At 34.9% G+C, this 72,089-nt stretch overlaps 4 protein-coding genes and 1 long non-coding RNA gene across 6 annotated transcripts; 2 read left to right on the forward strand and 3 right to left on the reverse strand.

Moving 5' to 3' along the window:
- Nucleotides 1–1,314: 1,314 nt before the first annotated feature.
- Nucleotides 1,315–17,366, reverse strand: LOC145593627 (ATP-dependent 6-phosphofructokinase 5, chloroplastic-like). Its single transcript, XM_081649917.1, has 14 exons — nucleotides 17,184–17,366; nucleotides 16,482–16,809; nucleotides 16,233–16,338; nucleotides 15,807–15,880; nucleotides 11,975–12,086; nucleotides 9,612–9,707; nucleotides 9,436–9,537; nucleotides 9,236–9,310; nucleotides 5,990–6,130; nucleotides 5,734–5,850; nucleotides 5,502–5,606; nucleotides 3,729–3,809; nucleotides 3,429–3,557; nucleotides 1,315–1,754 (listed from the first exon to the last, which is right to left on the reverse strand). The coding sequence occupies exons 2-14, from the start codon at nucleotides 16,793–16,795 to the stop codon at nucleotides 1,575–1,577; spliced, it is 1,632 nt and encodes a 543-aa protein (XP_081506043.1). The 5' UTR covers nucleotides 16,796–16,809; nucleotides 17,184–17,366; the 3' UTR covers nucleotides 1,315–1,574.
- Nucleotides 17,367–19,715: 2,349 nt separating this feature from the next.
- On the reverse strand, nucleotides 19,716–29,305 carry LOC145595394 (uncharacterized). Its single transcript, XM_081651793.1, has 4 exons — nucleotides 25,754–29,305; nucleotides 24,812–25,068; nucleotides 23,134–23,727; nucleotides 19,716–22,223 (listed from the first exon to the last, which is right to left on the reverse strand). Exons 1-4 carry the CDS (start codon nucleotides 29,102–29,104, stop codon nucleotides 19,859–19,861), a joined length of 6,567 nt encoding a protein of 2,188 aa, XP_081507919.1. The 5' UTR covers nucleotides 29,105–29,305; the 3' UTR covers nucleotides 19,716–19,858.
- A 2,675-nt stretch (nucleotides 29,306–31,980) lies between these two features.
- On the forward strand, nucleotides 31,981–35,834 carry LOC145595395 (putative disease resistance protein RGA1). 2 transcript variants are annotated; one of them, XM_081651795.1, is made up of 2 exons: nucleotides 31,981–35,253; nucleotides 35,747–35,834. In XM_081651795.1, the coding sequence occupies exon 1, from the start codon at nucleotides 32,078–32,080 to the stop codon at nucleotides 35,231–35,233; it is 3,156 nt and encodes a 1,051-aa protein (XP_081507921.1). In that variant the 5' UTR covers nucleotides 31,981–32,077; the 3' UTR covers nucleotides 35,234–35,253; nucleotides 35,747–35,834. The 2 variants fall into 2 exon arrangements, with proteins under 2 accessions (XP_081507921.1, XP_081507920.1); XM_081651794.1 differs by having other exon boundaries at nucleotides 35,649–35,756.
- Nucleotides 35,835–37,545: 1,711 nt separating this feature from the next.
- Nucleotides 37,546–39,711, reverse strand: LOC145596015 (uncharacterized). Its single transcript, XR_014103064.1, has 3 exons — nucleotides 39,580–39,711; nucleotides 38,247–38,353; nucleotides 37,546–38,130 (listed from the first exon to the last, which is right to left on the reverse strand). It is a non-coding gene; the product is annotated as an uncharacterized LOC145596015 (long non-coding RNA).
- A 25,385-nt stretch (nucleotides 39,712–65,096) lies between these two features.
- On the forward strand, nucleotides 65,097–70,842 carry LOC145594322 (disease resistance protein RGA2-like). The gene is made up of 2 exons (XM_081650654.1): nucleotides 65,097–65,766; nucleotides 67,841–70,842. The coding sequence occupies exons 1-2, from the start codon at nucleotides 65,097–65,099 to the stop codon at nucleotides 70,840–70,842; spliced, it is 3,672 nt and encodes a 1,223-aa protein (XP_081506780.1).
- The last annotated feature ends 1,247 nt before the right edge of the window (nucleotides 70,843–72,089 follow it).

The raw sequence follows: 72,089 nt of genomic DNA on the forward strand, positions 1-72,089 counted from the left end.
AAGATATTAGACTAAGTACGGATAAATTAATTTACAAAATTTTACCACCTATAAGAAGAAAGGGATAAGTTGTTATGGTTGAAATTTCATAGCTTAATTTATTTGTTTACCTTTTTTTTTTATTTTTTTTTTTGAAACCAATTTATTTGTGTGATAAAAAATGTGTTGCAAGTATACAAAAACAGAGGAAGTATATTATACAGTATAATGATTATTGTTTTTACATTCTTATATTGTCAACAATTTAATTAATCAAATGTAGTTAACATGTGATATATGTGATTGATTTGTGAATGATACGAGTACATATTTTATTTAAATTGTGAGTTGAGTGACAGTGGAAGATGAAGCTAATAACGTGTCATACTGTCACCAATTATATATCCAACCGTCAATTTTCATAATTCGTCTTGTCTGATCTGTGCATACTTATTGTATGTACTAACTCTGTTACAGGTTATGTGCAACGATTAGATATTTTCCCTGTCTGCTTTATGTCAAATCGTTGCACATAACTTGTAACGGAGGTAGTAATACTTTTCCAAACTCATCGTGCAACTAAATCGCTAAATAGTAGGCTATTGAGTATTGCTAAGTAATAGTGTAAGGCTATTACATTACTCCATCTGTTTCATATTAATTGCAACACTTTCCTTTTACATTCATTTCATATTAATTAGTAATTACAACACTTCTATATATGAAAATGGTCCATCATTATATTATAATTTTTCTTTTCCACTAACCCTACTTTCACAAATATTTTAGTATTCTCTTTCCTAACCCTACCCGCGCTACTTTTTTTTTTGTATTCTTTTTTTTAGTAACAATACTTTATATTATAAGCCTAGTCTATAATTTTCTTAAATTTTGAGCCAACCCTACCATTGCAATTAATGCAAAACAGAGAGAGTATCTTTTAGGGAAGTTCTATATGGTAGCCTCCAACCAATTGATCAATCATTCAAAGCCTTAATCACATAAGTGAGGTCGTGTACATAAACCAAAAGTAATTATTCGTGTAGTTATCGACAAAATTCTTCATCTTCCATCCCATACGATCAAATGCCACATTTTCATACAATCCATAAACTTCTTATCCATCCTAACTCCTTCCAACCTAATCATTGTTTCTCCACGATTCACAAATTATATTTGGTATTGAACCATTATCTGTGGTATAACCATTTTTTGTTGCTCGTACTACATTTTTTTTTTCGACCAACCATTTTTATACTCAGTTTGCTCGCATTGCTGATTTTATACATGGCCATCAAGACAGACACGGTTGGAGAAAATCATTTGAAAACATAATTTGATGGCATTAATTAATCGTATAATTTATAACCATTGTTCAAAGATTGACTACATTGTATTGCAGTAACTGCAGTTCCAATCAAGTGAGACTATTCTTCTAACCTAGAAGAATAACCACACAAAAAATCAATATACCTACTCATTTGCATCCCTCAACTAATTTACCGCACAGATTGATATTCCTGTAGGCGTGAAGACATTATATAATTCATCAAAATCAACTATAGTATGATTTGTATCGACAAATGAATGAACGATCAGCAACTCCTGGGCGAGAAGTCTGGTTGACCTGTGGAAGTGAGACATCTATGCCACATTCTACTATTAGGATTCACAGTTCTAGGAGCATGGATCACTTCTGTGATTGGAAGGTACACATAATGAGTGTTACAAATTCCCATCGTGATTCCGCTAAACCCTGCAAAGGCACCATGGACCTGCAAAGAGAATTTTAACTTCATTACAATGTTATCTTGTATGGAGTAATTGTTCAATAGAGGTTGTTATCAAGGTTGAGTTTAATGATTTTCTTCTATTATAAGGGTGCAGATAATTTAGATACAAACCACATATCCATGCAGTCAAAGTTCCCTTGAAATGCAAATTCTTTATATTTCAGATACTGAGTAACCCAGCAATGTAACCCAATATCTCACATTAATTTATCTCCTAAACAATCCAAAAATTGTCCTGCTTTAGACATGCTTTTTTTAAAAAAAAAGATCTATACGAAAGTAAAAAGTAAAACCGGAATTATAATGGGAAAATTACTACCTTCAGAAAAATCGAAGCAGATATATATCCTATATCAGTTGAACTATTTATAAATAGTTAGGACTCATTAGAAACATCTAACCTGACTGGCCATACTCTTCCTTTTGTTTTTCTTCTTTCAAAGATTACATCCAAAATTGAATAAACCAGGATTTATTGGAGAATCAGTTTATGGGAGCTTGTAATCCTACAGCTGATTACCGACTATCTTAGTTTCAGAGAACATGAGCTGCACAGCATATAATACTAACTGAAGGTGAACGCCTGTATTTTTTTTGACAAAAGGTTTTGTGTGAGACTGGACTCACGTGAGACCGGGCTCAACAACAAAAAGGCGCGGGTTTGAGAAACCCCATCAAAGCCCACGCGTCAACATTTTATAAAATCAATAATATTGTCTATTCCTGATAAAAATTATCTTATTTCTGACTAAAATAGTCTTATTCCTGATAAAAATTATTTTATTCCTGACCAACATCTTTATTTTCGTGCACAAAACACAACAAAGTCAAAACCATAGCAACACCTTAATCAAACGATAAAACCTAGAATTGGACGAATGACAATGCGGCAATGGCGGCGAATCAGCGAGTAAGGCCTTCTAGTCATGAACTCGACCTCTCAGGCGAAGCCAGGAGCGGAAGGAGGGGCTTGAACCCGATTTGCAGTTCTCAGAAGAGAGAAAATATGTGAAAATCGAGGAAATAGAGTGAAGAAATTGCTGAACCTGCAATAAACAGAAGAAGGAAAGTTGACGAACACTTCGAGTCCGATTCCGATGATCCTTGTGATTGACAGGAGATGAGATTGAATCAGTAGTAGAGATCTCAACTTTGAGAAAATTAGGGAATTTAGAGGTTGAAGAAGAAGAAATTGTACTAGCAGAAGTAGTTAGATTGTTGTGAATCTCCTTTTGCTGCTTGTTCCACCATTATTGAAACTTGGTTTTGAGGTCAAGGCATGGAGGAGAGAGGAGGAAAGAAGGACGAAAGTTATCTAATTTATGACTATAATAAACTCATTCTTGACTAAAATTATCTTATTTCTGACTAAAATAGTGTTATTCCTGACTAGAATGAAGGCGAGAATAAAGATGGTGGACTTATGTGAGTCCGTCTCACCCAAAACTTTACCTTTTTTTGAAGTTTTATGCGTTAAGTGTGTGTGTGTGTGTGTGTCTGCATGCCTGGGAGTGTGTGTGTAAGAAGCTTTTAAGCCTTTTTTGTTTGTGGTGCAAGTCATAGCATACAACAAATCTTTTCCTTAAAGCCTACACTCTTCATATAACTAAAACCGGACATGATATAAATATATAGAACCAAATATAGAAAGCTTACAGCATTTTGGCCAAGAACAGTGCACAATATGGCATCAGAAGCATTTGCACGTACTGATCGGACCATGTAGGTAGGATCAATGTATTTGACATCAGAATGAATACCCTTCTCGTTGAAATAACTCTTTATCTGTGGAAATGTTCACAATTTCTCATGTCAGGGTATTCGTAGGTACATTGTCATGGTCTCATAGACAAGAGCAAAAAGAGAATAGGAATGTTTTACCCAAAAAAGGATATGAAGAACATTGAAGGAACAAAAAAAAAAACCAAGCACAAAGAAATTATATACTTAGATTACCTGGTTTTTAAAATGTACTCCAATATCTCCAAGAACAGCATTCCCAGATGCGTCTTTCAGATCTGGTGCAGCCAACAGTTCCTGAAAATGAATAGAGCCATTAATATAGATTAAGCTACATTGACACAATTTTTTGTTGTTTACTCTACAAACTGAAGGAAATTCTGGCTGGAGGAACTCAACTAGCTGGTCTAAGTTAATATAGCACTTCTACCTTTTCTATGGTGACAAATTAAATTACTGATCAAATAAATCTTCTTTTCCATTGATAAGACTCATAGCAGTGGACAGAGACATATCACATGTAAATAGTCCCATTAAGATTAGCTATTAGCTATTGATACACCTGTTTTTCCCTTTGTTTTACACCAGGAAAGGTTACCGTAAAATTTTTCAATAAGCAAACAAGAGAAAACACTTTATTCTTCTCTTTATATTTTTAATAAAGGTAAAGTAGATAGAAAGCATGAGGAATTTCTCATTGGGAAAATGATTCTTTGAGGGCTACACGAACCAGACGTGATTATTAAGTATAGTCATCCACAAAAATCTTCCTCCTCCATCCCTTACGATCAAATATCTCATTGTCATGCAAATCCATTTGCTTCATATCCTTCTGAACTCATTCCTACCAAGTCATTTTCAGTCTACCTTGTATCAGCTCTCCATGATCTCTCTCTGCCACTCTTTGTACAGGTGCACCTTGGGGTCTCCATCTTACATGCTCGCACCAACTCAACAATTTTCCCTTAGTTTGTCTACAATGCCTGCCTGCAACACCCACTTTCTTGCGAATAACTTCATTTTTGCAACTATCCCTTAGAGTGTTCTCGCACATCCATCTTTACATATGCATTTCTGTAACTTCTATCTTTTTAATGTGCTCCTTTTAGAAGCCTAACATTCTGTACCAAATATCACTACATCATCGTTTATCCTCCTCTGTGTACCAAAGCGGCATACCAAAAATCCAATCTTACTCCGTCTAAGTTTACACCCTCTAGATTCCAACCTTTGCCTCCATTGCTTCAATTTAGCATTAACCCCATCTTTAGTTTCATCCACCAACACGATATCATCCGCAAACAACATACACCATGAGACCTCATCTTGAATTAGCGTTGTTACTTCATCTAGAAACATTGCAAACAGAAATTAACGTAGACCCTTGATGCAATCGAATTGTAAGAAGAAGATCTTTTGTCAACCCACTACGTGTCTACACATTTATTGACACATCCCAATACATATACTTAACTAGATTCATGTACTTTCGCAGGATACCTTTCTTCAACATTGCACACCAAATTACCTCTCTTGGCATCTTATCATAGGCCTTCTCTAAATCAATAAAACCCATATGGAGGACCTTCTTCTTTACCCTATAAAACCCATCATTTGTCTTATCAAATGAATTGCTTCCATTAGATTTCCCGGACATAAAACCAAATTAGTGATCAAATAATAATAATAATAATAAAAAAAAAAACACATTATATTAGTGACTAAATAGAAATCAGGATTGCATGTTGGGTTTTAAAAGTGGTGAGGAGTCAAAAACATGTTATAAAACATGCACTTGTCCTAACAACTCAATCGCTAGATTGATGTTTATCCATTTTAGAACTCCATCCGTCCAAAAGATCCAAAACAAGCGCATCATAACACATTTAGGAAAAAAAAAATGATTCTCTACTATGACTTGAAGTTCAATGAAGACAGAAATTATGACAGATTCACTGACAAATGACATGACCAATTTGGAAAACATACTTGTCCTGCACCTTCAGCCACACAAACAACAGCTGCCCCTTTTGTTCGTATAAGATGTTCCAAGTGCGCGAGGACACCATTCGGTCCATCTAAAGTAAAAGGGACCTGGAAACATAAAAATACCATTCAGCCAGACCCCACAAGCATGAGAAAAAGAAATAATGCTCGTAATTAACAAGCCTGCAGGGAGAGACAGCAAAGGTCAGACAAAAAATAAATCCATGAAACTCACCTCAGGAATTAGACACACGTCAACTTGGCCACTAGCAAGTGATGCATGCATGGCTATGAAACCACTACTTCTTCCCATCAGTTTCACGAGGCCAATCCCGTGATATGCACTATGTGCCTGCATAATTAAAAAAGTACTTAAATGTCAAACACATAACATGAAAGAAATTACCAAGTAGCACATCACAAAAAAAGGTACTTCGTACTAGGTTATTTATAGAGGACAGTTTGGTAATCATGTCAACTCACTTACTGACCTCAATATATGCAGAATTGATTGCTCTCTGCGCTTCTTCCACTGCAGTATCAAATCCAAAGGTTTTGTCCATCAAAAGTATGTCATTGTCAATAGTTTTTGGCACGCATATAACTGAGACCTTTAGCTTTCTCTTGCGGCACTGCATGAAATTAAACAAATAGTTGATTAAAAAAAAAAAAACTAGTATCCAGCAGTTGTATCTACAACAGCATGTGTGATGCTGCCATAGATTGCCACCACTACCAACGAACATACTATATTTAGCTAGTGATTTCTAGGGTACACCATCATAACTTATAGTACTTCTTGAATCACCAAAAGAGCATCCATTATTTATACAACTTCAAAGGACAATGAAGCCTAGTGTAGTTATAGCGGCACCAAACTGCAATGATTTTCTAGAAGATCTAGGCTAGATAGCTGTTAATAAAAGGAGCATATGATAACAACATGCCTCTACAGGTGAAGGGGGAGTTACATCAAATTGATGTTCTAATGGATTGAGATACTGAGGTTTCAAGAAAAATTAATTTGGAAGATAAATGTAGTGGATATATGTACATTAAGAAGGGTGTATGGAAGTTTGAGAAGCGATGTAATCTGCAGCAAAGAGATTCACAATCGGGCAGGAGTGACAGATATGAGGATCAGATGAACAAGAATTTATTTCACTGATTTGGACATATCCAACGCCAACAGTAGAATCCATCAATTCAGGAATGGGGAGTTGGAAGAATGGAGATACTAAAAGAAATCTAGGTACACTAAGATGATTGATGGCAGGTGTTAAATAAGAGATGATAAGGTTGGAACTTCAGGATCATATTGCATTGAGCAAAAGTGAGAGAGGAGAAGAATTCGCAGGTGTGACTTATAATGATGACATCTTGGTTCATGTAATTGATCTCGTGCTTCTAAAATTAAGATTGAGATTTTTTTGTTTGTGTTGTATGGAAACTGCAACATATTTTATTTGTAAAAGTAAACAATTACTACTACCTGATGCACTGAGACACTCCTTAGCTTGTTCCATTTAAATTAAACCTGTGCTCATAGCAAAGGTTGCTAATAATGTGCTCCAAAGGCTTTTACACAGGCACTGTTCATTAGTCATATAAATAAGATCTATACTTAGTTTTACAAAGACACGGGTCACTACAATATACAGAATTACTGGTACAGTTGTACTGCCAAAGCTAAGAAGATCTTTCTGTAATTGTACATAGAGAGGAAGCACTATGAAAATCACACCCATACGATACTGTAGACACCTAAACATGTCTCCCCAAAACCAAACCCGATGATGAACAACATTTCACCGCCATTATTGGTCGGGTTGAGTATTTAATCTTTGGAGTTCTTAATCTATATTTCCATTCAATACATTTCAAAAACCAACCCAATTTTTAGCCCATTTCTCCAAACCATAACTTATTTTCCACTTTTCGTATCCACATCACAAAACCGAGCTACACTGATTTTGTGGCCCTATAATTTTGATCCAAATGTAATTTGGTTGGATATGCCTTTCAATAAGCTTTCCAATGGTATATCATAAGCCCAATTCTGAAAATATGAGCAAAACACTAAACTTGGCCCAAAACCGACACCCTTTTACTAAAACGGCCATATCTTAAAATCTACAAATGATTTTGACCTGATTCCAACTGGGTTGAAAAGTAGACTTGATAATCTTTCCAACAATATATTATATGCCTTATTCCGGGTTACGGATCAAAAGTTATCATAGTTTTAAAAACGCGTAAAAAACTGGAATTACCGCGTCACTGCATAAGTGCCGTGTTGCCGCGTCGCGGCAAAAGCTGACGTGTCACTGGGTTTTGTCTAGTGACATGGTATTCTGCACTGTGTCGCGGTACACATACCGTGACACGTTGCTTTCACATGTCTTCCTTGCGTTTTCTTTCACGCGCTTATGAACTTGGACGCAATTTTGGCAGATTGCACACCGCGACACGGCGCTGTGTACCGTGCCATGGTGGACTATACCGTGACACGGTGCCCACTACCGTGTCACGATTACCAACACCGTGTCACGGTGCCCAAATTAGGGTTTTTCTGCGGCTCTCATCTTTTCTAGGGTTCTGTGCATTTCCTTTATAAATATGTGCCTCAATTCTGCACTTCAGGGCACCAAATCATACTCTCTTCCTCTCTTATACACCAAAAATCATTCTCTCTCTCCTTACACCAAAAATCATTCTCTTCTCCCTCTTTAGCCTGAACCCTAGCCTCCTTATTCTTCCATAATACTTCCCCTAAGCACTCCAAGGAGTCCATACTTAACCCGAGGTTCTGTCCTTAAACCAAGGCGTGAAAGGTACAATTAACTGAGGGTTTGGACCAAATCAACTCTATTTTTTATTTAATTTAGTTATTTCAATTTGATTTATTATTTATTGAAGTTACTAACAATTTATTCATGATGTAGCAATGTAAGGAAACGCGAAAAGTGAGTAATTAATCACTTAATTACTCTTGTTATTATTCTTATTGCTTGTATCATGATTAGGGTTATTATAATTTGATTTGACTAACATTATCATAGTTAAATTGCTTCCAACATTAATGTTGATTTTATTATATTTTTTATCATCACCATATTGCATGTTAAAGGGAATATGTAATTGAAAATAACGCCTTGGACAACCGGTTTAGGTTCCTTTTTAATCTTATCGTTAAATCAAGTGATCACTAATATTTTAGAATTATATGCTGCATTAATATTCAACTAATTTAGCATAATAATAGTTTGGAGCAAATTAAATCTTTGTTTTCATGCTTTTGAGATCACAGGAATACTTTTCACTATAAGAATCGAGTAGAGGCCAATACGGGCGAATGTGACTCCATGACTCACTTCGTACCATTATCCCCGATCCTCCTTTTGTAGTTCCGAATCATATGGAGTTAGTAATCTCATGGATTATGAATGGGGTGTAACCTTCACGGGTCAATCGCTGTTGCCTATCGTTGTCCCTTTATTCATGGTTGCCTTAAATGATCCGTGAACGGTTCACAAGTTTCTAAAAAACATGTTGGCGGCTCCCTACTTTCCTTGTCCCTAATCATATATGTCAATTCCCACTTCCTAAGAGTGCCAAGCATATTCACCACATGCTTAACGTAGGCTCACTTCAAACGACGCCTACAGTTACTATCTAAATTTAATGGCTATCTTATTTGAATATTTTTTAAAAAAAAGTATCCTTATCAAATATACCTCATTATGTATCGCATTTGCTCCTGCATGTGTACCATTGCCACCAAGAATGAAAACCATGTCAATCTCCTTTGCCTGAAAATGATAAAAATTACTACATTATTATTTTATCTTTGAGCTACACTACACATTCCAACACTTAATATAAAAAAGCCTGGAGATTTAAAAGGAGAGCATAATTGGGTTAAAGATTTGAATACCTCTATACTATCTACAATATCGCTCATGCTAGCACCTCCACGAGATACTCCTAAAAGGCTTCCACCTTCAAGATTGATGTCTTGGACGTGCTCACGAGAAAGCTGAGGATTTTCTGAAATATTACTATAAGACTATTGATGGAATAAGAAGAACCGACCCAGAAAATTAGTCTAACCTTCTTCATAGGTAGTTCAGGATCAAAAAATCCACGGAAGCCATATCTAACACCAAATATCTTTTGAACACCATATCTTTCCAGAGTTAAAAAAATCTGCATAAGTACAAAACAAATGAGCGCCCTATTGTATATTGTAATACAAAAGTGCAGCAATCATAATTGTCCGAAGAATGAATATGATTAGGAAAGGCATTATACAATGGTGAGGCAAAGTTCTCTCAAAGTAAAACAAAAACAGCAAAAGAGCATGCTCCATCATAAATAGTTCCCAGGTTAAGTTTTGTTACTTGCTGATTATGGGCCATTTTCCTTAGATAGAAAATGGCAGAAGAAAGCTCATTTTCCACATCATCAACCAACTGAAAGCTTTTACCCGAAAGTATTATTCATTTTCATCTGCATCCTTCATCACCTATAATAATAAGCTCCTTTATGCTAACTTGACATTACCTATGAAATTTTAATTGCATCATACATGAAGGTAAGACATACACGTTCAGTTACAGAATAAAGATTTTCAGCAAAAGTAGACCATAAAGGTCCTTCAGCTACTAATTGTAGAAAGAGCCCGTAATGAATGATATGTGATCCCATTCATCATTACTTTTGCATCACTGCTACTCATATTCAAAGCATAGTGAAAGATTCATCATATCTGAGATCTTACAGTCAACATTAACTTCAAAAGCAAAGCCTGGAGAAGACAAATAGACAAGAACTCCCAATTGAGAACACTAAGTTCATGCTTCACATTTTCCCAGACAAGGTAATAGTTTTACACTACATACTGCCCTTCCATCTTCCACGAGTTGTAGGCATGGGTGTATGTTTACACTTGATTTATTGATTATTCAAGAACATGACAGCGTATAAAGTGAACTTAGATGAGGACCAAAACTACAGGCTAAGGATGACAATATTGAAAATCAGTACAATTTTTGGTTATTAGAAAACTAGGCATTTTGGTCAGATTAAACTTCAGTTTCAGTGATCAATGTTGCTTTGCACCAACCATGTCTTATACTCAATTTTTTCTATTTTGTTGGTAACAATTAGGTTGGCAGCTGTTTGCAGATTTGAATTTTGGGTTTGAGAAGGGACAAACTCATGCATGCAAGCTTCTTACTATCTCAATCTTCATAATGCAGTGCAGTCTGAGATTGATACAACAAGATTGAACATGTTATTAGGATTTAACTGATGTTTAAAGATAAATAGAAATAAGGTTTATGATTTTTTTTTTTTTTTTTTTAATCTTGATGGTTCCCTGACCAAACATTTAAAACCTTAGAAAATATAATACAACAAAAGAAAAAAGAAAAAAGAAAAAAGAAGCAGAAAGAAGGAAAAACAATCAAATTAACAAAACAACAAAGCTTCATAATGAAGCTTGGCAAAAATATTAAAAAAAATATCAGTCGATTGGCAACCACCAAGAACGGCACCACCAAGGAAGACAGAGCCCAAAGCAAAAGCAGTGGATAAAAATAAAAGAAACCTTGAATTTGGCAAGCAGATAAAAGGACAGATCTTAACAATGGCTTAAATATCAAAACCAGCCTAATATAAGATAATTTAATAAGCCAACATGGCAAAGATCAGGCCAATTTAATCAATTGAACTCAAAAGGTCTGCAATTAAAGGACAAAGAAAAAGAAAAAAAGACCAAAACTTGTTGACATGCTGATTGAAGGACATAACTTAATAATGGCTTAAACATCAAAACTAACCTAATATAAAATAGTTCCATAAGTCAACATAGGCAAAAATCATGCCAATTGTAATCAATTGGACTCAGAAGGCCTGCAACTAATTACAAGGATATAGAGAAAAAAAAAAAAATCAATACTTTGAACAAAGCCTTAATATGCAGGGTCATATAATTGTTTCAAGGTTAAACAAGCGATGGATTCAAGGTTAAACAAGCAAGGAGGGTGTTGTTTGAAAAAAAAAAAAATACTATTCAACGTAAAAATAAAATAGGGATGGAGGAATTAAATTCATGCAAAATGGAGTTGCATAAGCCTTTAGATCTGGATTATAAGCTTTTCTTTCTTACTTGCATCAGACTTGATGAAACATACACTGAATTTTTTTTGTCACAAGTGCTGCAAAGAAAGACGAAGTAGATAGGAGTCCATTCGATTGATTTTTTTTTTTTTTTTTTTTTGCACAGGCTGTTACCAAGAGAAAATTTGACTAGTTGATGAGAAGACCACATAATAAGTAAATTAAGACATCATGTAAGAAAAAATTAATAACAAGGTAGATTAAAGTATTTAACATGTCCGGACACATTGTGTAAACTTACAAACACTGGCATGTGACTATGTATCAGTGAAAGTAACAGAGTCAATAACCTGTCTTATGACATCATTAAGACCGGGACAAAGGCCTCCACAGGTTACAATTGCTGCTTTCACCTTTGTAGGCTCAAAGTATATATCCTTACGTGGACCTGCACGGCGTACCCTAGAGGAATGATAATAATTAGTAGCCAAGCAACAACAATTGACCATCTATGCAGAAATTGCCCCAATTATCAGGAAGCAACAACTAATTAAGACAAAAACAAAGACATAATTAAAATAGCATACAATTCCAGACAACAAGTTTAACTCATGCAAGCAAAAACACAAGGAATGAATGATCGACAATTCACTAATTGGAGTGAACTATCAAACTCAATAAAAAAAATTTAATTTTTTAGTCTTAAGGAACCCCAAAAAAGAAATTAACAAAAAGAATTTAGTATCAAAGAACTTGAAGGAATAAGTAACTTCCAAATTACAAAACTAACACTGCAACGAAGTCCTTGCTTCTAAGAATTACAAAACTTAATATGCAATCTAGTATGTAAGCTTGGGTGGACTTGAGTCTCATAATTGGTTAATTCTTCTTGATTAAATATGAAACTCAATCTAAAGAGAGTAAATAGATGCAAGATATTCACATCTATGTCTCTAGCATCGACGGACACATCATCGGGAATATCCCTAGTGAAGGTCAGCTTTCTAGCATATCTTGTTGCGTAGCATAAAGTAAAACGACTAAAAAGCTGACCTTCACTAGGGACATTCCCGATAATGTGTCGGTGAAGGCTAAGGCTGGCAAGCCTCCCCATGTTGCTGCTAGTGAGCCGAGTGGTTGTGTGCCCCCTCCGAGGACAAGCACCTCTCAACCTACAAGGGAGTTAGAAGACCCCCTTGACGAGGATCCCTTGTATGCTAGGGTAAGTCACCTGGGAGACTTAGCGGGTGAGGTGTTGTACTCTAGTGACCCGTTGTTGTCCCACAACCAATTGAAGTCCCTTGTGATGGGAATCGTGAAAAGCTCGGTGAAAGGCTGGGGAGATGTTCTCCATGGATGACCGTCAAGCGGAAGTCATGGAGTAGTGGTGCAGCCGGGTGTGGGATGTTAGTAGCAATTTCATCTCACACGTTCCTTTCCAGAAGCTGGAAGTGGCGTTTGTTACTAATTTTGTGCCTTTTAATGCTATTGTTTCCAATGCAGGGGGGTGGGTTGGATCGAGGATCCCCTAGTGTATGTAAACAAGGGGAGTGTTGTGCTGAAGTAGAGGTCCAAGAAGCTGGCTTAGGCATCCAACCTCATCAAGGTGGCAACCAAGGAAGCGGAAGTGATCAACCTCGGTGACTCCGAAGATGAGGGAGTGGATGATGCTGCAGCCAAATTCGAGGGATCACCTAGTTGGAAGGGGTACTACTTTGGAGACGATGAGGGGAACATGGTGATGGTATCACTAGAGTACAACCCTACTTGTGCGACGCCCGAGTACAACCCAACGACCCCGAAGTACGCTCGACTCAAGCCAGAGTTTGGTCCCTTTGGTCCTTAAGGCTGAAGAATATCTTTTGTAAGGGATCCTATCTATTTACATTAGATGTTGCTTATAGTGTTGTCTTTTCATTTCTGTTTGGTTTATGTTTACTTCAAATATGCACTATGTAAATTACCATATTAATGAAAAGAATGCTTTCGGTTAATTACACTGCTTGTTTTCATGGTCATGGTGTGTTATGAGATAACTCACTAGCTTAATCGATGGACTGATTTAAGCCGGACGTGTGCACCGAGTGCCACTCCACTTTATAAAACTGACTTGAAACTACGCAAGTGTAATAGTGCAAGATGTGGGTAATAAGTCTTTAAAAGCAACAAGGTCCTTTGCAAATCAAAACTAGAACTTTAAGACTGGAATGGGGGACACCCTACTAAGGTTGGGAGTTAATCCGGGGGTTAAGCTCGATTTGAAGTGATGGGTGGGGATGTCGAAGGAATGACGTTTGTGATAAGGCAAGACCCTTCCCTATGCTACCCATAAGCGATGTTGTTTAACTTTGCGAGCTTAGCTTGGAAAGGTGAACAAGCTAAAGAAAGTAACGCAAGCCCCAAGCGATCGGGCACATGGTCATCTAGGGCCATGAAAATCCGAATGTCAAAGTTCTTGGTTGAATTATAGGAACCTCTTGGTTTAGAGAGGATGGCTTCGAGCATCCTAACAACCAGGGCGTTGTACCCATGCTAGACTAGAAGTCTAGGGCATTGAGGAAATGACTCTAATGCCGGACATTGCAAATCACCCTTGAGAAGGGTTTGGTATAGCAAAACCATGAATAACCATGGATCATGGCCAAGTAGTGCTATTGCCTTGATTAAGGACTGCGCATAGAGGTTAATGGGTGCCGAGAAAGATGTTCTTGTGGCCAGATATATGTTATCCTTGCACAAAAAGTCTAGATCAAAGGTGAAAAATCCTATGATAACCTTTGAGGGTCAATGATGCCTTGGTTGAGCCAATGGCTAACCAATGAAGCAAGCGAAGCAGCTTGTGCGCTCAATGCAAAGTTAATAGCATTGAGGTAACAAAGTTCGAGTCCTTCAAAAATTTATGCCATGTGGATGATTTTGATCAGGTAAGGATAGGTCTTTGATTACTCAAACTTGGCTGACTATTAGAGTCGAACACTTGTGGAATGACCACAAGTGTGGCTGGGAGCAACCCCATTAATCAAGTATATTTTCAGAGCAACCCCATTACAAAATTTTCAGAGCAGAAAAAAAATTGAAATTCGAAATTACTAAAATCAAGTATATTTTGAAAACTCATTAAACAAAAGGAGATGTAATGGAGATTTAAAGCACAGATATTTAGTTAAATTAAGGAATATGGAGAATCTTAGTATTTGGGAATATGAATGAAAGACATAAAAAATGCAATTGTTTGGAGGAGACTACTCATATCCCTGCCTAATGACGCTGATTAGTCAATAGATGATTCTAATGAGATGTGTAAGTTTTTAAGATCCCATGAGATGGATGGAGAAAGAAAGATCATCCTCTGAAACCTCATTTAATGAGTTAATTGGGTCAAGTTTCGATTCTTCCTTCAAATTATTTTTAGCCTCAAATATCTAAAATCCAAACCAGCCTTCACATATCTTCATAGGGCAGTAGAAGAAAACTTTTAAAAAGTCTAAACCATTTAACATATGTCTCACTGATTTATGCTGTTTAAAAGCCAACTCTTTCTCTTACAACCCTTGTTGATTTTAACTATAATTGTATGGACTACAAATGCAGCATAAGTCCATAACATCTTCATTTCTTTAGCTCCCACCTTGCAGACGCGAAACTTCTGTAGCCTAAGCTAAATCACATAGTTTTTTTTTTTTTTTTTTTAAATGTTTAGGAGAAATCACATAGTATTAGAGAATTTATAGCTATCCTGTATTATTCTCCTTTGAGCGTGACCATCATTAGTAAATATTTTTCATATTAAACACACAATGCACATCTTTTATCAAAAGCCTAGTATAGCATGAATGAGATCTTCATGTAGATACACACAAACACAAATATTAGACAAGAAAATACATAGCTCTACCACATCCACAAAGGGGCTTTGGCATATATTTCGCACTTCAAGTTTCCCAGTAAATAATTTGTTAGCACTCAGCAGCATGGTAAGATTTAACTAAGAAAATTTCATGATCGGACCATGGAGCTCATGAAATCTAGTAACCTAGCAGATTGAAGGAATACGGAATTATGTATACATAATCAAATTCATACTTTTTATTACATGAGTAATATGTTCAGAGGTAGGCAACAGATAATCAAAAGAAGGAAAGATAAAAACAAAAACATAAATTGCACAATCATAATTTTTACCATTGCTCCACCCATGTGCAACTAGGATCAATGCACTCAGCTCCAGCAGAAGTTGGTGAGGCATATTTGATCACCTTAAAAAAAAAGTCAAATAATTAATAAAATTCCTAAGTAGCAATTGTAAAAATAGGAATATGAATTCATATCACCACCACAATAATAAGCTTTGAAATATTAAAGATATTAGCAAATCATCGTGCTTTTCAAATAAAAAAATAACGAGATTTATACAATGAGCATTTGCTCAACTCTAACCACACTACTTTTGAATAATAATATATATTAAACAAAACAAACCAAGCAAATTACATCTCCAAAGATGGGGGTCCTAAACCTACACAATGTCATGATGTAAACAATTAGCAGAATTCTAAGGCTTTGGCTTCCCACACATAAAAACTCATTAAAATGAGGGAAAAAAATTACCTTTAGCAGCGTCCTATCATCATTGTCAACATAATCATTTTTCCGATCCTTTGGTTTTTCAGCATTATCAGTGATGTATTCCTTTCCCGCCCAACGTGCACCTTCCCTATCACCACCAAAAAATACATCAAGAAGACAACGTAAAATAAACCAAAGTACACTAGCCAAAGTTCAAATCTATTGCATTCTTATGCATGAAATTCGACAATGTGTCAATCATAATCGAAGTGAATCAGAACGAATAATCACCTCTTCATAAGGGAAAAAGTACTTGGCCTCGGCTTCACATCCAATATATCTTTCAAATGTGGCAAATTAAACTTAGACTCAAAGTCCTTTTGATACTTACTTTTCCAATCAGGATCATTAAAATCAATATCCGAATTCTCGGCCAGAATCCTACATGCTCCAAATCTCTTCTTCCTACTACTAACACCTCTTCCCAGCCACTTAAAACTCAAACTTCCATAATACAATTGCCGGTATTGATCTCGATTCGATAGCGAAACATGTGAACTTATATTACTATAACATACATTATTCATTGACGAAATAGAAGCCATTGATAGTTAAAACCCTACACAATTAAAAATCAAACAACAATCACAAATTTTAACAGAAAATAAAAGAACAACAAAACAACTCATAATAATATAGATAACATAAATATATAATTCACAGAAATTAGCACTATGCTTATAAAGTAGATAAATTTATCAATAAATTCAATAATTGACAATCATTCAGCATATTATATAATAATAAAATCAAATGAAAACGACAGAATTTACCAATTGAGTGAAATAATGTAAAAATTAAACAATCAATATTTAGTAATACAATTTATAGATTTTTTAATCGGAATTTCATATAGCAGATTCTTAACAAAATAAATTAAAATAAAAATCGTAATCGATAACTTTTAAAATTGAGAAATGTTGAAATTAATACCTGAGTAAAATAGCAGGGATGAGATTAAGGGTTTTAGTTATGGAAGTAAAGAGTAGAAGAAGAATGGAGTAACAGAAAAACTGATCTCAAGGTCAATGGAACATGAACCTTTTTATATTTATTTCTTTTAAGGGGGAAAAATGAATTCCGTCAAAAAAAAAAAAAAAAAAAAAAAAAAAAAAAAAAAAAAAAAAAAAAAACGGAGTAGTGAGTTGTAGAATATTGTAAGGTCTCATAGGAAAGTTTGAAAGCGCATGCTTTTTCTTTGGCATTTCAAGTCAACGCGTGATAAAAATCAAATTAGAAGGCTAGGTTTTTTTCCGAATGAATGAATATGAACTTAACTACTAAACCTAAACGGGGTAGAATAGACCCGGTTAGCATAAAGTTATTGTAGTAGATTGAGCCCATCGTGTATTTTTTAGGCTGTTAAAAAAATAAATAAATAAAAGATTGTATGATACTCTTCTATCCATCACGTGATAATAACTAATAAGGTTTTGTGTGAGTTCGTTTCACGTGAGTCTACCACCACCACCGACCCAAAAGAGCCCAAATCCAAACCTTAATTGTAGTATTAAGAGATCGAGAAGCAACAAGCCATTGATGAGTAATCAACCGCAGTAGTAAAAGCTCGAATTTCGAGTAAAACCAATGATGAGTAAAACATTGAACTTCACCATTAACAGCTCGAATTTCGAACACCGCCATTCGAGCTCGATTTGCTTTTGATGGAAAAATGATTCTTGAACTCCGCCATTAACAGCGTCAACCAAAAGCTTTGATACTCGAACACCTGCTTTCGTCACTTCCTTCTTCGCTTTCTCTAATCAACAAAATACTAATCGATTCAAATTACATGATTTCTGCAACTAATTTGAGTTGCGGAGAAAGAGGAGAGAGATGGTGGATTGTTGAGGAGAGAGAAAGAGAGGAAGGAAGGGTTTTAATACCTGGCCATTATAACCTATTTTCTGATATATATAACTTATTTCCTAATATGTTTAACCTATTTTCTGATATACATATATATAACTTATTTTCTGACAATTATAATATAATATCTGATATTTATAATCTAAAATCTGACCATTATAATCTAATTTCTGATCATTATAACCTAATATCTGACCAGTATAATCTAATTTCTGACCATTATTATCTAATTTCTAACCATTAAGATTTTTTTTCCTATTTATATGACCGGACTCACGTGAATTTGTTCGACACAAAAATTTTACTCCCTGTGTCCCTTTTTTACGTTCCTGCTTTCCATTTTGGGTATTTTAAAAATACATTCGTACTTTCCTTTTTTAGTAAAATAGATTTTTATCAAATATCCCAAATTATCCCCTATTATTTTGTTTTGCAATTAATGCTTTTTCTATTTTATCACTCATATTTTCTCACTCTTATTTTCTCACTCCTCTAAAAAAATACAGAATCCATGTGCATCAATTTAGATGAATATGATTGGCCCTTTTTTTTCACCAAAAAATGTTATTGGTCCTTTCTTTTCAAATGATTGCTGACATGTGCATCATTAAATATTATTTTATCTTTGTTTTATTCAAAGACATCAATTAATGTCTTGTAATTCCCATTGTACTTTGTTTTATTGTATGTTTTATTGTTCTTTGTTTTATTCCAAGTTTCTTAATTCCTGTGTAATTTTACAAACAATAATGTAAAAAAGGGACGAAGAAAGTACATAACTACAAGCTAGCTGGTGTGAAACTGTGGACATACTCCATTTGTTTTGAAAGCCACAATGACAAGTGATGTAGATAGGATTTGATCTCAAGTCTTGAATACCACCTATCAAGACTTTAACCAACTAAATTAGTTGATCATCCACGACATACTCCATTTGTAGCTTGGCAAATATATATTGCTAGATAGAGTAATGTAATTTCACACATTTCAATGGGTGAGCTGGTTTAAGGTATCCTATGTGGCAAAATATAGACCACAATAATATAAAGTGCCCGAACTAATGATGTAACAAACAATGTTATATACTGTAATAGTATACAAGTAGGGGTGTCAATTCGGATAATCGGATCAGGTCTGATATGGTCGGGTCGGGTTGGGTAAAATTTTAAAGTTGAGTCATACTAAATTGTTATGTTCACGCGAGTCCAAATCTAAATCGGATAATTTTCGGATCGGATCGGGTGTACTTTTGACACCTCTAAAACAAGTACTTACTCTATCGAACACAAAATGGGTCATAAAATGATGGTATGATGAGACAGTGATCTCACCTCCAGATATATAATGAGACAGCTTCCTAGCGCTTTTCATGATCCCCTCTAAAACAATTTAAGCCACCATTACATTTTGCACATAAAAGAGGAGTGACATCAATAGTAACCATAAATTTGAACATAACTTCGTACTAGCTCTACTATGTCACATGTAATTATCGAGACAAATCCTCTTTAGCCTGCAACTCAATCATTTCCAGCAAAAGGCCTTCGCATTAACAGCAGTCTTTGCACCAAAATTAAGCAAATTTGCAGCCTCGGCTTAAACAATGAGAGCATAGCTTTATATTCAAAATTTCAAAACTTGACTGTATTGTACATCGCCTAATGATCAGGAAATGACTACAACTACATCTGGGAAACAAAAATTAATAGAGTATGTATACTATTCAGCAAATAAAGTTGTCACCTGAGTAGAAAATAAGGATTGAAACTATCCCAAATCTGAATATCTTTCAGCAAATCTGTTATCAAATGGTTAGCCGAAGCTCCAACCATGTCCTCGTGTAGTTTAACAACTACGATGTACAAGTTGCAGATCAAAGGGTTAGTGAGGAATGGTCTGATGGACTTCTCTAGTTCAACAACATCTGAAAGAAGACACCTGCTGTCTTCAACTCCTGCATGTAAATTGTACTTCGAAAGGACATAGACGCCAAGAAGATTTCCATATAAAGGTAGAAATGCATCCCTGTGGTTCCCCACACCACCGATCCAATCATCTCCTTCAAGCTTCCTTATATGCTCGCAAGCAACCAACAACTGACTGAAGAAGTGACCCCTCCATTTCCTCAAATAAGTAAGTAGCTTGGGTCCTTGTGTTGTTGAGAGCTTGAGATTTTCCAAACTAGAGCAGCAAATTTGACAAATAAGCAACTTCTCTTCATGATAATTATCAATTTCCTCGTCAAAAACCCGTCGGACAAGATCACCCTTGGGCACGACATAGCTTGCAGAATCTGATATCCACCTCAGAAGATAATCAAAGTACCTGTCCCAATGGCCAAAGTTCAACAAAAGGAACTCAAAGCAAAGTTCAAGCACTCTTTCCACCTGAGCAGGAACCACAACTGCAAGAGTTCGGCCCCGAAACTTTGGAGGGAAACATTTTTGTACCTCCAATGCAAGCTCCTTTCTGATGAAAACATCCTCATCTTCCAGCAACTTAATGCATGTGAACCAGATATCTAATAATAGATAACCCAACATGTTAGCAGAATTCGGAGGCTCAAACTGCTGTTCACAGTTTTCAGAAGGAATGCTGCCATTGGTGACAAATGAACTGATAAATTCAGCCTGTTCCAACAACCCAGATGCCACTACTGATTCTGCAGCAGCCTTGCGCAAATTTACTTGCTGAGATGCATCACTATATTGCTTGATAAGGCAAACAAAATGTTTGATCCATCCACATAAAAGGGTGCATCTGTTTACCTCTTCTGGTTTCCCATTGCTAACATTGGGAAGAATGCTGCAAAGAAAACCTATAAAGCGCTTTATGCATAATCCAAAGCAGCATATGAGTGCTTCCAGAGTTTTTGTATGTCTCACAGAATCATGTATAGAAACCAATTTATTCCAAAACAGCACAACTGAATCAAAATCCATGTCTCCAATATAGACAATGTCTCCTGAACATTTATCACTCGATTTTTTAAAATGCAACAGGTTCCAAGCAAAGATAATCCTAAGAATATAATAGCGACACTTATGATTAGTTTCTGATGACAGGAGTCTAATCAAAGTTGTTTGTAAATTAGCATTTGCCCAATGTGTAATTGCTGCAACGTCACTGCCATTTTGATCATCACCTAATTCTATCGCAGTAGTCTTAACAAACTGGATAAGCCACTTTAATGTTGCAAGACGCACTTCATATGAAGCATCTGACATGTAACAGGTTAGTCTTCCCTCAACACCAACAGAACCATTATCAACTGAAGAATTTGCTTTCAGCATGATAGCAGAAGACTTCTTTGGCATTGAAATTCCTTCGACAGCATGATCTTCATATAGATAGATAGAGTGAAAATAAGAAATTGCAGCTTGTTTGCGAAGTTCCGCAGCAGTTGGATCATGAAATGATGACTCGGATTCTACAACCAAGCACTCTGAAGATAATTTTGACAGTAAGCTGCAAATGACATCATAATTTTTGCTTGCCTGGTGTGTTCCAGCAATACTGAGCATATGATCAAGTACCTTCAGGAAAGACGCGTTGAGAATAGGACATGAACATAGTGTGGGATTCCCAATCCATGAACACTTGTTAAGTGTCTTGATTAAGTCGTAGAGAATCATATCTTTCATCGAAAAGTCAGCAAGGTTTCTACAATTGGCATCTAAAAGAGCACTTAGCTGTAAGAGTATCCCATGGATGGCGTTAAACTGAATAGAAGAGCGTGCACAATGATTATGTGTTGCTTCTGTTTGATTGACAGAATTTGGCAACCCAGAGGCAATATCAAGCAAGACCAAACGCAATTTCTCATTAGAAACCAGACCTGTCAGTGCTCTAGATGCAAGCACGCGAATACGCATATTTTTTTGAGTTGAGCACCTTTGTATATATGGCATGAATAGAAAAGGATCCAAGCAATCTCCTGCTTCACTTGCAATGGGTGAAGGCTTAAGCCTTGATAACAGGATCAACACAGGGCATAAACTAGGGTGAACAATGCTAGCCAGCTTAGAATTTGATTGTCCACCTAGTAAAAACTCAGTGGCGACTTTCAGTTCATTAGATACAAATGAATGCAATAATGGATACCTGAATAAAAGAAAAAAATTAGTTGCTAGCTAGAAAACAACAATGAATGTACACAGACAAAAGTGCATCTACTTGTAAAAACAATGATGGCAAAAGTGGAGGACTGCTTGTGATGACGGTGGTGCTGGGGAGTGTGGGGGTTATTAGTTTTCATATTCGGCTACAAATTGGATCACTGGCAGAAATCTAAGATTCAAGCAAATGTCAATTTATTGTCTACATATACACTTTGATGGACCCCCTCGAGGATAATATCATAAAATTGGAATATGAAGTAGAATAACCATTCAGATTTCATCTACGACAATCATAGTTTATTTTATCCAATTTATATGTACTAGGTTTTGATTTCTACTCTAGATGTCATACGACTTTAATTTAATAAACAAGATTAATTAACGAAAAAAAGGTATTTCGGCATCATTGAAAGTTGCTTTTAGGATGATGAAAGGAACGGAAGAGTAGCAATTGTAGAAGTAAGATAATGAAAGTAAAGAGCTATTGCAACACAGAGAAAAAGGGAATGCAGCATCTGCATTAAATGGAATCACACACGTACACAATGAGCAAAGAAAAGTGGGGTTGGCAGAAAAAAGAAACAGCAGGGAAGAAACCAAAGGAGCAAATGGCCTAAGAAATCTCAAAAGACAATGCAACACAATTGTAAAAGAAGATGAAACTTCAATACTTGAGCAACACAAAGCAAACGAGAGGGACCAGAGGGGCAGAGGGTATCATTGCAGTCACACAAGTAGGCAACAAAAAGACGAAGGTTGGATACGGAGGGGAGGAAAGAAGGCAGCAATCAGAAAAACACACATGAGCAAACCAACCACAAGATCTAAAAAGAAAGCATATATTATTATGCAAAATTGAATAGTAAAGCTGGTTAGGAATTTGGTTCTTTTACCTGTGGAAAAATTCCAGACTAGTAAGAGCACGCCTTGATGAATCTCGTTTATGTACATTAAGAAACCCAACCATTCGCCGGACCAAGGCTGTGTATGCAAGGCATGCACTATTACGAATTTCCCAATGTGGAGAAGAGAAAGAACGTATGGAGATTATCATGGCTTCCGCAGCGAAACCTGATGTATCAGTTGCTAAATTGGCATCATTGAAAGCTGCTTTGAGCACATTAAAAGCATGCACAGTTGGAATAACACCTTCAACACGAATCTTTGCAGACGTTAAGTTTTCATTGATATCATTTCTCTGCATAAAGCCATTTTCTCCATCTGATACACCAATTGATTTGTTTTGCAATTTATCAACTATGTTTGGTTCAGCTTGATCAAGCAATGACCCACCAGCCAGTTCTATCAACCAGCGGAGTGCCTGTGGGAGCAGTTTTTTAGGTGAACCTTGTGGCTCTGAGAGAAAGAACGCACTGAACGCAGCAGGTATACCTGCACTTCTTCTTAGCAAGTCATCTACTGTTTGTCCCTTAGCCACAGTTCTTTCCATAAGCTGTTCCATCCAAGATTCTGTCAGCTGACAAAGCCTGCAGAAGAAGATTGTATTCAGAGATATTCATCATACAATATTACAGTTAGTTATCAAACACACCTAAGATAACTATTTCAACATTTAAGCAATACATAGCGTGATACCAATTTTTACAAGAATTAGATGAACATGTCCAATAATCTTCATACAACAGACATTATCTTCTAATAAAAAAGGTAGCTTCAGACAATGTGAAACATCAATAGTTCTACCTCCCAAACAATCAAATGTCTACATGGAAAAGACTAAGAGGGTTTGTACTATCAAATTTGAGCAGACAAAGCCAGAGATAGATGAGAAAAGATTGAGATTTAGCAAAAGTGGAACAAGGATTACCAAGTTGACAAAAGATGCAGAGTGATGATGCTCCCTGTATCTTTAGAATGGACTCGCTTATATCTTTTATAATAACTAAAACAAATGCAACACCAGTTCGAGGGTAAAACATGTGCCCCAAACAGATGCAATTATTATATATCCTAATTTATGCAGTCCCAATTTAGTCTACACCAAGAGTGTGCACACACACAATAACAAAGGATCTTTTCTACATAGTGGTTCTTGATTCCCCAAGGGGCACTAAGGCCTTGTTCTCTTCACCTGATTTTTTAAGGTACGGGAATGTTCTATTTACAGATTAAAATTGAATTTTATGGATTGATTAGAACATATCTTTACTGTCTGAAACTGATTTTTATGAAATACAGAGTAAACTAACTTTCACTGATGTACTACCGTAGTTGTCTAATAAAATTACTAGTTCACACAGATAAATTTTACTGAACACGAACGATTTTTACTGGTTAAATCTAACTTTTACTTATTAAGTCTTCATTCTAAAAATTAAAAACTGATTTTTAGTGAATATACATATAAATTTAAGAGAACAGAGCCTAAGAAGTATTTAGACGGTGACTTGGAGACAACCAAACAGAGCACACTAACACAGGGCACCAGTATGGCACCCTAACTTTTCTACAAAATTCTGGATCTGATCATGATCGGATCAAAGTTCAAACAACAATGTGTAAACGTTATGCATTTAAATATACTCTATAGAACTTAGCAAACCAACAGACCTTGGATCATCAGAACAGAGCAAACGATTGCAGAGTGCAGTAAATCCGGCTCTTGTTTTATCGATAGCGCCGTTATGTTTCATTTTAAGGAGAACTTCCAAAAAGTGGTTCCCGATGACCTCTAGTTGGCTCACATCAAGAACTGCATCAGAAGTGGGCAACAAATGATCCATTGCAGCATCGGCAGATCCTTCACCAATGGATGTAGCAACTGGCAACGGGATCTTTCTAATAATGGTTCCAAGAAGAAGACTGACCTGAAAATAAAAGATTTAAGGTCCTTATCTAAAATAATTGTAACTCATTTGCATATGTTTTTCCTTTTCCTTTTTCCCGTGATATCCTTGAAAAACTCAGCTCTACTCTTTCCTCTCCCCTCTCCCTCCCCGTACATGTGTGTGATTGAGTGTGAGTGTGCACACGAGCGTGAGTGTGTGTTGTGTAAAACAATTGATAGTGCAAGTTCACTAAGTGGGTGAAACAGGAAAATAATATCTCCTACTCTTACAGAAATTCTTAAATTTCAAATCATAATCATATAAATTCCTTAGGGAACATTTGGTTTGCAGAGTATTATAGGGCTGATATCTAGAATGAAAACAGGATGGTTTAGTTTGTAACTTGATTTTTGTACCAAAGTTTCGAATGATTTTTTTTTTTTTTCATTTTATTTGATACCTGAAGTGTTGTTATAAGCCAAACCCACCTCCCCCCATAGGTCTCTAAACCCCATACCTTGAGGGTTTGAGGTATGGATGTAAGATTCTTAAAATTATCGACCTTTGACCATTCTAAATCCATATCTCATACTAAGAGTTCATAAACCAAACACCCTAATTAAATCCTGATGAGTAATGACGATAAATGTTTAATAAGAGGCAACTTAGAGAAATAATCCTATCACACTGAATTATAAAACTTCATAATGATGAGGGAACATACCTCTTTCATAGCAAGCCAACAACCAACCATAACAATCTGCTCTGCTGGTCTAACATCTTCTTTTTCCTTCAAATCTTTTGATTCACCTTCCAGTACAGATGATGGCGTAACTATCTCATCTAGACATTCCAAAAGATCTTCCTCAATGTCATCCATGTCTTGAGGCAGATGCCAAGCATCGGCAGAAACCACCCCAAGGGCCAGTGTTGTTATTCGCATCACCAACTCCAGGAGTTTCCCCAATGCACCTCTCATCTCAGGAATGCCTGACATGGCTACATCAGAGTTCCAATCTAATTCCTCAAAGGCATATCTTAAAGCAAGCAAGACACCATGAGCAAAGCTATTCTTGCAGGCTTCAAATAGATCCTTCTCTCCTTCCTCTGCAGCAGCTTGCAGCCAATCTATAAGTGAATTAATATATAGAATAAGTGGGAGTTTGGATTCCGAACTTTGATGTTCCTCATTTCGGGATTCAGCCTCTGATTTATGGCAAGTAACATTTCCTGAAGCTCCAATAATCCAACCAAGATCCAGAACATACTTACGGAATATAAGCCTTAAAGCCAAAGCCCCAGCATCACTTTCTCTTACCCGTGGACTGCAAACCAACTTTTTTGCCCATAATATAACTTCTTGCACCTTGTTCTCACTTGAGATTCCAGGGAGAGGTGTGGGGAAACTTAAAAGTATGCGGAAAGAACTCTCTCTTAGTCTATCCCAACTATCAATTATTGAGCCAACTAATAACATTGTTGAATCGGGTCTGGTAAGTCCTTCACTAAAAATATATAGATTTTCAGCAGGCAGAACATCAGAGTTTCCTTTCAGCGGAGGTACTATGGACCAAACATTTAACATTATCATAATTAGCTCCATCGCCATGATTTTTCTCTCATAAGGAGCAGAAGGATAACATGAGAAATATAGAAAGCAACTCAACCATTTCATAAAGTTGTATAGGTTATCTGCTCGGCTAACAATGATTGCATCACCACTCTTATATGGAGAGGATGTATCATTCTTCTCCCAGTCAGATGGTTGCCAAGTCCCCTGTTTGATTTGTCGCTCTAAAGTTGTACGGACCCGAGAAAAGAACTTCTTAAAGATACTGGCCCACTTCATCTGGAAAGCTGTTGAGCAACATCTCATATTCAAAGGCACTGCTACTCTCATCAGATTGAGTTCTAAGGATGAAGGTAGACTGGCAGTCTTAGGGCTCAAGAAAAGTGTCTCAGCCGCATCTACACGAAGTGACTCATCCACATGAGTCAATGCCAACGTAAGCCACTCAGCTGGAATGTTAACAGGAATTCCCTTCAAATAGATTAAAGCATGTTCTTCTTCAAGCTTGCACTCTTCAGCAGCAGATGCAAGATTATGACTAGACTCAATATCCCCATCAAACAGTGCAAGTGAACGAGATACTTTAAGCAAAGAGACCAAAACCGCCACTTTCTGCTCAATACCAAATGAAATGCCCAAACAGCTCAGTTCTGCAAATACCAAGCCAGTATCAACTCCAACAACAATTGAGAGGAAGGAAAGCATAAAAAATATACTATCAACATCCACTTCCAGTAAACTTGGCAAAGCATAGGTGTTCAAATTTGAGCGCAACTTAGAGACTCCAGAAGCAAGTCCATAGAGAAATGGAGGCAAACAATGACCTCGATATATCTCATACCCTTTTCCAACACCATTGCTACCCCAACACTCATCACGCAAACACTCAAGGAAACACTTCAAGAAAGATGTAGCTGCAGAGCACACATCGTCGTCTATGTATGCCTGTACCACTTCAAATAGCAAATTAGGGCTCATGCCAAGGAGAGTTGTGGCTCCCAACCTCTTAGTGAGAGAAGCTAGAGGAGCATACCTACCTTTACACCGAGCACCAAGACAAAGAAGATCAGCTGCAATCTTCCCTAGGAATGTATTAAAATTTGCATGACTATCACCCTTGTAGCTAGTGGCTTTAATGTCTAAGAAGAGATCAAAAATAAGATGAACTTGTTTCACAGTTTGGCTTAAGGGGTCTTCTAGATTATTCCATATAATTCTGAGTACACGAGCCCCTAGATCCTTTGGGATCGGTTCAAACTCAGTATCAAGATCAACAAGATCAGACATAATAGATGTTTTGATCTGTTGCAAACAGATCTGCATCACCGTCAGAGCATGAAAGTTAAAATGGCTATCATTAGGGTTCTCACAGTACTTGCAAAGCTCAGGCAATATACAATCATACAATATACTCTGTAAACATCTATTATCACTTTCATCAGTACCATCAATTTCAATTCCCTCTGATTTTATAACAAAACGAAAATTGAGCACTACTCTTGAAACTGCAGTAAGCACCCCTCTTATGAAGCAAAGCCTACTTAATGGAGAAAATTTACGGAGTTCAAAACACAAATCTCCATTATAAGGAATTTTACTTAAAGCATTCGTGAACTCCATATCCGAATGATCTATTAAACTACATATTTTCCTTTCAAAAACACCTTCCATAATGAGATACCCAAGCTCCTGAGGATTAAGCAACACCTGAAATGCAGCACATAAACTCACACCAGCTGCCACATAACAGTCCCTCGAGAAAGCAGATGATTTGAGTATTTCTACGATGACTTCAACAATCATTTCTGAAAGACTAGAACCATTAAGGACCATTCCAGATTGAGAGCTACCAGCATCAACGATTTTCGAAGGAAACCGCTGAAGCAAATAATACATACAAGACAAAGCCTCCTGGCACTGCTCCATCACAAGAGGCGAAGGTCGTGCCAACCCATTTGTCTCAGCAACCACATAATTCAATCCAGTAACAATATCTAAAGCCACTAACACACAACACTCCTCCACAACATTCACTAAATACCCCAACTTCGGTGTACTCATCATCGACAACGCCACCCTCGACACACAAAACCGCTTCCCTTTCCCACACAACACACCATACTCCTCACAAAGCTCTCTAAAACACCCACCAATCAAACCCCAGAACTTCTTATTCTTGGAAAGAACAGACAACATAGTCCTATGCAAAGACAATGAATTCTCAAGAAATAAAAGTTCCAAGTACAATTTCGCCGCAATCGAAACTAAGTTCTCATCAACAGCTCTTAACAACAAATCATTGAATGAAACAGCAACATTCTTAACATGATTAACTTGGGTATAAATGGAATTAAGGGAATCAAGATGGGTTAATTCAGTGCAAAATTTTTGACACAATTCATTAGATTGCAATTGGGTAATTGAATTCATGTAAGATTGTGGGAAATTCACAGCACTGTAGGTGAAACGATGGCGATGCTGTAAAGCTCGCCATTTTGCTGACATTGTTGAAATGGTGAAGTGGGTATTTTAATGGGTGTTAAAAACTGCAACTAAATCGAACAAAGAGAAAGAAAGAGAATAACTTAGCTGTTGAAAGTTCGGAGCTTTGAGTAGCTCAACTGCTGCCTTTCGTTCTCAGTTGGTGTGTGTGCCGGGGAGATGGAAGGATACCGGCCAAAACCCTAACTTTAAACCCAACTAGGAGGGAATTTCATACTCCGTATGAATCATATCTTATACTTCTAGTTCTAGTCCCAACGATTTGTCAAAATAACATTAATACGCGATAGTAATTAACAAATTTTCCAATACAAAACGTTGACTTTTTTTTTTTAAGGTACGTAGAAGGATTTTGACTAATTTTTTGGTTCAATAAATGCGAGTCGGACACTTTGAGAGTGAGGGGGAAGGGTAAGGGATCCCCCACCTTCAAAGTGCCTTTAGTGGAGATTGAACCCCCAACCTCAAGGTTGGAAGACACAATTCTTACCACTAGACCAAACTAAGCTAATATATAATGACTCTTAATTACTCGTATCAATATACAAGTTGACATGACACGAACCGAACACGAAAATATTAGGTTAGTGTCATTGTGTCAAGGATTTTCGACACGTTTAATTAAGGGGGGTGTTAAATATCGCCAACATTTATTATGAATGGACAATCATGCCCTTAATATTTCACCACTATCTTCCCTCTTGCAACCAATCACTAACACCTTAACACCACCCTAATCGGCGACGACCACCACCACCACACTAACCGGCGACGACCACCACCATCCCCTCAATGACGACCCACCACCTTCCTTCGTCGGCAAGAAGGTGGTGGTTTATATTTATTTCCGGCAACCGTACCAACCGGAGCCCAAAACCGGTTACCGGCCACGATAATCGATTTTGGGCTCCGGAAATTGGTTACCAGCCACGGTCTGACGCCCAAAACCAGTTACCGTGCGCGGTAATCGGAGCCCAAAATCGGTTACCGTGCACGGTAACCGGAGCCCAAAACCGGTTATTGTGCATGGTAATAGGTTTTTTGCTCCTCTTACCGCGCACGGTAATCGAGCACGGTAACCGGAGCCCAAAACCGGTTATTGTGCATGGAAACCGGTTTTTTACTCCTGTTACCGTGCACGGTAATCGATTTTGGGCTGCGGTTGGTACGGTTTAAAAAATGTGCCACCGTTCCGGCGGTGAGGAAAGTGGTGGGTCGTCATAAAAGGTGATGTGGTGGGTTGCTGATCAAGGTGTGGTGGTCGTCACTGGTCAGAAGGGATTGTGGGTTACCGGGGAGGATAAGTGGTGGTGTAGTAGTAAGGGCATGGTTGTCCATTTACATCAAATGATGGCGGTGGTGATCATTTTGGATGACAGTGTTTAACAATCCACTTAATTAAAAGTGTCAGCATAACACGACACATTTACTTAAACAGGTAGGTTTAGTGTTGTGATTCCCAACATGAAATTGACAACACCTAATCTGCCTAAGAAAAAAAAAACATTACAAATCATGAAAATTTTGATAAATTTATTGTATGTGGGAAATATTTTTTCATATAACACGACACGAACCAGATAGGAAAAAAACGGGTTAGTGTCAAGAATTTCCGACATGTTTAATTAAATGGGTCAACGCGACACGACACGTTTATCGAATGGGTCGAGTTAGTGTTGAGACTTCTCAACCCGCTTAACTTCGAACACAAACACGACACGACACGATTGTCAGCTCTAGTTTAAATCTTGTAATGTTGATTTTTTTGTGTATAAAGCAAAAATATTTTTTACATTTTCTAAGATAAAAATGCTATATAGATTTTTATTATCGTTATACTTCTAATATTTCATATACACAAAATTAATTTATCTTTTAATAAAGATATTAAATCTTAATTATTAAAAAACTTAAGAATTAGATTAACAATCGTGAATAAATCAATAATTCATGAATATAAATAAACGAGTAGTTCGCAAACATAAATAAACGAGCTGTTCATCATGAACTTATTTGAACGAGCATATCTATGTTCATGTTCAGACTCATTTATTAAACGAGCTTCAAAATTTGTCCAAGTTCGGCTCATTTATCAAATAAACGAACATGAACGAGCTTCAACCGAACTTGAACCCGAGTAGTTTATTGATCGGCTTGGTTCATTTACACCCCTAAGTGTATTTAATGATTATATGTAGCTCTAAAGGCTATGTTGCCTATGTATAATATTTTTCCTCTTTATTTATCATAAAATTGAAAATTTCAAGCACGCAATGATAAAACACTAGTCCTTAAATATCTAACACGCGGCAAATCAAATATGAAGTACAAGTGAAGTAAAGATCTTGAAAGCAAACCAAAGTTAGGAACTTAGGACTACTTTAACTTGAAAAGCACTCTTTATTAAGTAGACTGATCCGAACATAATTTGAATAAATCATTCTTATATGAGATTATGAACCTATTCAAACCAATTCGTTTTCCAATTTTGATTTGGCCTAAATTTTGTTTTTAATCAAACAAAAATTCAAAATTTGATGAAATTACAAATTGTTTGTAAAAATGTAACATTGTCGTCACGGGTTAATGGGTTAATATCACCTATGTTACTTGGATTCTTCATTTTATCTCGAGTACTTTTTGTTAAATCCTCGACACTCTAACAAGGATATAGACATCATTTGGACTAAAATCATGGAAAATTTTCTCAATTTAATCGAGTTGAACATTTGAACACGTAATTACCGAGTCCATGTAATATGAGGAGTAGAATACCACTATCCCTATCATGCTATCACTACCAAAATAAACATGGAAAAGTCGAATCATATCTTTGAAATGTCAAATTTTTGAATCAATATTGTATGAAGGCAAGAAGCATTGATGTTATCCTACTTGGGTGGTCTCTAATAATCAACACCATTTTCGATCACCAATACTTTTTCTTAATCTCTCTAAAAATCTCTGCAACCAAAAATGGATGTTGCAACAGTCATGGCTGTTTTTCAAACTTTGGTTACAGCGCTGCAGTATACTCATCAGCTCAATGACAAATGCACCATCACTGGCTACAAATCCAAACTTGAGAGGCTTCGTGGTACTGTCGCTAAAATCGAGTCTGTGCTCGAAGATGCTGAGGCCAAGCAAGGGCTGTCTAAGCAGGAACAACTATATATTCAAGAACTCAAAGATGCAGTTTACGACGCCGATGATCTCTTTGATGAGTTTGTCACACTTGCTGAGCAGAATAAGCGCACTAAGAAGTTTCGTGTCCTTTCTCTGTTTACCAAGCTTGGTACTGCATACAATATGACTCAAGGGGTTAAAAAGATTGAGGAAAAGTTGAATGCTATTGTTTTAAATAATCAATTCAACTTGAAAATTGATCCTAATCCTATTAAGAATCGAAGGCTCGAGACAAGTTCTTATGTGGATGGAGCTGATATCATTGGCCGAGAGCTTGATTTGGAGAAGATTGTTAATGTATTGCTCAATTCTAATGTTCAAGTAAACATTTCTTTCCTTTCTATTGTGGGGATTGCTGGGTTGGGAAAAACTGCTCTTGCCCAACTCGTGTATAATGATGCAAGGGTCATAGCCACATTTTCTCTGAGTTTGTGGACTTGTGTCGCGGATGAAAATCAGGAGTTGCTAGACGTACAAGGGGTTCTTAGTAAAATTCTAGCTTCAACTACAGATGATAAGAATCATAAGAAATATGAGGGTTGTACCATGGATGGGTTGCAAAGCCAACTTCGAGCAAAACTTGCTGGAAAAAAATTCTTGCTTGTTTTGGATGATGTATGGACTGAAAATTATGAGCGATGGCATACATTGACACAATATTTTATGGAAGCTGGTGAGAAAGGAAGCTGGATTGTGGTAACTACACGTTCACGGGAGACTGCGAGAATTATTGGAGGCAGTCTAACACATGAGCTGCTAGGCCTGTCAAAGGAAGATTCATGGTGTTTGTTCAAAAAGGCGGCATTTAGCCCAAATCATTCAAACCTTCCTAGAGAGTTGGTCAAAATTGGCCAAGATATTGTTGTGGAATGTGCTAACGTCCCCCTTGCAATTCGAGTGTTGGGAAGTCTTCTGTTTGGCCAAGAAAAAAATAAGTGGCTTTCAATTCAGAAGCTGGGATTAGCAAAAGTTAATGGAAAAGAAAACAGCATCATGCCTACATTGAAGTTGAGTTACTATCAACTTGAACCCCGGTTAAAGAGTTGTTTTAGCTATTGTGCAATGTTCCCTAAAGATTTCGAGATGGAGAAGGATACATTGATTAGGCTTTGGATGGCACAAGGCTACATCCCGTTAAATGAACTTCAAAGCCCGGAAGATCTTGCAGAGGAGTATTTCTCGATTTTATTGCGAAGATGTTTCTTCCAAGACATTAAGAAAGATGAAAGTTATAATGTTATATCATGTAAAATACATGATTTGATGCATGATGTTGCTCAAGAAGTTGTGGGAAAGGAGATTTGTAGAGTGGAAACCATGAATGGGGATGTGGACAAAAAAGTTCGCCATCTTTCTCTAATACAAAGCAAATCTACAAATTATGTTTCTAGTAAGAGCCATGTACGTTCTTATCTTCAATTCGGAGAGTCGTGTAGAGATGTCAAGAAAATGGACCAGCTTTGTGTGGAATCATTACTTGCTAATTGGAAGTTTTTAAGGGCATTATGCTTGAGTAGTTCAGAGATTAAGAGTTTGCCGCCCTCAATTGGTGATCTGATACATTTGAGATATTTAGACCTCTCATACAATGCTGATCTAGAAGTTCTCCATGGGTCCATCACAAAACTATGTAATCTTCAGACTTTAATCTTAAAATGGTGTACAAAATTAAAAGAGTTGCCAAAAGATTTGAGCAAGCTGGTTAAGCTGAGGGTCTTAGATTTACAAAATTGTTATGAGCTGAGTTATATGCCAAAGGGTATGGGCGATTTGACTTGCCTTCACACTCTTAATTGGTTTGTGTTGGGGAAAACGAGTTCACGTAAGAACAAATTGTTTGATGTACTGGAAGATTTAAAAGCGCTAAAACACCTAAAAGGTTATCTTGAAATCGGCATCCATTTCATGAAGACCGCGGCAACAGCTTGTAAGATAGATGGTGAAAAGGAGGGAGGGTGCTTGGGAAACAAGGAACATCTGAACCATGTGTTCTTTGATTTCAGTTATGGTGAGGAAGAGAAAAGGGAGGAGTATGATGAAGCAGTGATGGAAGTGTTGCAGCCACTTAATTCTAGTCTCAAGAGGTTGACAGTGAAATCATATCATGGTGTGAGGATGCCACACTGGCCAGGGGAAGATAACTTGGCAACTTCTCTCCTTAATCTTGTTGAAATAAGATTTATTCGTTGTCGGAAATTGCAGCATTTGGGACAATTACAGCTTCCTTGGTTGAAAATGTTATATGTGCACAATTGCCCAAACCTAACAGCTATTCTAGAGTGTCCTGCATTGGAGTACCTAGATTTAGTCAACTTCAATAAGAGATTGGAAATAATACCAATATCAAGGGCCTCGACTTCTTCAACTGATGACCTTGGTTCTAAACTAAGGGAAATTAGAACAGACAATGTGGCGTGGCTTAATTCACTGCCCATGGACTCTTGTCGGGGAGTTGCAAAGCTGAACATAGGGTGGGACGGGAAGGTGGAGAGTTTAGGTGAAGTTAGGGAGGTGTTCTACAGTTGCTCGTCTTCTCTACAATCCTTGAGTATTGGATATTGCTACAATTTAAAAAGTATTGTATGTGGAGGATTAGAGCAACTTTGTGCCTTGGAGGATTTAGAAATTAGACGTTGCCCTGATCTGAGTCAATCAGAAGAAATAATGAGAGTGCATTCCTTTTGTCAATCCCTGTGCTCCTTGATATTGTTTGATCTCCCTCTGGTAGAATTGCCTGATTGGATACAGTACTTGAAGGCCCTCCAAACCCTTAAAATTTTCGATTGTAAAAGTCTGAAATGTATGCCAAGTTGGATGTCTAAACTCACCTCGCTTAGAGCACTTCAGCTCACATGGTGTTCACGAAGCCTCAACATAAGATGCCAACGTTCAAGTGGAGAGGATTGGCCCCATATTAAACACATCCCTTACTTTATTTCACTCTAAAATATGTACATTGCTATAAGGTAATTTTATCATCTTTATTTTATAAAAATCATTGTCTATTCTTCAGAATTGCATTGCTATATTATTTGTATCAAATGTAGCTTAGTTGCTGAGTTCCCTTTCATATATCCGTATTTGAATTTAATTTTAGTGTTGCTTGGATCTGATTTTTGATGTTATGGTTATCTGAAATGTAGTTTAGACTGTTTGCTTTTTCCATCATGATCTACCTACTGCTGGTTGTATCTCAATATTCTCTAGATTTCATTATCCATGATACAAGATGTCCAGATCAAATATACTCTCAAATACATCTTGTATTATCAAAGAAGCAAGTTAATTGCTGGTGTTTGCTGCTTTCGCATGGGCTACATGGTATTACCGTAATTCTGTGATTTTTGGGAATCCCTGGCAGAATAGAGATGTTGGTGTGCTGGGCTTCCTCAGGTTGGTGAAGGATTATAAGAACTATGACAAATCGGTTAATGTATATGCCTCTGCTGCTGTGTCCAGGACTTCATGGAAGGCCCCTGCTGCTGGTTTGATCAGAATAAATTCGGATGCTGCTGTTATTTCTGAAACAATATCTAGCATTGGCGTGGTGTTAAGGAATGCTCAAGGGACTATAGTGGCTGCTAAGGTGCAACGGATTATGGGGAAACCTTCTGTTAAGGTATTAGAAGCTATGGCAGCAAGAATGGGTGTGCATATTGCTCGTGATCTTGGGTATGCAAGAGTGAAGCTGGAGTTAGATGCCCTTACAGTTGCCAACCTGATCAAATCATCGACTGATGGCAGAGCACCAGTGGACCTTGTTATTGATTATATTCGTTGTTACAATAGGGTGTTTGAGAGTTTTGCTTGTTTTCATGTCAAGAGGCTGGGAAATTGTGTTGCCCACCTTATGGCTAGACAATACCCACCTGATGGTATTGAACAATTGTATGTTGATAGTTTCCCGCAAGGTGTTGTTTCCCTTGCTGAACTTGATGTTGGCTGATTATTATTTCTAACATATGCTCTTGGAGTGTTTCAAAAAAAAAAAAAAAAAAAAAAAAAAAAAAAAAAAAAAAAAAAAAAACTTACTCTTGATTGTGCTTCCAACTTGTCTCTGTGTTTTGAGAGTAGAAGTTTCAGTACTGCAACATGACTATTATATCTTGGATGAGTTTATGATCAATTTCCAGATGTAATGTAGTTTGCAGTAAAATGCATAGCTTAAAGACTTGCTTGTGCATAGAGAAATATTTGTCAAAGTTTGTTTTACTTCTTGCTAATGCAGTTTGCAATGGAGGAAAATAGATCGATCTTGGGAGTTTTGTACTTCTGCCAAATTTAAGGAAGTGTTCCCTAGGCACTCATTACCAAATGTCCCAGACTAGAGCATTTCTGTAGGTTTGGAGCATCGTCTGTCTAGGAATCTTGGGCGCGCTTATGACTTAATCAAGGAGCCTAACTTGTATTTTTGGCATATATGTTTCTTCAGACTGACTGACTGAGTTGCTGCTAACTACTATCAGAAAATTGTAATGTTCTATATTTGCAGGACATTACTTTTCAAATTTTCTTGCATTTTTTTTTGTTCATTTTCTAAGTATAAGCTGACCAAACTTCGATGATGTCTTTGTGCGTTCCCTTCAATTGTTTCGGACACATATCATAGAATATTTGTTGCGATGATCAAAAAATAATAATGTCAAGGAATCTTGGACTTAAAATCCTCCTCTGTGACTCTGATTCATAGCTTAGGCCTTTATATATATTTTTGTTGGGGAAGAAACAATTAGAGCTGCATAGCTGGTTCTGGATGAGGAGAGTACTGATGAAAATTTGTGATGTGCAATTCAGAGAGAACTCATTACAGATAAATTAAATTGGAGCTTCATGGAGAGCTATGTCTTGCTTCGTTGCAGCATTGAAGTGAGAATATACTCCGTATATGTTGGTATTAAAGTACTACAGAGCATATGGCAGCTAAGTTAATTATATGTGCTTTTCACTAACTACAAAATTTTTAATAGATAGCGGTTGAAAATGGCAATAGACAAATGAAAGCGTTGTTGTAAAGGGGGTATTTTGTACTACACTTTCCCCAACCGTTGTTAAATGTTTGATTTCTATTATTTAAATTAGTTTCAAATTTTAGCAAGCCATACAATACAGTTTCATAGCCTATGTAGGATTTGAACCTACATCATTGCGCAATTGCACATTGCTCTACCAATTGAGCTAATAGGCTTTACAATTAGAAATAAATTGATAATTATTAAAAAGAAAAAGGTTCATTAGAAAACCATGACATTGTGAGAATAGCATTACGAAAAAAATTATGGCATGTATGTTCAACGACACATATACTTCAACATCTAGCAACAAAACCTATCATATTACGCATATATCTACTTCAAATGTTTATTACTTGTAAACTGCCTGGCTATATATCACACTCAATCAATCAATCAATCAATCAAAGCCTTAATCCCAAAAGTGGGGTCGGCTAACATGAACCAAATTTGATTATTCCGTGTAGTCATCAACATAAATCTTTCTCCTCCATCCCTTACGATCCAAAACTTCATCCTCACGTAAATCCATGCACTTCATATCCTTCCTCACTCCTTCCAACCAAGTCATCTTTGGTCTCCCTCTTCCTCGTTTAATCCCTCCATGGTCCCACTCTTCCAAACTTCATCCTCACGTAAATCCATCCACTCTTTGGTCTCCATCTTTGGCTATATATCACACTAAGATAATAAAATTCAAGTTGTTCTCACTTGGGCTTAAGATTTATATGAGCTGCAAGATCCCTGGAAGATTACTTTTGAGAAGGTCGAAAAGTTGTTGAACCACCTTGCTCATTTCCAACCTTTGTATGCCAGGTATCTCTAGTGGTAGACCTGAAGTCATCATTATTTCCGTTTCTCATCACCATTAAAGCACTAAGCATTGTAATTTTATAGATCAGAGATTTTATTGATTAAAAAAATAAAAATTTCTATGAAAAAGAGCTGACCTTGAGCAGTAGCAACATGCCTTAATTCATGCACTACTATATATATCAATGTAGAAACTACAACATACGTGTATAACCATCAGTAAAAGACTTCTCAAATCCCTTACCTGCAAAATGGAGATGTGTTTACACATTCAATATTAATTAACAACGGTTGAAAGTAGCAATTCACAGCTGTAAGTGCTATTATAAGAGGGGGTACCATATAACAACGGTTGTAAGGAACCGTTGTTATAAGAGGGGTACTATATAACAATGGTTGTAGGGGAACCGCTGTTAAATGTGGATTGTGTATTTTCCACCATATTTGGCGGCAAATTTTATAAAATGATAATAATTACTCAAGCCTATGTAGGATTTGAACCTACAACCATGTGCAATGGCAAATTACTCTACCATTTTGAGCTAATAGGCTTTATATATATATTCTCCATCCAAATTATAAAAAAAAAAAAAAGGAAAAAACTGCAAAAAAGTATCAAGTAGTTTGATAATTGTTTAACTCCATCTACTATGTATTAAAAAGTAGAGTTTAAACAATTAAACTTCAGACTCAACACCAATAATCATCTCATTCGACCAATACATTTAAAAAATCATACATTCAGACATCAAGATAAAGCTGCCAAATAGGAACATGAACCTCAACTAAGAAGTGCAAAAAAAAAAAAAGCAAATTATTCACTTACGTTACATTTAGTAGAGTGGAAACTACATTATAAATTTATAACGATCAGTTGTGAGCACATAAACGTCTACATAATATTGAAATCACAGCGTATGATCACGCTAACACATCTACGGCTACAATGCACAAAATTTTATACTAGTTAAGATTTTTGTCAGGCTTTAATGCTTCATATGAAAAACATATCAAAACAAGATTTATAAATTAATTAACTAATACGGCTACAACGAGGCACTCCAGAATAATGGCTTGCAAAACTTACAATTAGGTCTTTCTTGTTTCACTATTCAAGCTATTCCAATATTTTTTTTTATTTTTTTTTTGAAGAAACAAGCTATTCCAATATTTTAATTTCATTCAAAACAACAATTGAACGATTTGAATTACGCCCTAAATACAGCAATTGAATTGCGCTAAAAAAGCAGACCATAAACAGCCCCAAATTATGAACTCGGAACTAGAAATTAACAGAGGGATTTAGAATAAAACAATAAAAACACCCTAATTAGTGAGAATTAGCGCTGTGATACAGACAGAATTATGCGGTTCAAGAGATATAGGATTCAATCAATATACCTAAACTAATACAAATCAAGCAATGAAGCCACAATCAGAAGAGGAATTCAAGATTAAATGGTTTCTTACCTTCTGATCCCTTAGCAGCAACGAGGACAGAGAAGGAGGAGATCTCAAACAAAAAACATAGCAGATCTATTCTGAATCGAATTAAGATCAAGCCACAAAGATATACGAAAAGTAAGAAGTTTTTTTTTCCTTTGGGCTTTCTGATAGAAATGGCGTGTTTTTTTTTTAGATGTTAGCCCTTCAACAGCGCCTAATTAGGGAGCCGTTGTTTTTTTTACAAAAAGGAGCCGTTGTTAAAAATACCCCTTCTAATTTTCTCAGCACGCCACGTAGGATTATAAATCTTTGTAGCCAATTAAATAAGAGATTATTAATTTTTTTTAAAATTAAATAATTCAAATGCCACGTAAGCAAAATTGACGAATGAGATTTTAAAGTTTAAATTAATTAAATATTAAATATTATCTTTTAATATTAAGAATTTTATCTAAACATATGACAAATTTTAGCTCATAAATAATTCAAATGCATCGCATGGGCTTCATCTAGTTTTTTTATTATTAATTTAAGATTTTTTTTATATAAAGATCATTCATTACATATTTGGATAAAATTCCTAATATCATAAGATAATTTTTTTTTTTTTTTTAAATTTTAGCACTAAAGTTTGATATCCTCCATCGGCTATGTGATATCGTGGCTGGATGATATCCTCTATTAGATGTTATCATATAGCCAATAGTGGATGTCATGCATCCAGTCAACAGAGGATATTATCCAGACAATAAAGGATATCAAAAATCTACTAGACTGACGAAATGTTGTTTAGTCAGTTCGGACTGACACAATACTTTCTCTTGTTCACTTTGTTGATTCTGAATCCTTTTGTCCTCAGTTGTTCAGTCTCAATTCTGAAATCATATTATACTTTATTAAATTTTTATTGAGTGAGATTAATGAGATAGAATTTAAGACAAGTATAATCTAAACTAGATGAAAGCCCGTGCGATGCAAGGTTTTTTCATACATAAATCTCAAAAAGAAAAAAAATTCGTATAGATTCTAAGTTTTTTTTTTAATTATTTGATTAATTTTACTATTTAATAGCTCCGGACAAAAAAAATCACTTAATGTTTTAATTAAAGTGTTATTGTCTATTACAAAATTATTTTTTAATGTAATTTATAATGCGACTTTATTTATTGTTGTTTTGTATTTTATTTGTGGCTATCAATTACTTCGTATATGAAAGCTAAATTTAAAAATATGAATAAATTGTAAATATGATATCTTTCAAAAAAATTATAAATACGATATTTATCGGTTACATATTGGGATATAATCTTTAATGTGATTTTTTTAATTTTTTAAATAATTTAAATCTTAAATCACCATTCGTTGTTTTAAAAAAATAAAAAAACATGTATAATGTTTATCTTCTATTTCGATAGAATCACCAAATTCGTTCACACCTATATCTCTTCCATCTAATCAAAATGATAAAACATGTTAGCAAAAATAAAATTTTTATAAAATTAATCTTTATAGTCTTATAAAACATATCAATAAATTGACTAGGAAGTGAAAATTGATGTGAAATTGAACTAAATTAATTATACAAAATCAAATCTATGTATTGGAATTTTTTCATCGTCCCCAATCACCCGAACAATAGTATTTTGAAAAATTAAATCATTATTTTGTTGCCACTGACAATGCGTGTGATATTGTTTCTTATCTATTAACTATTATTAAAACATAATCTGCTGACATCATCCTCTCTCTCAAATGTATATGTTTTTTTTTTTTTTTTTTTTTTTTTTTTTTTTATTTTTAGGAATTGGTTATTTTTAATCATTTTCATTTCAAGCTTTTGACTGTGTCAATAAATAAATAAAAAAAATTTATGATATCTAGAAATTGGCTTTCATTTTCATATTTTGTTACTCATGTAATTTATGATGATAGCTGCATATCTTTTATGATTTAACTTATAAATATATACGAGAAAATAAATAATAGTTTCATTTCAATAATTTTTGTAAACGTGCATCGCACGGGTCTAATCTAGTTTGTAACGATTTAAAAGTATCTAATGGTGTAAACTTTTCTTTTAATTAATTTTTGACAAAATTGTACAAAGTTGGCTTTAGTTGAGGCATGAACGCAATCACCTTGTAATTAAAAATAAAAATTAAGTGAATTTGATGACTTGATTAGGTTACCCAAATCATAAAAAATTGTTTTAATCATAAAATTAATGAATAAAAACTAAAAAGGTTTATAAAAAATTTAATAAATGTAAACGATTTATAAAGATATAATACCTCTTCGTACGTTGATTTTCCAATCTTTTTTGCTCGAATTTAATTTTTTGATTAAGTTAGATCTACATGTAAAAACGAAATTCTGTAAACAAAACATAAACATAAAATCATGAAGTATTCCAAATAAACACAATGTAAGCAATAATCACAAATATACATTTAACATGGATTTTTAAAATTAAATTAAGAATTACATGGCCATTGATGACCTAAAACTGACATACTGACACAAAATTCGCTTGATTTGGTTTTGTATTGATATGAAATTTTATTAGTGTTGTAGGATGCATCAATTTATAGGGGTAGACATCACAAATTTTAATTTAATTATAATTAAGGAATAATTTTTTAAATTACATTCCTCCTTTCTATTTTTGGTATTCTAAAATTATATTCCTCCTTTCTATTTTTGGTAAGTTTTTTTTAGTAAATTAACTCTCTTTTTCTGTTTTATATTTAATGCTTTCTCACTCATTCTTACATAATCTCACTCATAATCCTTGTGTCAAATTACAATGAATATGATTGGTTAAAAATTTTCAATTAGGAGCATGTGATTGGTCCTTTTTTTTGCAAGGATTGATAACATAGCATGAGTAATAACTACTCTATCTTTGTACTTCCCATTGCATTATCTAATTATTGTTATTTGTCTTATTCTTCCTTCCTTAATTCCCGTGTAAATTTCCAAAGAGGAATGTAATTTAGGGACGGAGGGAGTATTAACGATTCAGAATGTATGAAGGGAAAATATTAGGGGCCATAAACCTCAAATTGTCCCCAAATATTGAACATTACACCTAAGTATGTCTTATCATAAACACTATCAAGATTATCTTAGATATATAAATTCTATATCTAAAGATAATTTTTAAAAAAAAGATAATTATTGGTTTTTAAAAATAATTTAAATTTTAATTATTCTCTATTCTTTGTTTTTACCTATGTGTCAAAATTCTTAAATCTTATTCGTCACTTTTGCTTAGGTGGCGAGTATATTTTTTAATTCTAAAATAAATTATTAATCTATTTTTTTATTGGACAAAATAGTACTTTTTCTTATGTGGCGCGCCAAATGCTCCTGAAAAATGCCTACTTTATTTATATATATTAGATTATTTTTTTGAGAATAAAATTATGACCCCGTATAAACATCTATTGAAGTAAATATTTTCCGTAAGTATTGCATTCAATGGTTAGCCCATATATACAAATTACCGCCTTATCATAAGGCATTAATTAAGCTAATAATTAGGAAAGAGCTAACTACAAAAGATACTAGGCTATAAACAAGGTAACTAAATTATTACATAGACTAAAGATATATTAGAATAATATATCTTCTTAACACACCCCCATATAGTCTAAGCGGGAGGAGGACGGACACTTAGACTATCCTTAAAGTCTTCAAAGAGCACACGAGGGAGCCTCTTTGTAAAAATATTTGCAATTTGGTGCCTAGAAGGAACATGAAGAACACGAACCTCACCACGTGCTACCTTTTCTCGAACAAACAAAATATCCATCTCTATGTGCTTTGTTCGTTGATGTTGATGTATCGGATTGCCAAAAAGATAAATAGCACTCACATTGTCACAATACACCAATGTTGCCTTTTTAATCGGACAATGTAACTCCAAAAGTAAGTTTCGAAGCCAACACGACTCGGAAACTACATTAGCAACGCCCCTGTACTCTGCCTCGGCACTAGACTTAGATAGAGTAGGTTGTCGTTTCGAGGACCAAGAAATCAAATTATCACCCAAATACACACAATATCTGGATGTGGAGCATCTCGTATTCGGACACTCGACCCAATCAGCATCTGTATATGAGACAAGAGATGAAATAGATGACGGATACATATGCAAACCATGATCAATAGTGCCCTGTATGTAACGAATAACTCGTTTGAGAGCAGCCATATGACTCTCTTTCGGATCATGCATATGTAAGAAAACCTGTTGGACCGCATATGATATATCCGGTCTAGTTAAAGTAAGGTATTGCAAGGCTCTTGCAAGACTACGATACAATGTAGGATCGGCACAAGGAGAACCTGTAGAACTGTCCTTCGGTTTTACCTCAACAGGTGTAGCCGAAGGTTTGCACGAAGCCATCCCTGCTCGGTCAATAATTTCCTCCGCATATTTGCGTTGTGACAAAATTAATACACCCTTATGTCTTGTCACTGCTATGCCAAGAAAATAATTAAGATGACCCAAGTCCTTCATAGCAAATTCCGAGCTAAGAAGGGACATAATATAATGCCGCAAAGTATCAGAAGAAGCAGTAAGAATAATGTCATCAACGTATAATAGCAAATAAGCCACATTCTTCCCCTGACAATAAATAAATAAAGAATTGTCACTCTTACTATTAGTGAAACCAATAGAAGCAACAAAATCTGCAAACCTCTTATACCATGCCTGGGGTGCCTGCTTAAGACCATATAAAGATTTCCACAATAAACACACATAATCAGGGTGAGTTTTATCACGGAACCCAAGGGTTTGATGCATATATGTCGTCTCCTTAAGCTCACCATGTAGAAATGCGTTCTTAACATCAAGTTAATGTATCAACCAAGCTTTAGATAAAGCAAGGCTAAGAACAGTACGGATAGTAGCCGGCTTCACTACCGGACTAAAAGTCTCCTCACAATCAATGCCAACCTGTTGTGGTTTGTCATCACCTACAAGACGGGCTTTATGCCTCTCAAAAGCACCGTTAGATTTCATCACCTTGTGAGTAAAAATCCACATAGAACGAATAACATTAATATCAGGTTGACGGGGCACCAACTCCCACGTCTTATTTTAAATAAGAGCATTATATTCATCATCCATAGCCATTTTCCGATTCGGGTCACTAAGAGCAGACACGGGGTTACGAGGGATAGGTGGTTTCGTAACTGAAGGAGCCAAGACATTGAAATTTTGATATTTCGGATTTGGTTTCACTATACCAAGTCTGCTACGGGTGACCATAGTGGGTAAAGGAGTAGGCTTAGGGGGAGGAATGAGTGGGTTAGAAGGTGCAGATGGGCCCTCTGGTTGGGTAGGTCGCGAATGGGCCGTGGCTGGTTGCACAGGCTCACGGTCCATTTGAGTCCTATTCTGCCCACCAGAGGATTCGGGGCTTGGGGTTTGTGAAGGAGAATGTGAGTTGTGTGGCGGAATTGGCTTGGTAGGGGAAGATGGAGAGTGCGGACCAGTTCAGCTAGGGGAGGAAGGAGGAGTGGGCTGAACATGCTGTTGGGCCAGCTGTGTGTCTAAATTGGACTGCATAGAAGAAGTCATATGGTGAATGACATAAGAATTAAGACCCTCATCCAAGAAGTCATAAGTATGGGGAGTAGGAGTATGCAACTTGGCAAAAGGAAAAACATTTTCATCAAACAAAACATGTCTACTTATTATGATTTTATGGGATGATAAATCATAACACTTGTAACCCCTATGATTTGGCAGAAAACCCAAAAATACACATGGTGTGGATCGATGTTGGAGCTTGTTAATGGTAGTGGACGGGATTAAGGGGTAACATAAGCACCCAAAGACACGTAATAAGTGAGAGTAAGATGGTTCCTTTTGGTAGAGAACTTGGAGAGAAGATTTATACTCCAGCAATTTAGAACTTTATGTTATGGGAAAAGTTATAGAGACGAACGGACCATACATGCATGAACTCCAACTTCTCACGCACACATAGAGCCACCCATACACCTATATACAATAGATGTCTTCTTTCTAACTAGAACTTTTATCCTAATTCCTAACACCTAAATCTCTAGTTTTAGAATCCACATGGGTACCCTAACAAGACTACATACAACATCATCAACGGGGGTTTAAATCCTCTGTCCCACTTTTCATGTTCCATTTATGTTCCACTTAATATCATTGGTTGTAATAATTATAAGGTCCCACTTCTCAAATTTTAAAAGGCAAATAAATATTTTAAGAACCAATCATATATAGTGGAACACCAGTAGGACACAAATTATGGGACAGATGATTTTCTCCCCCCATCAACGGATGTTACAACAATATTGTAATAATTTAAGGATCTTCAAAATCTAAGGATTTAAACAAATAAAATAAAAATCCCTAGTGTTTAAATATGTGGATCGCAATTGATCTAATTTCCTAGGATTTTCCTAGATCTCAACAAGTTTACCATAAAATAAATTATAAGACATTAAGACCAATAAAGTGCCGCCAATTTTCAGATCAAAGACCGTTGTCAAATTAGATGGACTATTATATTTTATTTTACATGTTTGGTGGATCTTATTTTTATTTTGTAAAATTATTATAAAGGTTATTTATTTGACCACATACTTTTAAGATCAAAAATATGAAACGTAACTTTTGAAAAAAGGAAATTTCAAACAAAATACAAGCCACCTGTTCCCCCTAATTCCGTCCAAATCTTTGTTTTTGTTCATTATTTTTTTTGTCCACGTGTTTGGCACTAAAACCTTCCACTCATTTGTAATTAGAAGTTTTAATCTTTGTTTGGAAGTATATTAGATTAGCTAATTTTGGGGTGCAATCATTGAAGTTTTATGTACCAAATTTTGGAAGCTTTGTTGTAGTTAAACTTTTAAAAACTTAAATAAAATTGGGAGATTAATTGACATCGACTTTGATTCCTAATGTATGATTTGGTTAAATTTGATGTTGAATGATGTTTATTGCTACTTGTTTGCCATGCTACGTAATGTTTGCATTAATGCTAAATAGACAATGAAATTATGAAGTAGTAGTCGTTTTCTAATGGATGGAATCTAGAAGCTAATATTAGTATCAAGCAATATTTAGATGGCTAAACAAGGATACACGTGCTAATAATTCCAAGTAGATTTATATGATTTTGTTTTACGAAAAATTGATTTGATTTAATAATATGTCCAACCTACATACAAGGATTTTTTTTAATATAGTTTACTATGTTATGGTTATCAACAATGGCCAAATCTAGTTTTGCACCAAGTTTCGATTTAAGTCAAAATGAAACCACGTAATCGGGTTTAGTTCAAGTTATGGTTGTGTAGTCAACTGATTAAAAAATGCAATCAAGTATGCTTTAAAATGTTGCCAAGTTTAGCAAAATTTTAAATAATAAAATGATTAATGAAAATAATAAGAGAAAATTATCTAAGTAAACAGAATTGTTTGGACGTCTTTTTTTTTTGGCTTATTGTTAATCAATCAATTAACTAATTTAGATATTTGTGATTGAAAATATATGAAATCTAGATCCGTATGGGATAAGCACAAGCCGTGAATTATATTTATGATTAAAATTAATCATTAGAAAAACATTTAACTAGACAAGAACTGTTCTACAGTGATTAGTGAGCTTGTGCTCCTATTGTCAACCGTAATATTCTCTACTCCACATATTTTAAATCTCTAATCTCATCATCAAAACAATTCTTTATTATTTTCATTCTTATCCACAAATTCCCCTCAATTAGGAAATAACTAACAAAAATCTAAATCTTAACATATTGTCCGAGTGAGAGTAACAAAACATAGAAAAACATGCGATCTAAATAATACGAAGTGTTGTTATTAAATCCCAAACTTATACAATAAATAATTATTAGAAAATGTTAGAGTTCTGTTCACCTTATTTTCACTTATTTTCAGGGTTAATAAGTTCAAATAAGCGTTAATAAGTTTAGATAAGTTCTGAAAAAATAAGTTCAGATAAGTTATGATAAGGGTTATTTAGGGCTACCAAGTTTAGTTTATAACTAAAATAAGTTCTAATAAGGGCTAATAAGTTCAGGTTAGCTCAGATAAGTTAAGATAAATTCAGATAAAATAAGATAAATAAAAATCAGGTGAATAGAGCGCACCCTTAATTATCTTTTTATCCGAAAATACTTCCCTTTCATTTTCCTTTACACTGCCAAAATATATAGTATAAAATATAATTAATGAAGTTTTATAATATTGTTTGTTAAAAAGAAAAGTGTGACATTTAAAAAAAATAAATAAATAATACAAATGTAAGGTGTAACATTTTAAAATTAAGATGTCATTTTATTGAAAAAAACGGCATGAATAATTAAATTTCAATGACATAAATTAAATTCTTTTTTTTTTTGACGGTACATAAATTAAATTCGTAGCGAAGAAGTGAAGATTAGATCACTCAACGGCAAAATTTTATAAAAAAAAAATAGATAAAAAAACAGCTGAAACGGTAATACCTACGTTAGCCATACCACACACCACACCACACAACCATTAATAAAAAAAAAAGTCGCGTTTTTTTTTTAAATTTCAATTTTGACTATTCAAAACCACTTCAAACACGTGATAACGCCTATTTTCCCACTTCCACGTGTCACAAATCCAACGCATGCCCATTTTATAAGTAAAATCTCTTTCCTCCAATATATATATACACACTCACATAACAAACATTTTACAACTAATATTAGAATAAACAAAACACAATATCAATCAAGGTTAGCTAAAACTTCAAGCAACTCCAACAACAACAACAATAACAACCACTACCAACAACCAAACTTGATCGTTTCTCTTTGTGTTTTCCATTTTATTGAGAAACATGCAACTAATCGAACCGGTGTACGATACTTACAACAACACCGGAGCGATGTCGGAACAGGGGGACTCGTCCTCTGCTGAGGAAGTGGAGTCGCCGCGGTCAGTTGTGACCGCGGCTGTAGGGAGAAAAGGTAGTGGGGTTGGTGGAAGATGGAGACGATGGCGTAAACGATGTGCCAATAACAATAACAATAACAATAATAATAACAATAATAATAATGGGATTCAGAAGGAGAAGAGTTATTTGCATAGTCAAGTGTTAAGGGTTAAGGAAGAAGAGTTGCAAATTGGAGAGTATTTGAAGGGTGGTTTTGGGATTTATAATATAAATTACGTGCCCGATTCGATTCCGATTGTTGTTGTTGATGATGATGATCTTGATGCTTCTTCTAAGATGGTTTTGCCTGCTTCTCCTCTTGGATCTAAGAAGAATAATTGTTAGGATTCATTTGCTTGGATGAAGAACAGAGCATCAGGTTTGTTTTTTCTTTTTTTTTTTTTTTTTTTTTTTTTTTTTAAATCTTTCCTTTTTTGTTATTAGGTTATAGTTTTAGAAGTTGGAAAAATTAGAGGAACATGTTAGATGTGTAACACAGAGTGTTTATACTTTATATATGAGAATTGTTGAGTTTATAACGGTTATAAATATTATTATTATTATTATTATTTAGTGATCGTTTTTAATATTCATATGTGACACTTATTTCAAGCCTTCTTTTGTTACAATATTCATTGTTACTTTATCCATTCTATTACTCGATCTAACTAATGATTTTATGAAAAATAAAATAGATTTATACAATAAAATGACTTAATGAGTATATAATTATGAAACCAACCTAAAAGAGATTTAAAAGTTATACTACGTATATGAATATGTGATAATTATTCTGGAACGGATGAAAAACGTAAGGCATAAAAGGTGGATATAGATTTGAAAGTTTCAAACTATAGAAGATTATAAGGTAGAGCTGCTCTGTTTTTGACAGTTATAACAGTTGCCAAATATTTTGGATGTTTGAAAAGAATATTCTTTGATTCTGCATTACTATAGTTAGATTGGTCAAAATTCTCAATTAAGATTTATGTTTGAATAACGTTACTTCTAAATTACTACGAGTAATATTAGACCTACGTTTAATTCAAATGTTTTGGATTGTCTTTGACATCATTTTAAATAGTTCGAATTTCATTAAATCATGATAAAATTGTAATTAAATTAGTATCCTTAAAATATTACTCGTAACATTTTGTATCATCAAGAGTTATATTATGTCTATCTAACATTGAATTTAAGTCGTAATTAACAAAACTTCTACCTTTATATTGGTAACTGGGATCCATAGCTAAAATTCCATAGTCCGTATCATATATGTGTTTTATAGTACAATTTCACGTATTAATTAAACTTGAATCCGATTAATAATGCCTTTTGTCGTTCATAGATTAAATTTACTAACCATGGAAATTGTATGGAAATTCCAGGAAGAAAATGATGGTGGCAAGAGGACAAAAGTGATGAAAAATACGGAGAAACAAGTGAACAACACGATCAATCTTTCTTGGGTCTCACCGTCTCATACTTGTTTTGTTATGTTTAGTTTCATAATGAATGCACATATACATATCTTAGAGATATTTTGAGATCTTTTGTAGCCACTTGTACAGTAAATTTTCATAAGAAACAATACAAAGGTGGTAACTGTCACATTTTTCAAATGTGATTCACCCCATTTTGATTAGATTTGCATTATTCTTCTCAACCAATTTGCAACTATAATGCTTGATTAAAGGTAACCATTGCATGATGACTAATATAATACCAATACGTCAAGTTTTATTAAAGGTTGGTCGATTTTAATTAACTTTTTAAAAAATGACAAGATTAATGGGCAATGTCAGCAAATTGCTCAAAATCTTAAATCAATCATCAAAGTGTTTGTAGATTTGGATAACAATATGTGTTAATTTGTGATTGGGTGGACTAAAAATGATTTTGAAATGCACTAGAAACAATATATACATGTAGTTTATTTAAAGAAGAAAAATATCATACATAAATATCACGATAGATATCTAACCTTGAGAAGAGGAGATATTTAGTATTGAGGGAAGAGTACATCATATGATTGTATACAATCAATACAAAGCATGATAATTAAACACATGGACGTATTTAGTTAGTGCATCTCCAATGCTTAAGAGGACTTGTTTGCAATATAAATACCCAACTACATGCTTACTATTGAAAAAAAATAATAATAATAAAAAAAAAAGCTATTGTAGGCTTGTAGCCTAAACAAGCTCCATGCTTCATATGTGTACAACTAATTTAATTATTTTTTTTTATATATTATATGTTTTGTAAACTCCATCCTTTTGTACCTGTTGCCTATCCACCTTTCTGATGCAGCACACTTCAAACTGTTCTCCCCTTGTCTTGATACCCTGCAAAGTCCATAGATTATCAATGTTTCTCTCTGCCTTTGAGTTTAAGGTTATTATCAACACACACAGTCTGTATAAATTGCAATTCTCTTGAATCCATTAGCCAATGTCCATGTTAGAGCTCCCTAAACACTCTGCTATTCCTAGTCACCCATAGACTCCACAAAGTAATGACAAGAGTTTTGATGAGCTCACCATTGATACCATCCTTGCTATATAACAGCAGGATCTGTCTTTGAATCCATTCCTTTACAGGAATATCATCAATTACATCCACATTAGTAATTTTTTTTTAAACCAACATTCACACTAGTAATTATATTACTATTATCCCATGTTTCCCTTGCAATATCACAAAATCTAAAAATATGTTGCATCGTCTCTGTCTTACCACATAGATCACAGTCCCCATGATAAACTTCCATAAGAATATTTTCCATTTTGGAGGAATGTTCAAACACCACATAATATTGAAAAACCGACCCTGTTCCTTATTGACTACACTATTATCTTGTTCCTTATTTCTTAGGTATCTATAACCTGATTTATTCGTGAATTTACCTGTTGGAGTATGTCTCCAATATAGCCTGTCCTGCTGCTCTAAGTCTGGCAGCTCCATTGCTACAATCTCCCAGACATCTCGTTCCTCAAACCACTTAGCAACTTCTTCTCTTTTCCAATTCCTAGTATTCTGGTCAATTAGATTTGAGACTTTTAAATTCCTTTCATCTGCTAGTATATGATGGCTTTTAATCTCTGGAGCTCTCCCATTCATCCATACCTCTATAGTTGCTGCAACTTTGTTTCCCCTCCCGACTTTCCACGCAAAACCCTTTCTGAAAATCGAAGGTGCTTTAAGTAATCCTCTTTTACCCCACGATATAGCACTACTACCTAAATGTCTTAGTTCAAATAAATTTGAAAAATCTGTTTCTTGTGATTTGTCAAAAATTATTAGGAAGCCGCATCCTAATTGGAGACATAAAATAAAACAAAAAAGATGAATATTGTCAAAAAACATAATTATGCTATTAGGAAGCCGCATCCTAATAAGAAATTAAAACATTTCAAAATTTCTAAATAGAGAATACATGAATAACAAAAGAAAGAAAAGGGAATAATAGTAATACTAATAATAAAATATGAATCAATTATTTATAAAACGCATCATTTTTTAAATTTTTGTTACAAAATTACTTCATATATAATATATTGAAGATTTGAAGGAATAAAAAATACATAAGTGATAGAGTATAAAACATATTCCTAAGCCTCAACCATTAGCTTAAGCTTTTGGTTGAGTTGGTCTTTTAACATGGTATCGGAGTCAGCGTGACTGTAGACACCTAAAAATGTCTCCCCAAAACCAAACCCGATGATGAACAACCTTTCATCGCCATTATTGGTCGGGTTGAGTATGTAATATTTATAGTGCTTAAATCCATGTTCAATCTCAACACATTTCATAAACCAATCCAATTCATAACCCATTTTTCCAAAAACATAACTTATTTTCTTGTTTTCGTGCCTTTAAACACAAAATAATTTATTTCGTGTCCATGAAAATCATTCATTTCGTGTCCTTTTTATAAAAATATTTAGACCAGTTTATTTTAGTCCATAATATGGGTCCAATGATTAAATATTTGGATGGGGCTTGAAAATAGTTTTCCAACGATATATTATAAGCCCAAATTCGAGTTATAACGAATAAGTTATGGCCAAAATACTAAACTGAGTCCAAACCGAACCTAAGCTACGACCCAATGATCATGTGGAGGGTCCAAAGGCTTTAATCCCATTCCTTAATCAATTAGGATTATTTAGAAACTTCTATAAGTTTCTAAAATATCTTAATTATCCATTTTGAAAAGATAAGATAAAAGAGTTTAAAATTGAATAAAACTTTTATTTTTGAAAGTCCTAATTCTATTCGAAGTGAAAGACGTTCAAATATAGTCAGATATTATTTTTATGCCCCATAGTTTTTATCTAAATCTTATATGGTTGAATAGCTCTTAAAATCATATTTCCAATGATATATTATAATATTAATTCCAAGCTATAACGAAAAAGATATGAGCGGAATTCAAAACTCTATCCAAAACTGACACCGTCCCACTATTTCGAGCATATCTTTAATTCTATATAATATTTTAATCTGATTCCAATTGGGTTAGAAAGTAGACTTCAAGATATTTCTAAAGACATATTATTTATCTTATTCCAATTTCTGGATCAAAAGATATGATAAAAACAAAAACCGCAAAAACTGTTGTCTATCGCAAAAGTTTTATTCCGATTCGAACTCGATCTTTTCTTGATTCTTCGACCCTCTTATTTCCCTATAAATAGAGATCATATCACCCCTTTTTCAATCATCAACAAACTTGATCATCAAATCTTTCTCTCTTTCTCTCTTCTACACCAAAAATCATTCTCTCTCCCTACACCAAAAATCATTCTCTCCTCTCTCTCTTACTCTAGCCTAAACCCTAGCCACGCTATTCTCTCATTTTATATCCCTTAAGCACTCTAAGGATCCCATACAATACCCGAATTTCTGTACTAAAACCAAGGCATGAAAAGGTAGAATTAACTGAGGGTTTGGACCAAATTAACTCTACTTTTAATTTAATTTAATTTCAATTTGATTTATTTTTATTGAATTTACGAACAATTTATTCATGATGTAGCAATTTAAAGGAACGTGCGGAATGTGAGTAATTAATTTAATTACTTATTTTATTTTATATTGCTATTATCATGATTAGGGTTATGATTTGATTTGACTGACGCTATTATTGTTGAATTGCTTCCAATATTAATTTGTGTCTCCCCAAAACCAAACCCAGTGATGAATACCTTTCGCGTCAAACTATAATCGAATGAAGTGAAAGTGTGAAAATTCAAGTGTTGCGGTTAGTTTTTATTAAAATTTTCTTCTCTCTGTTTTTGAAAACAAACTTATTTTATGAAAATAGTCAATCCAGTTTAGTTTGGTCCGTGATAAGGGTCGAATAATAGTGTAGTTGGATGGGGCTCGCAAAGACCTTTCCAACGATATATTGTAAGCCCAATTTCGATGAATAATGAGGAAGTTATGGCCAAAAAACTAAACTGGGCCCGATTATTCTTTACTTGCGGCCCAATGATCTAGAGGAGGGCCCAATGTTAATTGTTATTCCTAAAATTATTAGGATTAATTATAATTTTCTAGAAGTCTTTAGAAAGTTCTTTTAAATTCTAATAGAGTTAGGATTAATGATTATATTATGATGAATTTTATTTTAAAATATTATTATTTTATTATTTTTTTAATTATTATGATTTTAGCTTCTATACGGATTCCGTAGATCAAATTTGGTTAAAGATCGGATTCCGCGTGGAAAGCGCGTAAAAGCCAGGTTGTCGCCAAACGACAAGTCTGTCGCCACGCGACAGAGTGGTTTTGCGGCGACAGCGTGTAGTTTTATTTATTCCTTATCAAATTCTATGCTTTTCCGGACTATTTTTCTTATAAATACGATCCTCGACCTCCGTTTTTCAATCATCAACTCCCATCAAAGCTTACTTGATATTCTCTCTCTCTTTCTAAACCAACGCTTTTGCAAACACAATAGCGCATACACAAGACCTAGATACACCTAGCCAAGTTCGAAGTTGTCTTCGCCCTAGACGTGCAAGGTTAATAATTTCTGAGGGTTTGGTCCCAAATCCAGTCTAAAATTTATAACTCTTTCTTTCAATTATTTAATTTAATTCTTTAATTTTTTTATTTTCATTGAAGTTTACTAACGCGTTTTTTTTGTCATTAGAAAGAGGTACGAGCCTTCAAAGTAAGTAAATTAGCTTACTCCTTATTTAATTCAATGTAAAAAGCATGTTTAGATTTGATTAATATTCCTAGTATCATGTTAGGATGTTATTTAATGCTTTCTAGTATCATGTTTAGGGTGCCTCTTATTCTTTCTAGTAGCATGTTAGTATTATGTTAGGTTTAAAGCTTTGATCTTTGATGCTTAGTGACATGCTAGGATTTGTTATTAATCTTGTTAGTATCATGCCTAGGGTCTTGCTATTATTATTAAGCTTTATTATTAACATGATTTTGATTGTTATTATTTTTATAATTATGTTGCTTGATATTACTTATATCATTATTATTGCTTGATCACGCCTTTTATGCATGTTTAAAGGGAATTTGTATTTGAAATCACGCTTAATAAGATAATTAATAATTCGGTTTAGGCTAATGTGATTTTAATTCAAGTGATCGCCAATAATAGTTTTATTTGTGCATTAATATTCAACCAACATAAATTAAACAGGTTTAGGGTTAACCTATTGTTTGCATGTTAGTCAAAAAGCGCACATGAATACGAGTAGAATAAAGTAGAGGCCTATTTTATAGGGCGGGTCCCTTCTTTTGTAGATTGGATTCGTACCCTCATCCCCGAACCCTATTTGGTTCAAGACCTTATGGAGTTGACAATCTCATGGATCGTTAAGGGGTGTAACCTTCACCTTGTGATTGGTTTACAAGTTCCTAAAACTTGTTGGCGACTCTTTTGCTCTCTTTTCCTTCCTTTTGGACGCCACCATACTTAAATGTATGATCACAGTGGGGTTCAAGCTTGGTGTTATGATGCTTGAAATATTCCCTACAGCTACCAACCCCTCGGATGGAGTTTCGCTGCTCAGCAGTGAGCTTCTGGAGCATTTCCTTAGCAATTTCTCTAAGGTCCGGAACTTGGGGGCTTCTGCATAACAAGGATCAAGTTGGGTGTTAGAATATACATCCGGCATGAAAAGTGATAAAAGACTGGGTGATTGTATATACACATCCGGCACAAAAATCATAAATTTGGGTGTTAATAAACACACATCCGGCATAAGCAAAAAGACCGCTTGATAAGCTATACTTAGCTAAAAAAAAAGCGAAAATTCAAGTACCTGAGATGACAACCAGGTCTTGGACCTGTTTGCCGCGGCGCTTGTCAGGGGAGCCTGCTGGAACAAACGGCGAATCCTTGGAAACCTTGGATTCGGACGCCTGCTTTAGAGCGGAGAGAGCAGCTGGCGATTTACCGCTGGTGGAGGGGTGAGACTCGGAGTTGCTGGCGGAGGGCTTGTAAGCCACAGTCTTCCTAGAGCGCTTGGTAGGAGTCGGTCCCGCCTCCTCCGCAGTCCGCTTGGGGGCTTCAGATTAACCCCAGGAATGACCGAAGGCTTTACTGAGCCACCCTGTAAAAAAGTTCACAAATTAGTAAAATTGTGGCTAAGTCAATAAAAATGGCCGGATGAAAAAGACTTACATGCTCAAGCTGCTCCCTTTTGAAGATCTGACTCTTCTTGTTCATCATCTGGCGGTAGGCGGAGGCGATGCCGCTTGGTTTTTTGTTTGGGGTAAGCTGAGACATGGCTTCTTTTGCAAAAAGGTCGGATGAGTGGTTAGAAAACAAAAATCAAAATTTTGTTATAAGTAAAGCATGCATGATATAACCCTCATCCGTCCACCCACCTACCTCTTCCTTTTTCTAAAATGAGGCCACAGGCGGCCAGATACGTCGGGTCCTTGAGCCATTCATACTGGGGGATGTAACTGCTGAATTTTATTTCCTTCTCAGAACCCCCCTCTACCGCCTGTACATCTACCTTAAACAGACCAGGGTCAAGAATCTGGTCCCAACCTTCTTCAGGAACAGGCGGTAGAATGGCCTTTTGGCCTAGGAGATAGGGGTTCTGGTTCCTAGAGTTGAACTTGGCGTTCCGGCTGGTGCCTGGGGAAGAGATTATGTAAAACTTGTTCCTCCAATCTTTCCACTTGGACTCCTTCCCAAGGGTCATCACGTACCCCTTATTGCTAGTAAGGGTGTACCAGCCGGGGCCAGCTGACTACAGAGCTTTGCTCAGATAGTTCATAGAGGCAAACGCCTCAAAGCCTGGTTCAACATTTTGCATTCTGTAGGCAGCCACATACCCCAGAATGTTTACCTATGAATTTGGGGTGAGTTTCCACACACCCAAGCGATACCCACCCGGGATCGCCTCCACGGCCCGATCCAAGGGAAACCGCAGGCCCGCTTGTATAACTGCGGCATAACAGTCGAAGGCGGTGTTCTTATAGCTTTGGTTTAGGGGCTAGAACACAGCATCCGTCAAATTTGGAACTTTGACCTCATATCCGGCCCCCATCACGTATGTATCCCTAAAGTCGCTCAACCCCTTCTACATTATTTTTTGGGTGGAAAGGGAGATGTGTGTGAAGTAGGGAGTGTAATCGTTTTGGAGAGAGGAGGACGCATCACCTTGACCCCTTTCAGGGGAAGCGGACTCCTCATCAGGCTCCTCAGACGGCTCCTGTTCAGTTTCGGAGCCGCCTGATTCAGAGATAGAGTGGGAGGACCCCTCATCAGACTCATATTCCTGCTCAACTTGACCAACCGGCATGCCCAAGATTGAATCATCCGGAGTGCTTGGGGTACCCAGCTTGTCATAATACACTTCGCTCCGGGGCACCCTAATGGAGCCCTCCCCCTCTTCAGATCTAGCTGTTCTTTTTGTTCTAGCCATGGTGTCATGCACAGACACAGAAACAGTCGGATTGGGGGACGGATGAAGATTGGGGCAAACGGCACCCCTAGTCCTAGATTCAGCCGTCCCAGGTGATCGGTTGACAGCTATCCTAGGTCGTGCCGTATGTGTTTGTGAAACCATTTTATGAAAGCAAGGAAAAAACAAACACAGGCGGAAATTTTAAAACTGTAAATAGAAGAGAGTCAGGCGGTTACCTTGAGAAGGGTACGGTTGACTTGAGATGAGCCGGTTGATGCAGACGGACAGTAGCAAACGGCAGAGTACACGTTTTTTCGTGAAAATTCTCTCTAGAAATTCTCTCAAATTTTTCGCAAAGTGCGTGAAATGAGGGTAAAATTTCACTTTTATAGAGGGGTATTTTCGGGGCACCTCGGTAATCCCCCAGAGGGTGAACAGTGAAAATCTACTTCACCAAATGAGGATGTAACGTGTCACAGACGCCACGTGGCACGCCACGTCACCTTTGTGACATGGGCAAATGTTTTGGGTAAAATTACCCTGCCACGTGGTGGCATGAGATTTAGACACTTGTCCACCCAACATTGGTCCATATCAGACCAATGGCATGATGACACGTGGACCCCACTGTCAAGAGATGGAATGGCGGCCTTCAGGCCCAATTCCCCATGAAAACGTCATAGCCCACCAAATCTAGGTCACTTGAACTAGAATAAGGGTACAATTTCCCATGATCCTATAAATAGGGAGAGATTCCTCCATTATGGGGACAGATTATTGAATCATTTATTACCACACACCTACCTTTTCTCTCATTAGAGAAAACACCTGATCTTGGGATCTGTAAAGATCTCATCCTTATCTTTTTCTGCACTTTTTACTCACTCCAGCACGTTCGAACTTGATCGTCGGAGGCGGAACTCCAACCAACCGGAGTTTCCGTTGTTTTGCAGGTACAGGCCGCACCGGACCAATCTTCGAGCTGTAACTCTCCCGAAGGACTAAAAACACCCAAAACAATTTATATGCAAACAGAATTGAAAACTATATCTTTTTTTCCGGATTAAACAAGTATTCCAAAACAATAATCGTTGTCTTTTCCAATTTGCCTCACAAACCCAGATTTCAAACAATTGTTATTTTTTTTTAATTATTTTCGCATACATATAATGACCGATTTTACATCCCTTGTTTGCGATTATTCAATTAACATATAATGTTTTAGGATTAAACACAATCCCAGATTCACCCATGAATTCAAATATCGAATGAACTCAAACTTCACATATAATATGTAGATAGATGCATATTTTCAATTTTTAATTGATGTGCGAGTGTATTTACAGTACAAAGATTACCATAATGGTGGTTAAATTCATCAATGGATGAAGACCCTTGGAGAACTTAGAAGAACGATGAAGAACATTGAAGAATAACTTTTTTTATTTTGATTTATTTAATTTTATCTTATTTTTGGATTTAATTAATAAATGATTTTAATTAAATAATTTCGGAAATTAAAAAAAGATTTTTGGAAAAATGAAAAAGAATTAAAAATGGAACATTCTAAAAATAGGTTTGACCAAGATTTAAGAAAAAAAAAAAACAAAAATCAACCAATCATAATTAAGTATAGTCATGGTCATAGTGAGAGTGACCATACTAGAATTTTTGCTTCTTATGAGCACTATTTTTCTTTGTTTTGCTCAACAAGCTTTTCAGGTAATGCACTATGAACTTCTAAAGTAATGTTGCGCGATGAAAGGCAGATCACAATCATGCTTTACATAGGGCCTGTTCTTATCAGATCAATTTCAGTTCAGTTCAGTTCAGCTCTAATAAGTTCAGTTGTGTTCAGTTCAATTCATCTCTAATGATATTGCTAATGATATAAAGCCAAATTTCATACTTTTAAGCTTATATTACAACAACGGCAACAACAACAACAACAACAACAACAACAACAACAACAACAACAACAATAATAATAATAATAATAATAATGGTAATAGTAATAGTAATAGTAATAATAATAATAGTAATAATAATAATACTAATACTAGTACAAATAGTAGTTATAATAGTAATAATAATAGTAGTAATAATAGTAATACTAATAGTAATAATAATAATAGTAATAATAGTAGTAATAATAGTAGTAATAATAGTAATAATAATAGTAAATAATAGTGATAATAATTATAGTAATAATAATATATAGTAAATAATAGTAATAATAATGATAGTAATAATATTAGTAATAATAGTAATAGTAATAATAGTAATAGATATAATAGTAGTAATAGTGATAGTAGTAGTAGTAGCAGCAGCATAGCAGCAGCAGCAGAAGCAGCAGTAGCAGTAGCAGTAGAAGTAGCAGTAACAGTAGTAATAGTAATAGTAATAGTAATAATAGTAATATTAGTAATAGTAATAATAATAGTAGTAGTAATAATAATAATAATAATAATAATAATTATAATTATAATATAATAATAGTAGTAGTAGTAAAAATAGTATTAATGGTAATAATAGTAATAATAATAATAGTAATTATAATACTAGTAATAGTAGCAATAATAGTAACAATATTAATAACAATAACAACAACAACAACAACAACAACAACAACAACAACAATAATAATAATAATAATAATGATTATTATGCGGTTTTACCATATTTCACTTAATGACTATTATACCATATTTCACTTAATGACTATTATACCATATTTCATTATTTGACGAGCTAGGATTTAAACTAGGATCAAGTTATTTTTTAAATAAGACCAGCCCAACTCTTTTTTTTTTTTTTTTTTTTTTTTTTTTTTAATTTTTTTTTTCATTTTGAGAAATTTTTAAAAATTGTTTTGTGTCCTATTGTCATTTTAATATTTTAGTTTTTTATTATATAGTATATGTTTTAAAAATGTTTTAGGGCTCCTGTAGGGAATATTTGAAGCATCATAACCCCAATCTTGAACCCCACTGTAATCATACACTTAAGTATGGTGGCGTCCAAGGGGAAAAAAAAGAGAGCAAAAGAGTCGCCAACAAGTTTTAGGAACTTGTAAACCGTTCACAAGGTGAAGGTTACACCCCTTAAAGATCCATGAGATCGTCAACTCCAAAAGGTCTTGAACCAAATAAGGTTCGGAGATGAGGGTACGAATCTAATCTACAAAAGAAAGGACCCACCCTATAAGATAGACCTCTACTTTATTCTACTCGTATTCATGTGCGCTATTTGACTAACATGCAAACATTAGGTTAACCCTAAACTTGTTTAATCTATGTTGGTTGAATATTAATGCACAAACAAATCTATTATTGGCGATCACTTGAATTAAAATTATATTAGCCTAAATCAAATTATTAATTACCTTATTAAGCATGATTTCAAGTACAAATTCTCTTTAAACAAACATATATATATAAAAGGCGTGATCAAGTAATAACAATAAATATAATATCAAGCAACATAATAATAATAATAATAATAATAATAATAATAATAATAATAATAATAATAATAGCTATCATAACAACAATCATAAAATAGAGTTGTTTTCGAAAACAGAAAGAAAGAATTTTAATAAAAACTAACCGCAACTCTAGACTTTTCACACTTTCACTTCATTCGATTATGGTTCGACGCAAAAGGTATTCATCACTGGGTTTGGTTTTGGGGAGACACAATTGGGTGTCTACAGTTCCATGTTTTCAATATATTTTTCATAAATATTTTAATAATATAATATATTTTTCTTAAATATTTTACTATGTATATTTGTATATACACATATATGTAATAATAAATAATCAAAGATTATTAATCCGTAGTTATAAATCACTAATTAATAAGTTTAGTTCAGCTCTAATAAGTTCAGTTCATTTCAATTCAGCTCATTCAGTCAATGAGAACAGACCCTTAATTAAGAACTATTCCATACATTCTCCTTGTTCTTAGGCCCTATTCTCTTCACCTAATAAAAATAATATGAAGTAAAAATAATTTCAGTTCAGTAAAATTAAGTTCAGTTCAGTAAAATTAATTTCAGTTCAATAAAAATAATTTCACTTCAGTAAAAATAAATTCAGTTCAGCAAAATTAAGGTGTAGAGAACGAGGCCTTAGACTCACCTTCCATGTTACTGCATTAATTGGAGGAGCAATGACAAGAAGCTGGGTAGCCCCCTTCGGATGCACGACATTCACAATTCAAGGTTGACCAAAAAAATTTGGTATTTTGACAAAATCCATTACTCCCTCCGTTTTTAAATACTTGCTCCATTTTTCTTTTCCGACCGTTTTTAAAAACTTGCTCCATTTTCTTTTTTGGAAAGCTTTTACAATATTTAATTCATTTCTCACACTTGGTGGACCCACCATAATACTCTCTCTCCTCATATTATTCCACTACTTTTGTTTTTTACAATTTTTTATTTTTTCAACTACCTCACTACCTCCATATTTTATTACTTTCTCCAATTTCTCCTAAAACTCTGGCATGGAGAAATGGAGCAAGTATTTAAAAAACAGAGGGAGTATTTCTTTCCTCTCATATCACTAACAAAGTTACCAATTTTTTTTAAATAAAATTATACGACCATTTTTTCTTCATTATATTCTGCCCCATTTTCTCTAAAAAATAATAAAAATATTTTAACAAAGGATTTTTTTGACAATTATTACCTACAATTGTTGTTGTTTTAGCATTTACCACTTACAATCTCTCAATTTTTCATTCCCCTATATTGTACACCTCTCAAAATTGGGGAGAAACATCAAATTAAATTACATATTCATGTTAATTATTTAACGAATTGAAGTTTTTTCCCAATTTTTAGAGGATTACAATACATGGGAATGAGAAATAGAGTTTTTGGGAGAAAAGGTGGTTAATTGGCCCCCACATGACGTCACATTTGAGTTGAGAGTCAAGTATGTGGGAAGTTATACCATTAGGAAAAAAAAAAAAACAAAAACTGTAGATAGTAATTGCTAAAACAACAACAATTGTAGGTGGTAATTGTCAAATTTTCCTTTAACAAATTAACTTAATTGCTTAAATTTTCGTGACAGTATGTAGTGGTGGTTGATTAATTTTCCCCTTTTCTCTCTCCTACCCTTAATCCCAAATCCTTCACTTTGTTAATCAACATTAACAAATTTTGTCTTGAAAAACGTGTAATAAGGTTTGTTGCACATAATGTGTAACAGAGGAAGTATAACATTAATCAATCAATTACATACTACTAAAAGCGAATCTAAAGACACACTTGTCAATGTATTATTAAAAAATTTCCCGCCAAAAGTACCTTCTAAAAAAATTATTGTTACTTAAGGAAAATAAAAATTATATCTAAATTATGACATAATTTTTTTTTTTTATATATAATATAAATCTTTTCCTAAAATATTAAACTATCCCTTATAAGTTTATAACTATTGCACGTTTTTTAAATATTTTCTCTTGCATGCTTTTATTTTTAATACGCTCTAGAGAAAGTTTTGCGTAGAACGGACTCACGTGAGTCCAATTTATAATGCAGACATTCATCCCCACCCACCATTATACACTCATTTTTCTCAATTTTTTACGTTTATATCTTGTGTTTGGTTGGCAATTTCAAGGTTGAATTGTATTAGCCAGCTTTATCAATAGGATATGCGGAACAATTAGCATTAGAGTTGATATCATCAACTGGTACTACTGAAAAAATTGGCTCCACAAACCTACTTCAATCCACTCTCTCTCCTCCAATCTTAGCCCCAATTCTCAACCATGGCCGCTCTTCGCGGCCGAGAAAGAAGGACCCATCGAGCTTTCGTCGGATAGTCCATCAATTTTTGCTACAAATGACAATTCCACCCCTCTTCAAGTATCTACCTAAGTTGAGAATTATCCAACCTCTAATCGATACTCGAAGAAGCCATTTCAGCAAATATTACCCAGAATTGAGCAAAGAAGAGGAAGGAGAGACAAAGATTGAAGGAGATTACGAGGGTAATATTTCCATTTGGGGTGTACCTTTATTACCCAGTATAGGCTCATAAGGTACTGATGTAGCTGTATTGAAATATTGTCTAATATCTGATCAATACGGTCTAATATCTGACTATAATAATCTAATTTCTGACACTTTTAATCTAATATCTGATAATTATAATCTTATTTCTGACAATTACAATCTAATTTCTGATAATTAAAATATAACATTTGACTATTGTAATATAAAATCTGACCATTGTTATCTAATTCCTGACACTTTTAATCTAATATCTGATATTTATAACTTAATATCTGACCATTATTATCTAATTTCTAACAATAACTAAGATTTTTTTTTCTTTATGTTTGTATGATGGACTCACGTGAGACCGTTCTACACAATACTTTTCCTATATTCTATATTTTTTAATACTCAAGTCATTATATTAAAAAGGAAAAATTGCAAAAAACTACCTTTTATAATACCTTTTTTTGCGAAAAAACACCTTATAAAAATTTTCTTGTAAAAACACACCTAAAACCACTTTTTTTTTTTGCGAAGTAACACCTTAACCCGGTTTCCGGTGTTTTGACTCGGTTTTCCGACGTTGACTTTGCACGTGTGGGTCACATGATCTTCTTCCTTTCTTTTTTTTCTCTTTTCACTCACCGCCACCACCTCCTCCTTGCCACCCCCACCAACACCACCACTAATTCACTACCACTCTCAACAACATCATCTCACCCAATATGCTCCCATGAAAATTCCACCCCGTTAATTCAGCCCCATCCACCCAAAAACCCCACTTCACCTCTTTATCCCCTTCCTCCATTGAAACCTAATAGAGCAAACACATACAAAAAAAATTTTTATAAGGTGTTTTTTTACAAAAAAGTTGGTATAAAATGTGGTTTTTTGCAATTTTTCCTATTAAAAAATTTATAATAAAATTGTCAAAAATATTTAACAACCGTGCATTGCACGGGATTTAACCTAGTTATTACTAAAAGTCTAAACGCTTATTTCTTGGCCTGTGTAGACCTTCAAAGATACATCCAAAAGTGGCCATTAAAAATTAAAACATTACAAGTGATAAAACAACAATTATGCTTTTGGGTGCTTTGTTTATTACAGTTGGAGTGGGAGGCAACTTGTCAAAAGCCACACACTAAAAGAGAAAAGCCTTAATTAACGGAGTAAGGTAGCCAATTGTGTCAGTAATTATATGGAATAAAGAATATTAATTATTGTTATTCAAAACACTCCTCAATTTAATATTTTTTCTCTCTGAAACTCCCAGCTCTTTCTCTTTTTCCAACTTTGCAATACAACAAAATAAGATGCTCAATGCAGTGAAATAAGTGAGTAAGAGGGTACGGTATTTTTTTTTTAGTTGACGATTAAATGATCATAAAAAACGAGTGAGTTAAAGTTACCCTTGAATGCAACGTACACCCAGATATATATATAAAATTTTCCAAAAAACTACGGAGTACACTTTTTCCAAACCCAAAAAATAAAATAAAAGCTGCAGAGTAATACAATGCTTCACACTCATCATAACTAAAGCTTCACTACTAGCATAAGCAATAGCAACATTCAAACAACCCTTATACTCTCTTTCTATACAACTACTTGATCGACCAACCGATGGCAGAAGCAATAGCAACGGGATTGGCGGTAGATGCTGCAAAAGCCGCGATAAAGTTGGTGACAGGTCGGGTGTTGGAGGAGTTAACACTTGCTTGTGGTTTCCGAGATCTACTTATAAAGCTCCAAGACAAATTCTCCAATATACAGGCATTATTGGAGGATTTAGGAAGTGCTAAGTATGTTGAGAAGAGCAAATTTGTGAATCTTTGGCTCAAAAAGTTCACTGATCTTGCCTACTCTGCTGATGAACTCATGGATGACTATGAATATGAGTTACTCCGTAGGGAAATTGAGCTGAAGAACAACCATCCATCATTCAAGAAAAAGTGCAGCAACTTTTTTAGTCCTGCTACTAACCCGGCTGTCTTCCGTATCCGGATGAGTCATCGGGTTCATGAGATCCTTTCCAAGTTTGATGAGCTGCACAAGGAGGCTAAGAACAATGGTATACAGCTTGGGCAGCTAGCCAGAGAAGCAGTAGCATCGACTAGTGCTGGCTACTATGTTGATGATGAATCACTGCGTCAAAATCGGAAACATGCTAGCGCAAGAGGTTCAGAGTTCATTGGGAGGAAGTCTGATGAGGAGAAGTTGCTGCAGATGATTCTGAATCCAACTCGCGAAGATATTGATCGTCTTTCCACTGTTGCCATTGTTGGGATTGGAGGTATATTTGTTTCTCACTCACTGTCATTTGTTTGAGCATGTTTTCTACCCGATGACTTAATTTTGCTTACATTTATACATGCATATTCAAGAGATATTGTTGAATCTGTATTCAATTTCATAAGATCAAGTTTTCATAATTTTTTCACATGAAATTAAATAAAATGAAATGTCCTTATTTTTTTTTTTTTTTTTTTTTTTTTTTTTTTTTTTTTTTTTTATCAAATTTTTATATTACTATGGTAGCTGGCAATTTTTGGGAAATTCTTTTAGTTGTTGACAACATATATAAACAAATATTTTAGGGGTATAAATGTCCAAACACTATTCGTTCTTTCGATTTTTTTTAATGAAAAAAAAAACCTTTAATGAGGACAAATAAGTAAATAAACATTTTAGAGGGTATAATTATTTAAACACTATCTATAAAACTTTAATTATTAAATCACACCGTCTTAAAGGCAATTAACATCATATTAATAGGAGCGTATAGGTATACAAACATTTTTAAAGATCCTCACACTATTTTTTTCTCATACTTTTTAAAAGCGATAGGGATAGGGATTTTAAAATCTATACAGTATACGAAGTATTAATCTTATAAGCTCTTGAAATAAGGGGAGAAATGCTGAATTGTATCTATAAAATTAAAGCTTTTAAAATGAGGGGAAAATAAATTTATATTAAAACTCTTTTACTTGAGCAAAAAAAAATCTCTTTTACCTTTACTTCCTTACTCTCATGGCCCCTTCCTTACTCTCGTTGCCACACCACATATTACTCTTATATAACTAACTAGCCCTATAAACAAGTAATAACTAGCCCTATAAACAAGTAATGTGTGCGATAGTATGGATTTCATATAGTACCAGTATACAATTTTTGTAATTTCTTAATCTATAAGTTCTTTAAACATAAATTTTTCAATAAATTCCTAAAAAAAAATAATAATAAAAAATAAAAAAATTTATTTTGTTAGGAAAAAAATTGATAAAATGTGCATAGATTTGTCATAAATATAAAATCCATTTATGTTATGTTTTAACCGTTTATATGAAAATTAGATTTTCACAAAGTCTTATACGTGGCTAGCCACACCGTGTGGCCAGCCACTATAAGAGTTACTTTGCTAGTGTAATGGGGGTTACTTGGTTAATGTTAAAGGGGTTACTTTGTCATTGTTATAGAGTCACTCAATCAGTGTTATAGGGGTTACTTTAAGTGGCCACACGATGTGGCCGGCCGCACACAAGACGAGCTGCTATATATTAGTTTAGCAGATATGAAATAAATTGTTAGAAAAATTCTTTTTCTAAATTTCCAAGTTTTTTTTAATAATAACGTACATAACTAATTTTGTAATAATTTTTAAATCCTAAAGATAAAGAGATAGTAATACATGTAAGTTTAAAATACTAATTAAACGTAATAGAATGATGATACATGTACATTTTTTCAACCTTATATGAGCTACTCCTTTCGTATTCTAATAAATGTTACATTTATCAAATGTGACCGTATTTTAATTGTGTTACATTTCTTTTTTTGGCAAAAAGCTACATTTTAATATTATATTCTCCTTTCATGATACCCAACAAGATCCAATACTCCCCAGTGTTACACTTTGACCGGCACATAACTTTAGGCAATTTAATTGAATTAGAGTATTAAACAAATTGTAAAGGAAATATAGTGGGGCTAAGAGTTTATTGAAAATTAATAAATGTGAAAGGAAATAATTATATTAATAAAAAAAATAGTAGTGGGTTTGGGTAGAGACCATGAAAGGAGAAATATATATTATTAAAATGTAGTTATTTAATGAAGTGTAACACTTATTAAAACACGGATAGAGTAATACTTTTTATTATTTATTATTTCCACACATTTGTTACTTTTCAATAAATTATATTCAATATAATTTTTTTAATTATCCAACAAGCTTAGTTCTCAATTACCTAGTATTTTCAATATTTATACTTTGATGTATTTCTCAATTAGTTATTCCCAAATTGCTGGGAGGGTTTCACATATTATAATGGATATTAATCTTAGCTTTTATTTGATGTAAATAGGACTTGGCAAGACAACTATAGCTCGGAGGCTATATGATCATGAGAATGTTAGTGCACATTTTGGCAAGAAAATTTGGATTTGTGTGTCTGAGGATTTCAAAGTTGACAGACTTTTAAATGAGATGGTTGAAAATCTTACATCATCCAAATGTGACTTGACAAACACCGGAGGAATTACAAGAAAACTTGAAGAATTGTTGAAGGGGAAGAAATTCTTTCTGGTGCTTGATGATGTTTGGGAAGACAATCAAGACTCATGGAATTCCTTAAAAAATGCATTGCTGAGTATTGGTGATCTACGTCGATGTATAGTTTTGATTACCACCCGTAGAAATGATGTCGCAGAGATAGCAGATGCCTTCTATCAACATAAATTGCCAGGCTTATCTGAAGATGAAGGATGGGCTTTACTACAACAAAGAGTTTTTACTGAGACACATCCATATGATTCTTCATTCGATAATGTTGGGAGAAGAATTGTTAACAAGTGTAAGGGAGTTCCTTTGGCAATAAAAGCTATTGGCGGCACATTGCAATCAAAGAAGCACGCGTATGAATGGGAATCGATTGAGAACAGTGCACTATGGAACTGCCAACCAGGAGATATAAATGGTATCCTACCATCGTTAATGTTGAGCTACAACTATTTGAATCATGTGTATGTAAAACATTGCTTCGCGTACTGCGCAATCTTCCCTAAGGATTCTAAAATGAAGAAGAATCAATTAATAAATCTGTGGTTGGCACAAGGATTTCTTCATGATGAATTTGCGACCAGCAGCTCCACTTTGACAATGGAAATGATTGGTGGGAAATATTTTGATAAATTGCTGAATTATTCCTTCTTAGAAGAGGAGAAGATTTCTTTGGATGAAATATGGTACAAGATGCACGATTTAGTGCATGATCTTGCAGCATACGTCTTAAATAAGTATTTGTTGGTATGGAAAGTTGGAATCAAATTGGGAGATGATGTCTCCGATGTTCGACATTTGGTTTTTGATTCATCAAAGAACGAAACCCCTTCCGAAACTTTTACTCGTAGGTTGTTGATGAGAAAACTGAGAACGATAAGTTTCTGGGATACCGCCTGGATTAACTCCTCCTTGGGCTGTGCACGATACATGCGAACATTAATCATAGGTGATATTATGCTAAAAGAGGTTCCATGTATTATTGGGCAGCTTGTGCATCTAAGGTATCTTGATCTGTCAGATAATTGTAGGATTGAAGCACTGCCGGTGTCAATCTGCAAGCTTTATCAACTACAGACACTGAGAATTGTTGGTTGTCGTAGCTTGAGGAAACTACCCGGAGAATTGCATAGGTTGAGAAGCTTAAGACATATAGAGACAAAAACTTCCTTGTCGGCATCAACAGGACTAAGACAGTTAACTAGACTTCAGACTTTACCTCCCCTTGAGTTGCGTGACGGTAAAGGATGGACCATCGATGAATTAGGACCTTTAGATCAAGTTAAGGGGGATATTGAAATTGGAGGTCTTGAACATGTGAAAAACAAAGAAGCAGCAAGACAAGCTGGGCTTGGGAGGAAGGACAAGATTGTGACACTATATTTGAGGTGGTGGAGGCCAAGGATGGATAGCGAAGAAGGTTACCAGAAATTCAATGATGAGGATATTTTGGATAGCCTTGAACCTCACCCTAACTTACAATCATTATCTGTACAAGGATTCATGGGTGTCAGCTTTCCTTCATGGATAATGACAATGGCTGTAAAGCATGGAGGTTATCCAACACCTCTTACGAATCTTAAAGAGGTGAAGCTATTAGAGTGTATCAAAATCCAACAGCTCCCCACCCTTGGGAAACTACCTTTACTGAGGATCTTGTGGCTGCGTGGTTTCGATGATGTAGAATGTATAGGGGAGGCGTTTTATAATGTGGATGGGACTGCAGAAGAAAAGGAATTATTTGGATCTCTAAGCGAGCTTCACATCATCTCTTTTGCAAGGCTAACCACATGGATGCCACCACCACCGCCAATACAAGCAAAAATATTATTTAGTAAAATTGAAAATCTGTTGATACAGTGGTGCCCAAAACTGGAAAGGGTACCTTGTTTACAGTTTCAATCTCTAAAGTATCTGGTACTTGTGAATGTTGGTGGCACTCAACCCTTGGATATCATCAAGTATAGCACTGCTCTACAATCACTCATTGTGGGAAGTATGAAAAATATGATGATCATACCTCAAGAGCTGTCAAATTGCAATAACTTGGAGACATTGAGTGTTAGTTGTTGTGAGAAATTGAAGTGTATACCAAGTGGCCTGAAGTCTATTACGGAATTGAGTATATCGTCATGCCCATCACTAGCTTGTATTCCAGATGGCCTCTCTTCTCTGCGTCACTTGAAAGTAAGGAAATGTGAAGGGTTAGAAAGGATTCCAATAAGCGTAGAGGAGTCTACATCTTTGGAGTCCATAATAATAGAGGACTGCCCATTGATTAAGGTTCCCATCCCAGATATAGGCAGATTGCAGAAACTTAAAGAATTGAGACTGGAGAATTCAAGGGAGTTGGTGACTCGTTGCCCGCAATGGATTCCAAATCTTCATCGCCTTGAGATATTAGTAATTGGTGGGGATAGTAGATATGAATGGAACTTCAACCTTACATTTCCCCAGTCCCTAAGAAAGTTAGCATTGATAGATTTCCCAAACATCAAGTCTCTGCCTCAGCAATTCCTCCCTTCAACCTTTCAATGTCTGAAAATTGAGAGATTTGATGAGTTGGAACAACTTCCAGAGTGGATAGGCAACTTGTCATCTCTTCAGCAATTGGAGATATATGAATGCAAGAAGCTGAAATATCTACCTTCAAAACGGGTCCTGTTGTGCCTCACCAAATTACGATATCTTTATATTGCACACTGCCCACTTTTGCAAGAAAGATGTGCCAAAGACAGTGGACCTGAATGGCATAAAATCTCACACATTCCAGATATCCGTTGGGGTGCATTATTAGGGGGTATTTAATTCTAATTCAAAGCCCCAATTACAAAAATGCTGCCCTTTCAGGTCATACTTCTAATTCTCTTACTATTGTTATTCATAATTTCTTTTATCTTATTTTCACAATTATATTTCCAAAACTTTTGTTACCAACTGTGCAATTATCATGCAACGTTGGCAACAGATTATCTCTATACATTATAAAGGTAATTAAAAGGGGATAAACTAACTTTATATTATGTGGAGTATTGGGATGACTTTTTTCAATTTTTGATTAATTTCACACTTAATTAAAATTTGTCTATAATTTTAGTTGCACTAATATAAAACCTTGTTCTCATTGTTGTACAGTTGTTTCAGGTTCTTTGCAATTTAAAGACCAAGGATTATGTAACAAAGTCGGCTTCTGCTCTTTCAAACACACTTCAGCTTTCAAAAAACGAGACGTCTACTTGTATACATTCCTTTGCTTTGATGTAATACTCTTGTACTTTCTTCCTTTGTCTTTTAGAAAATACTGGCACATAGTTTATTTTATTCCTAGACAAATTTGTATAATTTTCTCACTTATTATGAGAAGATATGTATGTCATGATTTGCCTCACTGTTTAGGTGCTTTGACACTTCTGTAACAAACTTGAATATTATTACCTAATGTCTCAATGAGGCAAATAGGTCATTGTGTGTACGTTGATTTAATTCTTTACTCTGGAGTTTACATTGTATGATTTTAAATTCTATTAGAGTAGTCGCATACTTTGTTGATGCTGTATTGGTGAGTGAATGACAGATCCCGATTTAGTTCATGAGACTATGAGAGTATTATGTTATGACTACAATTTTGAACAATATTCTGAGAATTGATATCAGTAAAAGAAAAAAAAAAATGACTTAATTAAATAGGTTGCTGTAAAATTGTGGAAGTAAATTGCATGGCCCTTGATAACTATCAAGGGATGTTTGCGTTGGTTGTACATTCTCTACTGCTTGCACTCTTCATTTGTACCTGTTGCTTCTATATTTTCTACTACATTGAATCTTTTCCGCCATTTCGTATAACAAACTCTACATTATTCATATCTTTTGCATGAACAAGCTGATTGATTTGTGGAATTTAGGAGCATATGATTTACCTGCAAAATAGGAACGAGTAATATACAAGTATGTCTCATCAAAGCTACGGTCCAACCATTGCGCTTGATGAGTGCTCAAAATATCAAATGCGTCTTATACTATATAAACGTCATTATTTACTGCAATATTTGAATCTG

The sequence above is a fragment of the Chenopodium album genome, chromosome 19 (assembly GCF_948465745.1).
Source record: "Chenopodium album chromosome 19, dcCheAlbu1.1, whole genome shotgun sequence".
Classification (NCBI taxonomy): domain Eukaryota; kingdom Viridiplantae; phylum Streptophyta; class Magnoliopsida; order Caryophyllales; family Amaranthaceae; genus Chenopodium; species Chenopodium album.

Excerpts from the sequence above, each read along its gene's own strand:
- LOC145593627 (XM_081649917.1), bottom strand. The coding sequence starts at position 16,795 with ATGGCTTCTATTTCGTCAATGAATAATGTATGTTATAGTAATATAAGT. Across the intron at positions 12,087-15,806 it reads TGCACATGGGTGGAGCAATG|GGTACGCCGTGCAGGTCCAC; the intron begins GTAAAAATTATG and ends TCATTCCTCTAG. Across the intron at positions 5,607-5,733 it reads ACGTGTGTCTAATTCCTGAG|GTCCCTTTTACTTTAGATGG; the intron begins GTGAGTTTCATG and ends TTATGTTTCCAG.
- LOC145595394 (XM_081651793.1), bottom strand. The coding sequence starts at position 29,104 with ATGTCAGCAAAATGGCGAGCTTTACAGCATCGCCATCGTTTCACCTAC. Across the intron at positions 23,728-24,811 it reads CTCTGTTCTGATGATCCAAG|GCTTTGTCAGCTGACAGAAT; the intron begins GTCTGTTGGTTT and ends CTTCTTCTGCAG. Across the intron at positions 22,224-23,133 it reads AGTCTGGAATTTTTCCACAG|GTATCCATTATTGCATTCAT; the intron begins GTAAAAGAACCA and ends TCTTTTATTCAG.
- LOC145595395 (XM_081651795.1), top strand. The coding sequence starts at position 32,078 with ATGGATGTTGCAACAGTCATGGCTGTTTTTCAAACTTTGGTTACAGCG.
- LOC145594322 (XM_081650654.1), top strand. The coding sequence starts at position 65,097 with ATGGCAGAAGCAATAGCAACGGGATTGGCGGTAGATGCTGCAAAAGCC. Across the intron at positions 65,767-67,840 it reads TGCCATTGTTGGGATTGGAG|GACTTGGCAAGACAACTATA; the intron begins GTATATTTGTTT and ends TGATGTAAATAG.